The sequence below is a fragment of the Nuphar pumila genome, chromosome 7, assembly GCF_984573655.1.
Source record: "Nuphar pumila chromosome 7, dmNupPumi1.hap1.1, whole genome shotgun sequence".
NCBI lineage: Eukaryota > Viridiplantae > Streptophyta > Magnoliopsida > Nymphaeales > Nymphaeaceae > Nuphar > Nuphar pumila.
In genome coordinates, this window is record NC_143255.1 from 36,273,879 (window position 1) to 36,329,559 (window position 55,681).

Consider the following 55,681-nt stretch of genomic DNA (forward strand, 5'->3'; position numbering starts at 1 on the left):
TTTCCAACTCTCCAGTTTTATTTAAGTTTGTAAAAAATTTCCAGTTAAAAAAAATGTCTTTAATTTCTCTTAAAAGATTTCCTTATTAAGTAATTACCAATATTTTTTCATCACTCTGCTGCTTCATCTTTCATTTTGCAGAAATATGTTTGTTTTGCCCTCCCGAGTTGTATTCTCTTGAATATATTTGTTCATGAATATACTTTCAAAAAACAGTGCTTTAGGCGCCCTGATTTGAAAAGTTACTAGATCACCATCGGCTAGCTATATTTAAAATCAACAAGCATGGAGACTTTAATCTTTGATAGATAAATCTTACTCCTGCAAATTACGAACCAAAGAATTTTCAGGGAAAATAGTGAAAAAGACCATGTCATGGAAGTTGTTGGGAAGTTATATATGCACATTATAATTGAATGGCAATGTTAGAACAAACGGGTTTGTACGATAATTAATAGAATGTATTAGGAAAATTGTCCATCCTTGGTTAAATGGCACACGGGAAAATACAAATCAAGCTTGTTTAGGAATTTGGGACTTCTGAGTAATGAGATGCAAATACGAGAACTGAAGACCTTTCATGTACCTTCTAAACTCAAGCATATTTTATTCGGGAGCTTCAAAAATGGAATATAAGTGGAAGACCAATATGATCTCTACTATTTTTTTACGCAGATGAATAAATCCAATTGTTAATAGAAATTACAATGGAGGTAAAGAAGTCCCCATCCACAATTATGGATTGTAAATTCTTTTAGGAGTCTTCCTAGATAACTATATCAAATAAATCGAAAAATGCCCTTTCTTACAGATTTAAAAGGTTAGAGATAGGACTCCATGCAAGCAGCCATGATTTTTTATCAGAATGTGGCACAAAATTCAGCTCAAACATCTCCTTTGAAACATGCCCTGATTCACAAAATCCGACAAGCTTCGCCACAATTTCAGCACTCTCTTGGATGTGTTCCATATCGTTAGGATCAGTCCAGAGTTTACAAATCAGCTGCAACTTCCTTTGCTTCCCATCAAGAGGGATTCTGTACTTTCTGTACAACATCTCTCTCTCCCCTGGAGTTAGCCGAGAGTTAACCCTTTTTGCAAGGCTTTCTCTTTCATGCCTCAGATTCCTCAAGCTGCAGAAGTAAAAAGATTATACCCAAGTCAGAAAAAAAAAATCCATTAGTGTAACACAGACCATTTGAAGCTAAAAAATGGTGATATATATATATATATATATATATATATATATATATATATATATATATATATATATATATATATATATATATATATATATATATATATATATAAGGGGCTGATATATATATATAAGGGGCTGATTCTGTACACTCATGTGTATAGGCAGCCCTATATACTCTACAATTTTCCGGCCATATTGTTGCCAGAAACTGGCAAAGTGAATACCATCTTAAAGGGTGTGATGCCCTCTACCCATATTCGGTCTTATCACAGCCTGTAATTGGCCATAAAATATTTAGTCTCATGAATGCCCCTTTACTATTATAGTTGAGACAATTTTGGACCCAAGTTGATGTTAGGGAACGAGCCTTCAACCTACCGATTGATCTAAGAAGGAGAAAACAACCTACACAAAACACGTGGTTCGGCAAAAACTGCCAGAGGAGGATGCCTCCTTAAATAGGAGTCTACAAATTTTAATTTAGAGTCTACTAGTGTTGCTGGAAACAACGAGTCTAAGGTAAAATTACATAACTATCCTCCAAAAAACTTTACCTCATGGCTAACACCCCCGAACCACCACAACTGCACTGAGCCTTCTTTATAGATTGGGATACAAAATATGGATGCCTCCTTAAATAGGAGTCTACGAATTTTACATGGAGTCTACTAGTGTTGCTCGAAACAACAAGGAGTCTAAGGTAAAATTACATAACTATCCTCCAAAAAAATTGTCTCAGGGCTAACGTCCCCGAACCCCCACCTTATGGGCAGGAGGGCACACCCCTCTACAACCCCCAGCCAACTTACCGTGAAGTTAAAAATGCGGAAATTATGGATTTATATTCAGGTAGGAAACTGGCTCTTCACTCCAACAGTTGACCTGAAAGAATCCACTCCTTGACTTGCATCCTTTCGGCATCAGATTGGCTGGAAACCATTAGGGTAGCACCGTCCATGCTGGCTGGTGTGACTGTTGCAGCCAATCTTATGGTGTAATGTTGCCAGAAATGCTAGTGTATCACCGTTCTTATACACTCAACTGTACAATATATATATATATATATATATATATATATATATATATATATATATATATATATATATATATATATGGAACTATCTTGAAATCTTGAAGACACAAGATGAAAAACGTTGCACATGTCCAAGTTACAGCAAAGACCAAAAGAGCACACTAAACATGATACATAAAAATAAAAACAAGAATACAAATTGATGAGATCTTCAAAAGTTACAGCAATATATCAATGTACTGAAAGATACAAAGAAATGTGCGCTCCCACCTAGGATAGCCACGGTTCCCGACATGTGTGTGAACATGCATTTGTGTGTGATATGTATTTCGATCTTTTCCATTTTGCAAGTATTCTTGTCTTTTCATAAAGAGTTCCTGATATTGAGTCCACACATACCTTGAGGAAAGAGAGATTGCAGGTTCATCTCCTGTCTGGGCAGGGCTAGCATTACCAAGCTCAGCAAAGTGCTGCTGCAACCAAGTCAACCTGCGAAGCTCTACCTCCATATATATCTGATCAGCTGGATCTCCTTTGAACAAGAAGTAAAACTGTGTTCTATGTACAATTGAAACTTGACATAAATCCCATAACTGGATTATCTGCCTCCTCTGATTCTCAAAATGTAAGTGCCATGATGCAGGAGAATTTTTGTGAATGTCTGACAAATTCTCTTCAGATGTCTCATTTCCAGCAGCCTCATTTGCTTCTAATTCTAACACCTACAGGCAATTACATTGTTTAAATAACATGGAACTAGAGAATAAAAGCATCTTAATTTCAGTTTTCACTTTGGGTTTTTGGCATCCTTAAAAGTAGTGTTGAAGAATACCTGGCAAACAAGAAGCTTTTTCTGGTATTGAAGTTTAGCAATACGTTCTTTGAGCTCAGTAACATAAGCTCCTATGCTCCTTATGTTCTCTTCAGCTGCATTCTTGAACATCTTCTGTATTTTTCTTACATTTACAGAATTTGAACGATGGTAGCAAGGTGTTCCCTCTCTGGAGAATGGATAGTCACCATCCCCATTTTTAGTTGGTGTCACTTTATGTACTTCTTGTGAAGTGTCACATGATGTAAGATCGTCATTCTCTGGTGGCCTGTTTTCAGGCTCAGGCTCCAACACATTACGAGATGATGATAGTGGGGAGCATGGTGATTTTATAATGTGTTGTTTGTTCACACTATTGCTCAAAGCGAGTGGAATCATCTTTTTCTTTCTGGATTGAGTTTTGGACATTGGTGTCTCAACATTGGACACATTATCGTTTGGCAGAGCCAAAACCAGCTTATCTATAGATCTCTGAACATTTTCCAGCTGAGCTTCTAAATTGGCAATTGAATTTCCCTGTGAATGCAATCTAGTGATCTCTTCTTTCAGAGTTGCATTGGTTCCCGGATTACCTTCCATCTCTGTAACATCAAGCTCTCTATTTGTTGACCGAACAACATGCATTTCCTTTAGTTCTGCTTGAAGTTTTGCCACTGTCTCAGCCACATCTTGGTTGCCCAATTTATGAGAAGCTACCTCTTTCTGAAGAACTTCAATTGCACGGTTAGCTTCTTCACCAAGCTGCTCCTGTAACTTCTCAAGTTTTCGTATTTCTTGCAGAAGGATGGAGGGGGACGTTATAGACTGCCTCATAGTTTGTCTGCCCAGTACTTTTCTCAACTTCTTTACTGTTCTTGCTTCATCAGTAACTCCCTGGGGAGGTGATGCTGACTGACCAGAGAAAGAGAGGCACTTGACCACTCGGTGAGGTGAACCACATAGGATCACACCCTGAAAATGACAATGGTAAATAATGCAGTGGGTGAATTATAGTGGAGACTGAAAAACTGACAAAAAATTATCAGATAGATCAATTGTTACCTGCTGCTCTTCCGATGTTTTTCTTTCCTCAAGATTTCGTTTCAGTTCCTCATTTTCGATCTTCAACTACATAAGTACATCAAATATGTCAATTAAGAAGCCAATCTAAAATAAAGTACGATTTCTCCAAAGAGGGCATTCCTTTGTACCTTCTGAATCTCCATTTCTTTTTCCATCAACAGAGCTTCTGCAGATGGTTCTGGTGTACGTAGTTCTGCTTCAAGCCTGGCTACTTCATTTTGCAAATGTCTAACTAATTGCTTGTCAGAGATAACCTGGTACAATTAAACAGCAAGAAATGCAACAGCAGGAATCACATTCTCATAGAGCCTTAAATTAAAGTCAGAGAAAATCAGGTCTAATGCCAGACTAGTGCAGCTCATATTAGCAATGATGGAATGTTCAGCAAACAATTCAGCCAAGCAGACTTCAGGCTCTTGTTCCTTGGTAGTCGTTGATGCAATTAAAGTCAGAGAAAATCAGGTCTAATGCCAGACTAGTGCAGCTCATATTAGCAATGATGGAATGTTCAGCAAACAATTCAGCCAAGCAGACTTCAGGCTCTTGTTCCTTGGTAGTCGTTGATGCAATAAAGGGAAAGAAGTGGTCCAAGTAAGGTCAGAATAAGAATAGACAGGAGTTTAGAATATATTACCAAGTTTACTTGTGCATTGTTTGTGACTTCCTTTGCACTTGTTGCAAAAGAGAGTGTTTTGCGAGATTGTTCTACATGACTTGATGCCGGACTCATGGTACATATGATTGCTGTTCGAGCATTTCCTCCAAGGGAAAGCTGTAAAATACGTGTGAGCTTTGAATCTCTATAAGGTATGTGAACATTCTTTTTTCCACCGCTGCAGCCGAAAGAAATAATAGAATGAATAATCCAACTAAAAATAATAAATAATGTAAAAAAAATGGTCTGAAATCAAGGCAATAGAGAACAAATTCAAGAATCAGCCTCAGTTCTAAACTATTAATACTAAAGCATCTAAACCCAGCACCTCATGGATCTAAATCTCAGTGGGTGTGATTGTCAACCTTCTCTGAGTCCAAGCAATACCAACTCTTTGTTAATTCCATGACGATGTGAGTCCATGTCTCTCAATAAGTTTGAGCAACACTTAAGATTCAACAAGTTTGAGCTGTCTCTCAATAATTGGCAACAATTTCCATCCATGTCCTAAGAACCATAAACTAAAATTTATAATGTAAACTGGCATCCAGGCAATCTGAATCTTCTTGGCCCCTAGCACACGAACAAGCCATTTGATATTTCTCAAAAGATTGTGTGTAACTGATATACCAGAAGATGGAATGAGACTTGGCCAACACTTGTACCCACAATGTGGGCAGGGGTTCATCCAGTAACCACTTATTTAGAATAGGAGGGTCCAAGAGTAGAATAAAATCAGATTTGCACATCTTTATAAAATAAAAAACAACAGAAGTGCATGACCATAGCTTTGGTCCTATGTCACATGGGTGTGGGTGCGGGGCTGCGGCACTTTCAAAAAACTTGGGTGCGGGGGTGCGGCAAAAAAAAAAAGAAAAAAAAAGAAGAAATATATATATATATATATATATATATATATATATATATATATATATATATATATATATAAAGTCCAAAAATTAGACATAAATGACCCTGGGTGCGGTCAATGCACCCAGGGTCAGGTTGACCGCACCAGGTGCTGCACCCGCATCACGTCGTGTCGACGTGGGTGCTGCACCCAGTTGGCCGAATCCCTGTGACATAGCTTTGTTCATGGCCCATGGGTTAAAAGAGTATGGCCATGTAGATGAGGTTTTAGAATTATCTTTTTTTTCATCTATTAATAATGTAACTTTTATAGATCAGCTGTTGAATGAAATCAGTTCGAGCTTTCCTCCATAAGGGATAGGTTTGACCAGAAACTTTATAAAACTAGTGTCATCTCAATGGCTCAAGCTTCTCAAAGTTTTCCTGCAACAAAATGTTTAAATTCACATTGCAGTATCAGTTAATTGTTTATAGAGCACATGCATGAGAATATGACCAATGGAATCTCAATTCTTCCTCTCTCATGCATTTTAAGTTTTTTGCATGGGCTTGACTATGTTAATGTCTCAACTCTTAAAACATGGATTAGATACTAGCATTCACTCAAATTTAATATTCCAGCAATATTCATGTGCATGATGTGAGGTTTGGAATGCAAGCCCTATGGGTAAAAAGTCAATGAAGGTAATATTTTGAGATGCACTGTGATAGAGATAACGTAGGGGACATCACCCCTAGGTATCTGATTCACTGTTATTTTTCATTCTTATGTGTGTCATCATCATCATGTCAATCAAGTCTTATTCCAACAATGAGCTTGTCTTCTTATCATTGGATACTGAAACTTGTGTGGATTGCTTGGTGAATCTAAAATTGATTGGAGGTAACTTCCACAGGGATAATTTGAGAAAATGGCTTCTGTATCTTTCATGTTTCCGACAGCTGCCACCTGATCCAACCGGGAAAGCCGGAACCACGCCATCTTTCACCCCAGCTCTATCTCTTCTAGGGTTTTCATGTGATAAATGTTTAACCTGTCTATTCAGTTGTGGAATATGCAAACCATATTCACTATTCTTCAGTTTTTCCTGCTTCATGATGATCACCATTTCAGCTGAGCTGGGGTAGCAAAAAACATTTTGAGATGTGCTGTTATTTTCATTCTTATATGTATCAACATCAACATCATCAATCCTTATCCCGACAATGAGATTGGATTCTTATCTTATCTGTGGATACGGCAAATTGTGTAGATTGAGTGGTGAATCCAAATTCAATTGGAGGTTACTTCCACAGGGATAATTTGAGGAAATGGCTTCTTAGGTCTCATACTATCATGTTTCCTAGGGTTTTCCCATGAGGAATGTTTTTAAGGTCATTCTTGAAACCTGTCTATTCAATCATGGGATATGCAGACCATATTTGCCATTTTTACTCTTTCATGTTTCATAAGGATTTTCTATGAACAAACATTTGGATAGATATTACATTCATATTTTCCATAACCTAGTCTATTCATGGGAAACATAATTACAAACACCAACTCAATTTCAAATCTGAGTCCAATTCATGAGAGAATCAAGTCATGCTAACCAATGAGTAGGGGTGGGCAACCTGCCGGGTGGCCTGATGGGCCAAGCCGACCCAGCCCGCCATTGGCTGGGTTTGGGTCAAGGTTTTAGGCCCGGGCCCGTTAGCTACTGGGCTGGCCCGACGGTCCTGAACTATTTATTAATTTTTAATAATATAAAAATTTGAAAAATTAATAAATTGCATAGTAACTTGGTAACTATTATTATTATTTACCTAATTAGTTGCATCAATTTATGAAAACTAGAAATATAATTAGTTGGGTACATGAAAAATTGTTGATTATTTATTATTTACCTAATTAGTGGGACTAATTAGTTGGGTTTGGGCCGGGCTGGGGCTGGCCCAATCCACTTCACATTGGCCAATGGGCCGGGTCATGGGCTGCTCTTCAAACCGGAGCCCGTTAAGAACAGGGCCAAAGCCCGTGGCCCTGTTAGTAAATGGGACGGGCCAGGCCACACTTAAAGTCCGGCGGGCCGAGCTCTAAACGGGCCTGGGTCAGGCCGGGTCGGCCTGATGCCCACTCCTACCAATGAGACCTTAGAAAAAGTCATCTAAAAAATAGTCAAGCCCTAGGCAAATGTCGGCACAAGTTATAGATGAGCCACACAAAATCACATGAAATTACTAAGTTATGCAAAGATCAGTTTAACAAGTTCATAATTACTTGTATGATGACCATATATTGCAGTTGCACGTATCAGCAAGTAAATTCCTCACAATATTTGTAGGTATTTTGATAACCTCATAAACATTGTTGGAAACTTTCATCATCTGAAAAAAGAAAAGAAAAGAATAGGTTTTCGCAATTATTTTTGCAAAAATGTGAAGAAAACGTAGAAAAATTTTAAAACAAAAGTTATAGGGAATAATAACAATAAATATTTAAAAAAAAGTAACTAAAAATACAAAACTTCCCAAAATAATGTGATGTTATCACAATAATATTGTCATACTTTAAATTGTTATTTTTGAATATGTCAGTACATTATCAGTCTTTCATTGTATATCATATTTCCATATTTTCAAAATATTTCCCATACTTTTGACAATGGAATATATTAATGTGAATAAGAGTTGCTATAAATGCCTGAGACAACAGTCTATATAAACCAAAAGAAAATAGTAATCAGAAGGTTAAACGAAATAATTATGTAGTCAATAGAATGCTACTAAACTTACAGAATGGACTCAAAATGAGCTTCTCCTAGAATGTGTATGTGTGGGTAGGACACTGTAAATGAGTATGTGAATGTGTACAATAAAAGCATCAACTACTGCAAACATGAGAAAACCGCACAGTGGTAAATGATTGAAGGTTCAAGGTTCAAGCATATACACGATAGAGACAGTAACAAATAGCAATGCTCAATCAAATAGCTCACCTGAGCTTTCTGATAACAGTAGTAAGGGTTAGCAAACTGCGGTTGATGTGGGAACCTTCCTTGAGCCTTATACCATCAGCTTGTGTTTGTGAAGCTCGCTCACTGCCTGCTAGGTCTACAAAGTTCTGCAGAAACAGGCTAGTCACATAATGCCAAGATGTTTTATACATAAATTTTCTAAAATAAGGAGATGAGCTTACAAGATTTGCAAAAAAGGATTTCACACAGCCTGATTTTGCACGGAGGCTACTCTCAACAGTCTGGAATCCACATGAAAGAGATCATTATTATTAACTATTCTTCCCATTCCATAATTTAAGACGAAAAGCTCTCTGGATCTTTTAACATAATGGAAAGAACAGAACTGACCAGCCTGATTATTTGATGAGATCTAGAGCTTGCATCATTTAGAGCAGTTTCACCCACCTGTCTTTGAGCTGCAAAACTTAAAGGTTTAAAGTGCATTTAAAACATCCATTTGTGAAAAAGAAATCAAGGCAGGCCACAGTTTAACTATATTTACTGTAGGTATGGAAATTCACTTGGGCAAGCTGTAACTGCTGACAGGGAATGGAGTGTCTTTTGCAGACTCTGAGAGCCTACAACTTCTCTTAGATGACACAAATTGAGGAAAACAGAAAAAAATGCCTTCATCTTCAACTTGAATTAGCTGTTATCATGAAGTTATTCTAGCAAACTGATGATGGGTGCAGACCTGGTTATGCAACAAGGACAGTTGTTCGTTGACTTGTATAAGCCCATCAAAAGCAATTGCATGTCCATACCAAACAGAAGTTTGCAATGGACCAGTCAATTGTATGCACTCATCCTTTATAGAACAGGATTGAGCAGAAAGTCATCAAGTTGATGCTAAACCTCTATGAGATAAACAAAGAATTAGAGACCCACATCACATTAAATTACCTTCACAAATGCCTATCAGATGTCTCAGATGCTGACTATCATTAACCGTCGCTTCCACTAATTTTTCAACAACAGTTCCTTTCTTCAAGTATAACAAAAACAAAAAGTTAAAAGTTTGCATCATGTGAGAACTGATTATTTGATTGACTTTTTCATGATAAAATACCTCTGGATCATCCAAGAGCCGGAGGGGACCTGATTCTGGAGTTAGGAGGTCTCTGACAATCTCATTATAAATCTCGAGTGCAGAGATCTTGACCATAAAATGCCTGTCTGGAGTCTGTTGAAGCATTGTATTAAATATCAGAACATTGAAAAGATTGTTATAGTGTACCTTAGATTGGTAAAACTGACAAAGCACATCCAGTGAAACTTGTACTAAGAGAACATTTATAGGAAAAACTCACACTTTTTATATGCTTGTATATGTCATTCACGGCACTTTCAGTAATCCCTCTCATTGTAAATGTCTTCCCACTGCTTGTCTGCCCATAGACAAAGATAGTGGCTGCCAAGTAAAGTAAACATTTAAAAGCATATTACAACTAGTGACTTTTCTTGTTCCAAAACACATTGTTGTTCTTATTAAATAACATAGAATTACCATTTATTCCTGTAAGTGCAGATAGTGCCACGTCTTTAGCTCCTTCCTCATAGACCCTCTCAGTTAGGCAGTTTGGTCCAAAAACTTTATCTATTTGGTAGTTGAAACCCACAAGTAGAACCAAAATTCAAAACAGGTGTCAAATGAGACAGAACAGGTTAACAAAAGGAATCAAGCTTTACCAAATGTGAAGGAAGCAGATGACCGCTCCTGAGATGGATTCTTGAGCACAATGGTATGATCATCTGGGCATTCCCAAGCTATCTGATCTCTCTGTGATTCTTCCAATCTATTAAGAGGCCTCACTCTAACAGTGACAAATATCTTCTCCTCCTTAACTTTTGGACCTCCGGGCGTGGAGACAGGAGTTCTGTCTATCTTGGAAGATGGTGTAGCTGGAGTCTTAATGGTCATCTTTACTTTTTTCTGGTCTCCTTCCCCTTTAGTGTCTATATTTAGAAACTCTCAGTAAAGGCTTCCAAAATTCAAGGAAAAGTGAATCAAATCCACAATCCTTACACTATCATTATCAAATCGGATATCTACAAAGCCAATAAATTTCCCCGAGTAAGGTTGCAATCATATTGGAAAGAAAAAATAGGGGTACTTTTGGACATCCATAAAAATATTTCCAGCCATGAATTTGAACAAACCTATAACATGGTCTTTTTCACTTTGATATTGTTTTCAAGACAAAATTCAAGAGAGGGAAAATGGTTGTGCAGTTTACTTTTAAATTTAAAATAAGAGACAAAAGCTTTATTCTTTGCATTTTTTTATAGGTGAGAGAAAGATCCACCAACAATAAAATGTGGATAAAACACAATAAAATAAGAATAATTAATCAACAGAAGAAATATTTCCCTGAATTACAACATTTTCTGCATGGAAAATTCAAAAGGGCATAAATCATTTTCTCTAAACGTTTCGACGAATTTCTTTATCATTTTCCTTACTTATAACAAGTGCCAATATCTTAGCTAAGGCCACATTTGTCTAAGAAAAATATGACCTCAAAAACTATGTTCTAAAAGGCAAGAATCAAGAACCTAAAGAAATCCGCCACATGACCAGCAAAGAATCATGCGTTTCCTTATAAGTCACACACACACACACACACACACACACACACACACACACACAGAGAGAGAGAGAGAGAGAGAGAGAGAGAGAGAGAGAGTCCCCACCACAAAATGACCTTTCTTTCCCAATGCTTCTCCTAGAAAAAATAGAAAAATCGAAGAAACAGATGCTAATCTTCTTTCCACAAGAACCTAACCTAAAACGCAACCCACTCAGATGCTCGTTGTCATCATTACGGAAACCAACAAATTAACCACCTGATAACGAGAATGAAACCGTACTTGCAGAAAATGGGCCAGGGCTCAAGAGAGGGAACTCACCCCCAAAATCTCGCCGGACTTTCTGCTCACAACCGAACAATCCAGTCGGAGATTCCACAAATCCTAGATCTTCCGGCAACGATTACACCCAGAGAGAGAGAGAGAGAGATGCCTAAAGGCTAAAGAGTTTAAGGAAGAAAAGCGTTTTAGAGAGAGAAAGTGTGATGGGGGAGAGAGAAAGTAGCCGTTTGCACTCTCCTTCGAGCAAAGGGCGCACTGCCGTTAGGGGTGACCGCTTTTTGAAAAAATGATCAACTTATCGGTACGGGATTCATACCCGGACTCGAATCCGAGAAAGAGTACCCCACGCAACTATGAAACAAAATGTCGGAAATATTTTTAAAATATCACAATTTATTGCACTTCTCATGATATTAAAACAAGAAAATAACTTTTCTACTTGATCTTTTTTTTAGTTCTATGTATTTTTTATATTAATGCAATAAAAGCATTTCTATTCTAATATTTTTCTATTTTATAAATGTTTATTATATAGACCAATTTTTGTTTGATTTTTTCTCATCAATAAAATCTTTTGTTTATCACAAGATTTTCCTTTCTAAGATTTTTCTGATTAAAAAAATGGCATTGCTACACAAAGTAGCAACTCAGCTGTTTTCTTTACTTCTTTTTCCCTAAGGATTTGAGCTGTGGAATTGTGCCCTTATTTTGTGTAGTTGGACTATATCAGAACAGGGAATGGTGTGGATGGACTGAAATCCTCACCTTTAAACTCAGGCTCTAAAGTGATTATAGAGGACAACAGAGCTGATATAATTAGATCTCTACGTCGATGGATTGAAGGTAGAGGCAATGCTAGAGAGCTTCCCCATGAGTTAATGAGGGAGTTTTATTAAACTTTAATAGAATTCAATTTTGTACAATGTGCATAGATTCAAATTATTTGGCTAAATCATTAGCAAAGATGGCCAAATTGGGTTTGAACAAACCCTGGAAGGATCATCCCCTGATTGGCAACCAATGTAACGAATCATCTCTTTTGTAATCTTCCATCTTTACTTGATACACTGGTAGGGGTCTGCCTAACCCCAGCTGGCTTATCCAAAAAAAAGAGAGTAAGAAACCTTTGCAAATGGGTCCCTCTGGTTAACAGCCGTCCCTCACTCCTGGCGGAAACCGTTAAGGGCAGGCAGGTAAATTGATGGTTTTCCCCTTCAAGAGGGCTATTTTGCAAAAACACCATAGGGTAGGGACTGATTTGCAAAAGTGAGTAAAATTACTGTTTTACCCTCATTGAGGACTGTTTCACACAAAAAGGAAAAAACTAAGGACTGGTTTTGCAAAAAAGTGAGTGAAAAACTGTTCTGTCCAATTGCGCTCGTGGATAGGGATGGCAGTGGACCGGGGGAAAGCGGGGGCCCACCCCGCCTCGCCCCGTTTGGACCGGGGATGAAGGGTATGAAACGGGGATGGAGGCGGGGACGAAGGTTAAAATCCATCCCCGTCCGGGGGTGGAGGCGGGGATGGACATGCACTTTTCCCCGCCCCGCCCCGACCCTGCCTCATCCTTGCCCCAACCCCACCCGACCACTTTTCCCCGCAATATCCCCACCCCGCCCCGCCTCATCCCCGTTTGAACCGGGGATGGAGGACATGAAACGGGGATGGAGGATAAAATCCATTCCCCGCCGGGGATGGAGGCGGGGGTGGAGGATAAAATCTTGAGGCGGGGCGGGGGTGGAGACCTTGTCCCCCGCCCCACCGCCATCCCTACTCGTAGAGGACTGTTTTGCAAAAAACCTATATGGTAGGAACTGATTTGCAAAATGTGAGCAAAATTGACCGTTTTGCCTCTTGTTGAAGACTATTTTGCAAAAAAAGTGAAAGAAAAAGACTGTTTGGTCCTTATGAAGGACTATTTCACTGTCTTCACTACCTACCTCTAATCTACCACCGTTTTCATTGACCACTACCTTTCATTTGCCTTCTTACATCCACTATCATTTGTAACACATGCAATTGCCCCTTTTATGGGTCTTCATAGCGTCAAGAAATGACCCAACATGCATACATATACCTTTGATATTGCCCGACTCACACCCAAAACTTCTTATTGATGATGGTCACTGGCCCCCAAACAATAGAAAACAGTACCATTTTTTTGCAACATCAGGAAATGAGATAACTCAGTTTGAAGCAAACACACTCCTACCTTCACTTTCATATTACAATGATACCATCGGATTTAGCCCTTGCCTCTTTTGCAATACAATTCAATCCCCCTCCTCCCCCGAGCCTGTGAGTTTGGTGCAGTGGAAGGGGCCTTGGCTACTAGATGGACGGTCAGGGTTTCATTCCCATAAGTGTCAAACCCCTTGTATTAATGAGGGAGCAAAGGATAAAAGTAAAGGTATAATAAGCTCTTGCTTATCCCTTGCTCAGTCGAAGCCAGGTGTGTGCCACGGGTTTACATTGTTGAGACCTTAAGTACAGCAGACTTAGCAAGAGCGACTAAGTCTCTAATCCAGAGGGTGGTTTCCCTATCCTTCATGGAAAAAACAGTCACTCACCCTCCACTTTTCACCAATAGTGTACAACTTTCTTCATTTTTATCTCCTTATTGCTAAGATGTTAAATTCATATTGTTTTCCATAAAATAGTAATAGAAAATCCATAGATATCTGTGAATATGTTTAAAATCTGCTGAATGGAGGTACATCCGTTTTTGTTCCTCAAAACTGCAGAGGTTAGAGTAGGGATGCAAGCTGGTCGGACCCAGATTTGACATCCGATCCAGCTGAAGGTATTTCACCTTGATACAGTCCATAAAAAATGTTCCTTTCATTAAGGGGTCTTATTTGGAACAGATACGTTGGGTTTAGTTAGATCAAGGTCGGAATCAAATCAATAAATAGGTCCAAAACCAGGTTGGAACGAGTCTAGTTAGATCGGTTTTGTTTATTTCACAGGAAAACCTTTGTACTTGACCTGTCTTTTGCGAATCCAGCATTAGAGAATGGTCAGATCATAACTGGATCCAGAACCAAACTCAATCATTGAAAGTCAGATCCAATGTCGGGTCAACACTTGACCCATATCAGACGCGTCTTGAAACCCTGGTTTAAAATTAGGCAACCGTTCTTGAAGCACCAAACTCTCTCTCTCTCTCTCTCTCTCTCTCTCTCTCTCTCTCTCTCTCTCTCTCTCTCTCTCTCTCTCATATGCATTCTTAATGTAGAGCCATGCTGGTGCCTGTCGAAACCTGAACCGTCTAGCGGTTGGGTCTAAAAAGGCCCTGCCGAACTCTGATTATCACGGGACCAGGCTCGTGTTCATGTTTGGCCTAAGTTTGGGTCAGGCTTGTCGGGCCCGCCCAGCCCAATGTCCACCCTGCAAACAAGGAACCCTTGGCAATTTACTCACAGGGGCACCCTGACCTAATCTGCACGCCTAATTCATTTTATCATCTAAAGACCGATCTGAATATCTGAAATAGAATCCCAATGCTTAAAGTGAATGCAGTTTCATTCAAATTCAAATTGGGTCAGATATCCATCCCAAGCCTGAACCATTAACAACTGTTACATTCTCAAAACGAGTCTCGCCACGAGGAGTCTATTCATCACACTGGGAGAACAAAGAAAATCAAGCAACAGAATAGCGTAGCTTAGCAAGTATCCAAACTAAGTTTGTTTATATAATTTATAGCATAGTTCGGAAGAACAGAGAAAGCTGGCAGTCAAGAGAGATCAAACACCATGAGAGGCGCACTCAAGTCTTCTCTCATCATATATCATCAAATACCAAAATTCTCAACAAATAAGCCATTAATTTAACTGCCATAAAATCCTGAAAAGGCTTCTTCTTGACAATCAATACTGCGCAGAAGCAAACGAGAAACTCACCCGGAACAGGTTTTTGCTGGTAGACACCTTTGCAGATCAGAAGCAAATCAAATGGACATGATCCAAGCATAAAAAAAACCAGTCCCCTGCCTTGATAGATACAAGCCGATTTTTGACATTTGCAAGCAGCAGTAAAAACAGAATTGCCTGCATGACATTGCAACTATCATCGCCCTTTTCTGCTCTTTATTCGCTTTTTCACTTGTACAGAGATCACTCCTCTTTTCTCACTTTTTCTTTTTTCTTTTTTTCTTTTTTCATGTAGTTTTTCTAATTTTTTTCTCCTATTTTTTACTGGAATACAGGAAATGCAAATCCACTAGGCAAACTGCATGATTCTATCGCTCCAATATTGATAAGCCTGGATATTACCTGGATGATGTGGTGGATCTCTGAGAGTGGGCTTGTCTTGCTTTCCAACAGAGTGAAAGGAACTTCAACGTTTTGTACTGCTCAATTGTCATCTATCTCTGCAGCATGCCATGTGAAGCGAAAAACTGGAAATCTGGATGAACAACCTGAAGCAGCCTCAACCAGTTGTCAGCGGCTTGAAGAAAGGAGCTTGCCTGCTGGCGCTCACTTCCTCCGTTTGGAATCCACACAGAACCCTTGAATTTGTAAGATGCCAAACCAAAGATTGGCAGAGATATCATTGGAGAGCCCTGGAATGTGTGCACAGTGTTCACAATTGGGGGCTGATCACCACCTGTACCTGCATCCAGTGAGCATGAAACTTCTCAGCTGAAGCAATATAAATAGTGCATGCAACAGCATTTATAAGAACACTGACAACATCAGGATAACCAACCTAGCTTCCCAGCCTGATGATTCTCTATTGATATGGATTCTAAGATGATTGAGCGCAGAGACATAGCAGATGGCCTTTCATTACTATGAGACTTCTCATGTTTATTCAAAGAACTTCTCACGCTTGTGAATCATCAGGATAACCAACTATACTCGTGCTTTGTAAATCATGGCTATCTTTTTTTGTTCATATCATGCATTATTCGTGATTGATTTCATAATTATTCTATTTTATATTTATTTCATAATTAGGCTTTCTTGATATTGCAGTTATTTCATTGTAGATGTTTTATTAGCTTTATTGTCAAATATCCTTTAGAAATTAATTTTCTTTAACATTTTTATTTTATCTTCCTTGAATTTTCAAGTCCTTTACCATCCATCTTATGATATGATATGCATGATAAACCTGTGCTTTGGACCCTCCCGATGCACACTATGACATTCTTGTTACAACATCGCCTCAATGTTTACCAATTTTCGTATTTGAAGCTATACCATCATAGATAACTACTCAATTCATAATATTAAGTTATTGCATAGCTGACTCTCAATATATGAAACAAGGAATGATGATGTGATGACATGTTATTATCAAGTGATCATAATCAAGTAAACGGTTATTATACATGAGAACCTAGACCAGTCAGGTTCTTTATATGTTTTTTCCAGAAAGCTTGTTACCAGGATCCATCTACTAGCCATTATCACAGAATTCCATTACATTGTTTTTTTTTTTGAGAAAGAAAGAAGGAATTCCATCACAAATTATGCAAAGTGAACTCACTGAGACTTTGAACATCATTCACCATAGAGGATAGGCATTGGCATTAATTGCTTCATTTCCTTTTTTTTTTTGGCAGACAAATATTCTTGAGGATCTCCTGGTGATTCTGGAGCTTTTATGCAAACAAGCAAGTTCGAAATTGGTTTAACTGTGATGGGTAACTGGCAGGCAGGCCACTGTCATGAATACTGGCCACCAACACCTCATGAGTAAAAGGAAAAAGGTGCCAAATCGGCCACTTATTAGATGTACGTCCCTTACACTTTCACTTGGTTTACTATTTTCTATTTTTGGTGGATGCAAATCAATAATTCACCTAATGCCATATCTATGTCACAGGGACTCGCCAACTAGGTGCCGCACCCGCATCGCACCCGCACCCCCGCACCCGATACGGTCAACCTGACCCTGGGTGCAGTCAACGCACCCAGGGTCATTTATGTCCAACTTTTGGACTTTATATATATAATTTTTTATATTTTTGCCCCACCCCCGCACCCCCACCCATGTGACATAGTGCCATATGCAAAACTACTACTACCATTAGTACTGTAATAATCTTTTTAAGCAGACATCAAAAACATCCATATCAAAGAACTGGTTAAGCCCAAACAATGAAAGAACTGCAGACACTGGCAAATGATCAAAGGGTTGCCATAAAGGCCCTAGGCCACATTATTGCAGATATAAACATTTAAGGACTTACGAGGCAATATATTTGAGCAAAAAATGCAGAAAAGGATGAGAAAAGAATGAAAGGAAACATAATTACCTCTCATAGGCGTTGAGAGAGAATGATAAGTCAAGAAACAAGCATCTAAATCCTTTAATGTTGGTCCTGTTGGTATTCTATATATTGGATACCTGCATGTATTATAACATTAGATAAAAGACAAGAAATATTAGAAGTAATAAAGGCAGACCCACTCACCAAAAAGGAAAAATAAATGGATAAAATAACATGAACACTTCTCAAATACCAACTAATTCTTCATTTTAAAATGGCACCTAACTTTCAGCATAATTCAAAAATGCACCTAAAGTATAGAAATTTTCAAAAAGGCACCAAAGTTTTGTTTATGTATTTCAAAAGAGAACTTTTTTAAATTTAGCTCAAGTTACTGCTAGCTTTCCACACTGTTCAAGTGCCCACCAAACCTTTAGCATGGGTTAAGCAAAACAAGAGAACCATGTAACCAAATGAAGCTAATCATTGCATCTGCAACTATAAGAATAATATACCTATGCCAAAAAAAAGTGACCACCTTAACTCCATCCGTTTAAATGATCCCTCTAAAGGGTAAAATCATAAAACTACATTTAATATCAGCCCAAAGATTTGAGTTAATAGTAGTATGGAACTGGAGGCACTTGCTTCATGTTAACAAATGTAAGGTGCATCTGAAGTGCATACAAAATTCTGGTGGAGTACATCACTAGGGAGTAAAAATTTGCTAGATATGTGAAATCACCTAATATATAGAAAATCAAAATGGAACTTACCACGCTACAGACATCCAGCTCGCTGGCAGCAAATCACAACTTCTAAGTGTCTTCAGGTCAGGAAATCTACGAGCAAGGTCAGCAATCTGTGATGCATATATATGTTAGGGGAAAAAAGGGAACAATAACCCATTTGAGTGCATTAAACAAAAGAGAGTAAAATAGAAAAGGAATTACCTTGTCTGCTAATGGTTCACGGCTATATGGTGGATCTTGTTCAAGAAACTCAAATAGAAGGCAAGGCGCTTGAGAATTTCCACCATCACTGTCATCACTAGAAAATCCTTCCTGAAAAGCTACATGCTTTTGCCTTGCAGATAATCTGTCCATTCTAAGAGTGGCCTCTGTTGCAGGATGGTGCCGGTTCCATTGCTCCCTTGCATACTTCAAACCCCTTTCAAATTCACAATCACTGCTTCCATCACTACTGGAATCTCTATAAGAATCACCATCACTATCCTCACCAGTCCGCCTGTATAACAACCAAGAAATCCATCATCTCATAAGCAATAACTTGAATTTTAAATAGGGTCACATACTTTTTGTTTCAGGCAGCAACAGCAATTGAATATATCATTACATACACCAGATAAAGCATGAAAACTTGGCTGAACATTGGTAACTTCAAACTCAAGAAATAACCACAAAGACATGGCAAGCTGACTAAGCATCAGTAGCATATCTCAACAGAACAGGCATAAAAGATTGAGCGGTAAATTGTAATCTCTCTCTATCTCTCATGATTGCAGTCATCACTTGAAAGAATCAGACCCTCTAAATGGGTTGGACATGGTTAAACAAACATGCCTTGGATGTTTTTTATCATAAAAGACTTGATTTTTTTTTTTGGTGTAATTTTGGTGCATCGTGGGCCATCAATATTTAGGTTACTTGAAAAACCTGTCTACACATAAAAACCTCTGAATCATGTTCTCCACCAAAAAAACTACAGAGATCACATCCACAATGTCAGATCTACAAAATACTTCACACAAACACTGGAAAATTGATGGGACTGCCAGAATGTATGGTACATCATCCACTGGACAAAATCAACAGACTAAATATGTTTTTTCCAAACTCGGGGAAAAAGGAAAAGCACCTTACTAATACAGGATGTCAACATGATGTACAAGATAAAACTTTTCCTTCCAATGGCATTTGAATTCTGAACACAAGATCTATTGCTCAATCAACAAACCTCAGAAGCGAACTCACATAATTACACATTCAGCTGTCTGGTGTTAAAAGATGGAAGGAAATGAACTTTTGACAAAGAATACATTGAAAACAGAAAGTAGAATAAAATAAGGATCCCAATTGCTGTGGACACAATTGAAAATTGGTCAATTCTTTGGAGAGAGTACCCACACAACTCCTTAAACAAAGGGTCCGCTATACTATGAGCAATTGATATTTATGCAAGATACTACTTGGCATCTTTTATCATTATACCCCTTATTTAGTAGGTTAAAGAAGCATAGTTGACTGGCATGGATGCTGAAACAATAACAAACCACTACCTTTAAGCATTTTATGGCTTCTTTGGCAAAAAGAATGGTGGAAGGCATATTTGGAAGATCTGTAAATGTTGGCTTTTTTGTAGCTTGGTGGACTGTTTTTAGAGCAAGAAGGAAGACATGCAGATGATCATCGAGAAGATCCAATGTCCCACTGCACGTGTTACTAAAAACAAGCGAAAAGGCTCAGATATTACCTAGATCAGAGAGAATTAAGGCCATGTGCTCTTTTGATATTACCCATTTATATCTCAGTTTTGTTAATCGCTTTCCTTTTTGACAGTTTATCTTCTATCTATTTCTTGTTTAAAGAAAAAGTGTATTTTTTCAAAAATCTGAAAGCAAAGCTTAGTCATTTTAATTAGCTGTAAAATTTAGAATACAAAGATGTACACGCAACAAAACCTATTTCTATAATATCACCGACCTTGAAAGGGGCAGACTTACTAAACAAATGATCTGAACAAAAACCAAAAAAAAAAAAACTGAAATATGTCCTCCAAATAAGAAGAGCAATGAAACAGATTGTGTATGACTGAAACAGCAGAACTTTTGAAAAAACACAAAAATAAGATACAACCAATGAAGGGGTAGAGTAAATGGTAAATAGTTGCTTAGACACAGCTTTGACCAAAACAAACTGTACTCAGTACTTAATACTATTACTCTCACCTTTAATCAAACACTCCAGTCATGTTAATAAGAACATAAACATGTGAAATACGGTCACACCTTTGAAGTATTCTCAATACAAATAGAGAACTCAAAAAGCAGAATCAACCAATAAGGACTCCACAAGCAAGCTTCTTGACCAACGGTAACCGTACATAGTGAAAAATAATAGTAATGCAATCCTCAATGCTACATTCAATTCAGACCTGAAACTACAGGTGATGTATACGATAGCCACATCCTACAGACTAACTAATTTACAAGAATGTCCAATCAAAAGACGACAAAAAGAACCAAAATCTACATAATGACCATAAAACTCTGAAGAATCGAAGGGGGGGGGGGGGGGGGATGAAGAAAAGAAACATAAATTGCAAATGGTGACAAACAAGAAGCAAATTTTACCTCTGTTTTGTTGTCGTCCTCAAGGATTCAGTATAAATTTGGATAGCAGACAAGTAGGGCACGTAGTACTGAACTGCAGAATCACTGCCATCCAAGACCAGCGGCACCCCTGCCCCATATGCGCTCCACTCCTTGAAAGATTCCCACAAATCTGCGAGAGTGAAGAAAGGCTGGAACTCGATATCGCACGTCCTCCGTCCCCTCATTCTCGTCTGTGAAACACAAAAAAAAATAATTGAAAATAATAAAACGAAAATTGCTGCCCAACTTCAGAATGCAATCCAATTCAAATTTAAAATAAACCAATTCAACAAAGAATATCAACCAAAAAGAGAGAAAATCCCTCCATCAAGATGGTAAACAGTTCAGAAACTTGGAAGCTCACCAAAAACTGAAAAATCATAAAAGCGGAAAAAGAAATGCAAGAACAAAATGAAGATAGATTCGGGAAATTTTTGTAAAGGCGCACCTTTGACAGATACTGCGCAGGCACGCAAGGCGTTGTCGACTCGAGGAAACGATCAAGGTTCCCGCAGGGCGGTCTCGTCTGCAAGCTCTCCGCAGGCACTGGCGCAGAAACGGGCTTCGAGCATTCCTCCGATCTGGACCGGCTCTCGGGCTCCCGGCTCTGCTGCGGCGCAGCAGCGGCGGACTTCGACTCCCCGATCGGGATGCCAGCGCTCCTCAGCGCCCTCTGAAGCTGCTGATTCCGTCGAGCCCTCACCGGATTGTATAATCTGTCCTCTCCCTGACCCCTCTCCAATTGCAATCCCGTTCCCAACATTCCCGGAAAATCAAGAAATCAAAACCAAGAAAAATGAAACGAGAAGGGAACACACACACACAACGCGGAAAGGCTAATGAAAAAACCCCAATTCTGCACCACGCTGACTATGATCCCCCAAGATTACAGACTCCAAAAAGATGATTAAACAAGGAAGAAATAAGAAACAAAACCTCAGCCTAATCCACACTTCAATGGAGTCACCCACAATGAGAGATCACGATCTGCGAACAGACCCTAAACTCGGGCGAATGAAACGAAGAAAAACTCCTAACTTTTGAAGTTCTATATGAAGAGACAACGATTCTCACAGTCTCACAGAGAGAGATAGACTAAGCGTAAGGAAAAGGCAAAAAAGAAATAAAAAAACCCAAACCCTAATCCTAACGCGTTCAGTAAATCCGAGGCGCAGGGATCGGAGCTCGCGTGAAATCCACGAACTCTGATCCCTTCCCGACGAAGGATCGATTCCCGGAAACTTCACGGAAAGAACTAGGGCAAGAATCGGAGAAGAAAAATGCGCCACAGAGAGAAAGAGAACGAGAATTCTTCAAGAAGTATATAAAAAGAAGAAGAAGAAGAGGGAAGAAAGGAAATTCCTTTTTTTTATTTGTTTTTTAACAAGAACAGGTTGAGAGATGGAGAAACGAAATCTATTCGTTGGACGAGGGGAACAAAAATGTCCCCACACGGATAAACACTAATTGAATGGTTCGGTTGCGGTCTTTGCGCCCATGCAACTACGACGCTGTCCGTGCTGGCTGTTCTCAGATCCAGACCCAACCAAACTTAGTCCCAGAGATGGCAGTGGACCGGGGTCAGACTCGGTCTCAAAATTCCGTCCTCCATCTTAGTCTTCATCTCTACAAGGATTTTGATTTTAACTTTTATTTTAGCTTTCATTTCCGTTTCATATCCATCCCTGTTCAAACGAAGCAAGGCCGAGCATGGCTCATTTTTCCTTAGTTCACTGTTATTTTTAAATAATTTTTCGCATTTTACTAACATGGATAGGGATGGCAGTGGACCAGGGAAAGCGGGCCCCCGCCCCTTATGAACCCGAGATAAAGGGCATGAAACGGAGATGAAGGTCAAAATTCATCCCCGTGCGGGGATGGAAGCGGGGATGGACTTACACTTTCCTCCGCCCCGCCCCGCCCCATCCCCATCCCTGCCCCGCCCCGCCCCACCTCACCTCATTAATAATATTACTAAAATACCTAAACCTAACTAATAAAATTACAAAAAACCCACAATAATATATACTAACTTACTAACCCTAAATCATGCAGCACCACGTTCTTCGGCCCTCAGCCCTCTCTCTCTGTCCACCATCGGCGACCATCATTGTCGGTGCCAGATTCGTCCACCAACGGCGATGAAGGTTCTTCATCACCATTGGTGAGCATCATCGTCGACCCTCTTTCCGTCCACCATCGGTGCCAAACACCTCCATCGTACTCGTCTCGAATAATAGGTTGGGACCATCCCTCTCTCTATCCATCGTAACCGTCAGTCGATCAAGATCATCCGTTTGCTACTTAGGGTTGTCATAGCCTCATTTTATTCTCTTTTATTCTCCGTTTTTTTATGGTTACTTGGTTAGGTCTTATTTCATTTGTTGAATCCTCACTTTTGTCTTTTAAGAATGTGTCGTTCCTTCGAAATCCGTAGCCATTTTTTATTTTATCTTTTAAAAACGTATAGTTTTTTTTTAAACCTATACCCCTCTTTTGAAAATTGCTTGAATCATGAGTTTTGTCCTTTAAAAATGCATAGTTTGTTTGAAATCCATGTGCATCTCTTATCGATTATTGCTTGAAGTCTGATTTTGTCACTATGAATAGTTTGCTAGCCATCTGTTTTGGAAGATTGTAGAATGTGGGTATATTATATTTTTCATGGTAGCCACTAGTTTCAATTGAATTTTTGATTCATGGTTCATGTTTTTTTGGCAAGCATTCTTCCAAACTAGCAACATCTTATTTTTGTTGAGAAGCAGCTTGAAGAAGGTCATACCCTAACTGACTACAATATTCAAAAAGGTAAGCACAGTTGGTTTTATGTCTAGAGTATTTGTTATTGTCCTTGTTTTCCTGATTGCCTTTGTTGACTTGTGTACTTGCAGAATCAATACTGCATCTTGTTCTGAGGCTTTGCGGTGGGATTATAGAGCCTGCTTTGATGGCTTTGGCTAGAAAATACAATAAAGAAAAGATGATATGTAGAAAGTAAGTTTTTCTTTTGTTATTGTATCATTCAAAAATATAGACAATGTATTGGGTTATTGTATGAAGACTATGAACAACTGTGCAAGTTTACAAAATATGATACTACTGAATAGTAACATCTATGTTGGAGTTCTACATGATTTGTTAAAGAAGCCTGACAATGAATTTACAATGGCTTTAATCTTGTCTTGGAGCTTGATTATTAAAGAAACTGAGTTCCTATTCATTTTTTTTTGTCCCATCTTCAAGGTCCAGCAAATGCAGTCTTTGATTTTATTTTTCATTTAATTAAATTTCAGTTTCTTCATGTTATAAATAAATATTTTTTTCTAAAGCTGCACTAAAATTGCACAAAAACTTAATGGTCGAAGATGCACTAAAATTGTACAAAAAAAACACTGGACAGCATCGGGGGCAAGGGTGAGGGCGGGGATGAGGATAATTAGTTTGAGACGAGGCAGGGGTGGAAGTCCAAAGTCCCCCCCCCCCCACCCCCCACCACCACGAGGATGGACCAGGGATGGAGGTTAACTTTTTGAGACGGGGCAGGGGTGGAGACCTTGTACCTCGCCCCCGCCCCGGTCCACTGCCATCCCTAAACATGGATCAGGGATGGGCGAGATAGAGCAAAACAAGTTTTAATTTTAACCTTCATCTCTGCCTTCATCCCCACCTTCATCCATGCACGAGTTTTAATTTTAACCTTCATCTCTGCCTTTATCCCCGGAGCAAGGTTGGGCGAGGCCCGTTTTCCTCCACCACCCTTTTGACCCACAACGCAGGTTTGATCTTGCTTTGACCAAGCGAGGCTCCTTGGCTCGGTCTGGTACGCTGGTTTGATCTTGGCCGTCCACGTGGATCATAAAGGCACGAGGGAGGAAGCATGAGTGGCAGCCACGTTTCGTTCTCATCCGTTGATGGCCATAACTCGGCAAAAAATCGGCGAGCTTTTACATTACGTGGAAATAGTTTTGCCACGAGGCAGAAAGTATATCCGAAGGTCGGTCGGAATAATTCGGTGCAGATACCAATGTAACATTTTTTAATTTTTGGCTGTTTTTTTTTGTATTGGAGGTGTATGTATCACGATATTTTCAAAATATCGCAATCTCATTTTTTTTTATGAAAATATTTTGATGTTTATGATTGTATCAGTACAATATTGGTATCAATTTTTTTGGCACGTTATTTAATAGAATGTTCCTTTTTCGTCGTATATTTCATGCTCTTAATTTATTTATGTTTGCCGAGAAAAACAAAGAACTTTTAACGTGTGGTGATAGTTTCATGGCCGAAATCGGCAGAAAATCGATACGCTGCAAGCCTGAATCGGTTATTTTTTAATAGATGTAAAAGAAATAACTAAAAATAATTTTAAAATATTATTTTAAAATTATTTTAACACATGTTTGATTGACACGTAATAATTTTTATTATTTTTTGGCCAATACAGAAGCGATTCACTTGAGTATCAGTACCGATACAGCTGAATCGGTGGCCAAACGATTCAGGGCCCGATACCTATACTGACAATATTGAGTAAAACCAATCTATTTAGGCTATATTCGGATATGATAATATTCGGATTCGAGTGGAGTGATTTCACATTCGACTCGGACTCCAATAAAAGCATTATTCAATTAATGCATGTTTAATAAGGTTGGATTTGTTAAGTACATATATCGGTGCCAAATCCTCCAATTTAATCACTAAATTGTTGTTGCCTACCAATTTTGATGGTGATGTGCCCCTGAAATCTCATAGCACTCCAATTATTTTTGTTTCCATAGATATCTAACCAATCTGTTACAACTTACCTAGATCTGGTTGGACCCTCATATGCATTCGGATCTGGATCGAGTTTTTTGCATCTGCAGTAAGCACAAATCCAAGTCCATACACCTCCAAGATAAAATACATCGAGATCCATAACCGATTAGCATAGAAAGTTAAAGGGGTTTGGATTTGGTAAAATGCTTTCCCTATAATACGTCTAGGTTGCATATGATTATATAGGATTAAATAGTGCTGACGTGGGAAGTGGACCCGAACTGTATAGATCCATAATAATTAGGTTTAATGTGGGTGACATGGATTGATTTGGACTTCTCATCCACATCCATCTAGCCTAAAGTAGCTGATGGCAGAAAAGTTAAGGGACTGATTTGTGAAAACGCATAAGCCAGAGACAATTTTGAAAATCACACATAAGACAGGGACCATGTGGCAGAAACCCCTAGAAAGAATTAGCACCAGTACTTTAAAAAATTAATTTAATTTTTGTAGTGACCTAACATTTGTCACATATTTCTTATCTAGCTAGAGAGTGGACCATAACATCATAAGTTAAATGGCATCATGAGTTCAAAACTCGCGGTGCACATTCCATACTGCAAAGTAGCAAAGTAGAAGCTGGGCCCACTCCCTAGTGGGCTAGGGAAAGCTGAGGCTTTATATTGACAGAGATGCCTTGAAGGGTCCATGTGTCAACCGCTTGTTTATTAGATTATAATATGAATCATGAGACCCAACTACAAATTATTGTAATAAATATATTTCGGCTAAAAAGTGGCAAATTTTTACTATACAAATGACTGTAGCAAATACATTTCGGCTAAAAGGGGTAAATATTAGCAACATAAGAAACTAATGAGTAGAAATCACTATTTCTTTAAAAAATTGAAACTTTGTATAGATCAAATATTATGGATATGATGATCTATATGGTTTGTTTAGTAGAAAACTTGTTTTGAATCATAGATTTATAACAAAATAATTAGATTTTTAAAGGAGTTCAAAAATCAATGGCCCACAATGTGCAAAAATTTCATAACTCAAAAAATTATGTTTTTACATCAGAAAAGCAAGATCTAAGGCTTGATCCTTAACAAACAGACCATGCTGAAAATGTGTAGGTGATTAGATTGAGTTTATACAACTTGCATCTATGATCTCTAGTTCTTTAGTTCCTTACCTTCATTAGTAGCAAATAATTTCTCAGCTAAAAGAGTGGCAAATTAGACCCAAGGGGTTTCCCTATAGTGGAATGGGGCCTAGACCCCGTTTGACGGGTAGTCTAGGTTCAAATCCCATGCGTGTCACCCCCTGCGTAAGCCGAAGCTTCGGCGACTTCTTGGAGTCAAGGGTTAAAACCTCAGAGTTTTACAAAAAAAAAGAGCTCAATATATGATAAATCCCTTCTATCATCCAATGAGTGAGGGTTGCAACTCGGTAGGGACAGATGTCTTGAATTGATTGGTTCCAAACCGTAGAGATGGATTGGGCCCAAAATCTAGACTAATCTCAAAACTGGGTTGATCCTTACAACAACAAACAACAACAACAACTACGCCTTCATCCCAAAACAATTGGGGTCAGCGATATGAACCAAAAAAGAAATTCATTTTGGGTCTTCCACATGAATCCTTTTCCTCCAATCATTTCTATCCAACGCCATGTCCTCGGTGAGGTTCAAAGCATTCATATCCTTTCCTATCATCTCCATCCAAGTCTTCCTAGGCCTACCCCGACCTCTTTTAACTAATATATTTTCCCATTTCTCCAACCTTCTAACTGGAGCATCATTAGGCCTTCGCCGAATATGTCCAAACCACCGTAAACGATTCTCTCGCATCTTATTTTCAATGGGTGCAACACCTACCTTCTTACGTATCTCTTCGTTCTGAATCTTATCTTTTATTGTATTTCCACACATCCATCTAAGCATCCGCATCTCAGCTATACTCATTTTTTGAATATGATGTCTCTTGGCAGCCCAACATTCCGTACCATAAAGTAAAGCGGGTCTAATAGTCGTCCTATAAAACTTTCCCTTCAACCGCAATGGCATTCTACGATCGCACAGCACTCCAGTAGCACTTTTCCATTTCATCCACCCAACCTTTATCCTATGATTTACATCTCCATCAATTTCTCCATACTTTTGAATGATGGATCCCAAATATTTGAAATAATCATTCACCGGTATATCTTGCTCACCAAGCTTCACTACACTCCCATCACTACTTCGTTGCTTACTAAACCGACATTCCATATATTCAGTCTTACTCTTACTCAACTTAAAACCTCTAGCTTCCAATGTCTGTCTCCATAATTCTAACTTAGCATTAACCTCAGCTCTAGACTCATCAATCAAAACAATATCATCAGCAAACAACATACACCACGGTACATTTTCTTGAATTGATCTCGTAAGCTCATCCATCACTATCGCAAATAGGAAAGGGCTTAAAGCAGATCCTTGATGTAACCCAACCGTTATCGGAAAATTGGTTGTCACCCCTCCACAAGTGCGGACATTGGTTACTACTCCTTCATACATATCTTTAATTATACTAATGTACTTGAGAGAAACACCTTTCTTCATCATTGTCCACCAGAGAACGTCCCTAGGTACTCTATCGTATGCCTTCTCTAAATCAATAAAAACCATATGCAAATCTTTGTTCCTTTCTCTATATCTTTCAATAAGTTGTCTAAGAAGATGTATAGCTTCCATAGTTGATCTTCCAGGCATAAAACCAAATTGATTCTCCGATATCATGACAACCTTCCTCAACCTAGACTCAATCACCCTCTCCCAAAGTTTCATAGTATGACTCATGAGTTTTATACCACGATAGTTTGTGCAATCTTGTATATCACCCTTATTCTTATATAAAGGCACCAAAGTACTCTTCCTCCACTCATTAGGCATCTTATTTGTTCGCCAAATCAAGTTAAAAAGATTTGTCAACCATTCTAAACCTTTCTCTCCCAAGCATTTCCAAGCCTCGATAGGTATACCATCTGGGCCAACTGCCCTTCTTGATTTTATTTTCTTCAAAGCCTCTGCAATTTCTTTCTTTTGAATCTTGCGCATGAAGTCACGATTTATCTCATGAAAAGGAATGGAGAAGTCTCCAAGATCTTGAGCATGACTATCATTAAATAGCTTATCAAAATAATCTTTCTATCTCTCCTTAATCTCCTCATCTTTGACTAAAACCCTTTGCGTTTCATCTTTGATACATCTAACCATACCCAAATCCTTCGATTTCCTATCTCTCATCTTTGCAAGCCTATAAATATCCTTCTCGCCTTCTTTGGTATCCAACTTGTCATAAACCTCCTTATATACCTTAGCCCTCGCGTTTCGAACAACTTTTTTAGCTTCCTTCTTTGCTATCATATACTTCTCCAAATTCTCATTATCACGACTCTTACTTAGATTTCTATAACACTCTCTTTTAACCTTAATAGCTAATTTGACATCCTCGTTCCACCATGATGTATCCTTACCTAGTGGTGCACCGCCTTTAGACTCACCCAATACCTCCTTAGCTACTTTTCTCATACCACCCGCTATCTTATTCCACATTGATTCTGAATCCTCCTCGAGACACCAATCAACTTCCTTAACTACCTGCTCTACAAACATTCCTTGTTTAGCTCCTTTCAGTGCCCACCACTTAATTCTAGGATCTATCCTATGTCTATCCCTTTTGCGGCATTGTCTAATTCTAAGATCTAAAATTAAGACTCTATGTTGTGTAGCTACACTTTCTCCTGGTATAACCTTACAATCGATGCAACAACCCCTATCTCTCTTTCTAAGTAGGAAAAAATCTATCTGACTCGTATTAACCCCACTTTTAAATGTTACTAGGTGAGACTCCCTCTTCCTAAACCAAGTGTTTGCTAAGATCATATCATAGGACAAACAAAAATCTAAAATCCTTTCTCCACTTTCATTTTTTTCTCCTATACCATAGCCTCCATGGATATTCTCAAATCCATCCCTACTAATGCCTATATGTCCATTAAGGTCACCGCCGATGAAAAGCTTTTCTCCATAAGATGTCTCTTGTACTACTCCATCTAAATCTTCCCAAAATTGATGCTTAATGGAATCATCTAAACCTACTTGAGGTGCATAAACACTAATAATATTAATAATATCCGTACCTAATACTAATTTAATAAGTAAAATTCTATCACCCTTCCTACGGACCTCAACTACATTATATATAAACTGACGACTCATAACAATCCCTACTCCATTCCTATTCCTATTTATTCCTGTATACCAAATCTTATATCCCCAAGGTTCTATCACTTTAGCTTTCTCACCTACCCATTTGGTCTCTTGAAGACATAAAATATCAATCTTTCTCCTACACATAACATCTACTAACTCTACCAACTTACCAGTTAAAGACCCTATGTTCCAAGTGGCTAACCTAATTTTATGGTCTTGGACTAACTTCTTTACCCCCACCCGTCCAACAAAGCGAGGGAACCCTTGCCTATTTGACACCACACCCGGGCGCCGGTGTGACGCGTCGCTTCTGGGCGACGACCTAGCAACCCTTGCACATTTATCACTGCCTCCGGGCCTAGAGAGTACAGCGCGTCGCTCAGTAGGGAACGCCCCAACGAAATTCTCATATTGGTTCATTTTCATAGGATATGACAAAGTTTTTATGCTGGCTGTCACAGGCCTACCGCAACCCTCCTCCTTTATCCGGGCTTGGGACCGGCAGTGTATAACTACACAGGCGGAGTTTGATCCTTGGGTAAGAAAAATATGAACATGAATTCGTATATTTACAACATCTTTCAATGAGAAGCATAAAATAAGAAGGATGATGCAAAGTAGATGTCACACAAAACCAATATCAGACACCCATTGAGGTAGGACCTGATAGATGAAGAACCATGAATTTGACTCAATCATCTCATGGTCTTTTTACTTCAAGTCCAATCTTATCAGATTTATTTGCCATCCCATTGGTAGTTCCCAACTCAAGGATATCTCCAATTAATGACAATGTTCAATCTCATGAAAATCAAAGAACATCAATTCCAGCAGAAGTGTGACAACTCCCTGTGGGGGTAAGGGGTAAGCTCACAGAGTTTTACACTGCCAGGACAGTGACCATAAGCACGAACAGGCAGATCCAGCGCAACTAGGTCTCTGATATGTCAAAAAATCTGTCTACTGGCAATCCAATGATTTAAAAAGTATGTGCATTATCCATGCAGTTAATGATGGCATGAGTATTTAATAATTTCATTGCTTGGACCTCGTTGACAAGTGATTTGCATTTATCAAATTAAAGAGGAACCAACTGATCCTTGACTATAGTACACAAAAAATTCAAAATGCTTTTTTTATGCAAGCTAGGACAACCTATGATTACAGAAAGATATTTACATCATCTTTGAATGATGAGTAAAACATATAGGAAATACTGATGCATCATATATGTTACAGAAACCAAATTATCTCATTGACTATTCCTTTCATCTAGTATCTGTTGCTTTAGTCCAACCTTATCCTCCGCACCTTATTTCTCATTCCAATGGCAGCTCTCAGCATAAGATATCCCAATAGTGACCCACTTGCAGCCTAAATATTGCACTTGTTATCCAATGGTTTCAAATACATATGGTAATCTTATCCATGCCAATAACTATTGATCTTGTCCTGTTAATTGATCTCCACATTTTTACACAAATGAACACTATAATTCTAAGTTTCTAACAAATTCCACAGAGTTAGCTCTTAGAAGAAGCTAGAAAAGGCTTTGGAGGAATTTCTAAGCTTTCCATATCATCTTCTAGCATTTGAACAACCTTTTTCATGCAAGGGCGGTCTGCAGGGTCCCATTGTATACACCACAATGCTACAATCGCTAGCTTCCTTGCAATGCTCTCTTCTTTCTCAAAGCTTGCTTCAATGGCTGGCTGACTCTGATCTAGGTGGTTATAAATCCATTCAGGAAAATATATTTCATTAGAATTATCTGCTGTATTAGCAATGTACCTCCTCCTCCCAACCATTTCAAGCAATAGCATCCCAAAACTATAAACATCTGACTTGTAAGAGACAACTCCAAAGTTCCGAAAGAACACTTCAGGTGCAATATATCCTATTGTTCCTCTAGCCGCAGTCATTGATACAATGCTCTGATCTTTGCAACACAATTTTGCCATTCCAAAATCAGATATCTTAGGTACAAAGTTATCGTCCAGTAGGATGTTATGTGGCTTGATGTCGAAATGAAGGATTCGCTGATCGCATCCTTGGTGCAGATACTCAATGCCACGAGCAATGCCCATTGCAATGCCATAAAGCTTCTCCCAGCTTAAACTGATGCCTTGTATAGCTTCTTTAGAGGAAATGAACTTTTCTAGAGATTCATTGGGCATGAATTCATATATAAGGGCTTGTTTTGATCCCTCAGAGCAGAAACCAAGAAGGCGAACTATGTTTACATGATGAATTCTTCCAATTGTAGCCACTTCATTGATAAATGCTTCTCCATCACTACTTGTCTTGTCAATCACTTTTATGGCTACAGAAATCCCATTAGGAAGTTCTCCTTTATATACAGTTCCATAACCACCTTGCCCAAGCTTATACTTGAACTTGTTGGATATCCTTTTAATCTCATGGTAGGAATATCTTCTGGGTACAAGGGATTTGTAATCATAGAGAAACTTTTCAACTTTGTGGCCACAATGGATTTGCTTCCTTCTCCTGTGAAAATGTCTTCTGCACATCAGCAGAGCAACCACTGAAAGGACAAAAATGGTACTGATGGTTGCCGATACGCCTACGTGTCCAAACCATGAAATAGAGTCAGTGATCTAAGCAAACTCAAAATCAGTTATTCATTACAAAAAAATAAGGAAAAAGAAGACTCCTAAAGGAGTTTCTGGTCAAGTCTAAAGTGCTGGCTATGTATAGAGATAAGCTTCTACATAGTGGGGGTCGAATGGAGATAGCTGGATGGATAGGTTGGCCTATCATAACTGAGGGGTCTCTGATTGGGATCTAGCCTGCAGATACTGAAAGAACAATAGGTTGCTCTTGGTCTTCTGATCTAACTAGACTGTAAATCAGAAATCCAATGAATGATGTCAAGAAGATTTAAGAAAAGAACAATGGCATAAACATTTTCTACCAGATTATGAACATTTAAAGGAAAACAAAGTATAAATAAAATTTTGATAACCAAATTGCTGAATATATTCACTAATGTTCTCCGTCTTCTATTTAAAAAGAAAACTGCATGAGTTTTACAAATAATCAATTTATACCAAATCAATCTGCACTATAATAATATTTTAAAAGGGGAATATTTTCTCAAGCTCATGGTCCTATAAGTTCTAAAATAGGCCATATTTTCAAGGTCTGTGTTTTCTTCACTAGTTATCATCATCATTCGTATTCATATAGACCATTATAACAAGAATAATAACATTAACTTGAAAACTAAATGACATGGGACAAACCCTTGCAGTTCTATACATTATTCTTCTGTAATCAATAAGAAATTTAGTCATTCTTGGAGAAAAAAAAGTTTGTATCGATGTCACAAAATTCAAGAATTACAATTACTACCGGTACACAAGTACTTACATTGGCTGCTAATTGTACAAGTGTTTTACCTTATGAATTTTGATATATTTCACTACTTCACATGATGTTTAAACAGACATTAGCTTATCTGATTTCACTTATGAGGCTGGTTTGCATACTCTACAAGCCCCCCCAAACTCAATATCAGGAGATGTAGGGTATCATTCCTCTGGGACATCCCAGAATCACCTTGTCTCCAACTGACACGGGTAGCATAGGTAGGAAACTAAACTTGAAACCGGAGACATATTTACGTTTCATAAAGTTGGTGATCTTGATGCTTAAGAGGCTTACCAGCTATGATCTTCTTCTTCCTCGTTGTTGCTTTCATGAGCTTGCCTGCAGATGGAGGATCACAGAAACTATGTCAGTAAGCCAATAATAATGGTTCCATTTGCAGTTATAAAGGTGGCTTCAACAATCAGATTGATGACAATAAAGTATACCGAGTTTCTCCATGTAAATCAAATACGAGCTCAGATGTCATGGTTGGCTCGAGCCAAGTTTCTTCTGAACAAGTTATGCTTAGTCAAAGTAGGTATTTAATTTGGAGAATCAGCCGTGTTAGGATCTTAGGAAAGAAAAGCCACCAAGAAGAAACAAAGTCTATATGGTCCTGGCATTGTTGAGCATAAGTCTAAACAGCTTCAAAGACTTGGTATGTAAGACACTGAAATTGATCCATTCCAGCTGCAGCAAAGTAGGCTAAGACCATGGCGGTTTCAAGACGAAACCGAACTTGAGGTGCTGGTACTGAGTCTGGGACTGACCTGATCTAGCATAAGCATGACCACATCTGGGTCAAGATATATAAATAGCATAAAGTGGATCCAATGAAAACTTAATTTGTTTATAGTTATTACATTATGAAAATAGCTAGTGTGTCTTAATTATAACTAGTCTCTGATCTGGAATTAGTTTGAAAGTTTATAAACCAGAACATGTCCATATCTGACTCTAAGCATGTGGGTCCGCTCGATTAGTTCATTGTGCATGATGAACCAGGTCTTATCAGACCCTTGGGTTGGAATTGGGCCATATCCGACCAGTTTCCAGTCCTAGTACTATCCCCCCCAACTCTAGCTCCCAAACAGAACCTTGGATAAATCCTAACTCAAACACTCGATTTCGTATACATCATTTTATGCATAAATACAACCTTTTACATCTAGAAGTGAGATAGTATGAGACGTCACCCATACTCTCTGGCCGATACAATACCTTCTGAAAAGGGTAAGCTATCTAGATCCGACCCCAGATATGCCTATACCCGACTTGGCTGTGAGTTGTCACTACCATATCATTTTCTTACTTAAAAAGTATGTTATGGAAAAAGAGATCAGTTCATATCATAGTTACCAGAAAATGAAATGGATACGAGAAGCAATACATGATAGTATGAAGCCAAAAGCCAGATCCGGTTGATAGAAGCATGCATATGAAAGGAGAAAAACGTAAGAAGCCAGAGAGAAGTGCTAAGGATGCAAGGGGGAATCTATTTGCAAAGTGGGATATTCATTAAAGTGGAGCGGGTTTCCCATATTTCGAAAGCGGGTTTCTTAATGCTTCCTCTTGTTTCTAGAAAGTGAAGAGTTTCTAGCTTTTGAAGTGTGCTTTTAGGGAAGCTTGCAAATGAAGAAGTGAGCTTCTCCATCTAGCAACTATGATTCACACATTTGTGAGTAGCAATGGGTCAGATTTAACCTGGACCTGACCCATACCAAACCCTATAGGGTCAGGCCATCCAGTTATAACTCTGGGTCATACTCAAAGGGTCCGATGAATATATAGAGTCGGGTATGATTTGTGAAATTTCATACCAAACCCGGGACTGACACAAATTCTGACTAAGATCTGCCATTTTTCAATGTAATGAAGATAAAAGATATTATTTTACCAGGTAGGTCCATAAAGATAAAATATATTATCTTACAGTGGACCTACTTAAGGGTGGGCATAGGGCCGGCCCAGCCCAGTCAACACCGGGCCCATTGGGAAAACCTTGGTCCACGGCCCACTCTATGGGGCTAATCCGGCCGGGCCTATTATATAATATATATATATATATATATATATTATGTTATATATATATAATAACGGGCTGGACTGGGCCGGCCCGTGTTGGCCCGCTTCGGGCCAAGCCAGGGCCAATTATACTGGCCAAAGGCCCGGTCCATGACGGTCTGGGCCGGGCCGGCCTAAGTCCCACCTCTACGCCTACTGATTGCCAGAACGGACTTGGGGTATGACAGCAAGTGAAGTGATGAACCCTTATCACCAGTCAAAAAATAAGCTATGAGTGATATATCATCCTCACCATCCACGTCCATCGCAGCAATTCCTCGGGCACAACATGTAGCAATCAGTGGGATCCACTTTATATATGATGCGAGATGTCATCATTGGGCCCCAGAGGTTGCTCCGATGGACGGCGAAGATGTTGGTGTCGGTGATACGGTATTTCACCTTCTCCCCAACTCCACACCACCAGCTACCAAAACAAGACTACTTTGTCTCTTATTCAATATATCGCCAAGTTTAGGTGAGCTACTGTCTGCTTGTGAGTTAAAAGTCATAAAGACTCATATATCACGTGTAAATGTGGTGTGATGCACCTTTTTCAAATACAATGGGCCTAGATATAAAAAGGCCGGAAAACGAATCAGGACTACCAAAAGCTTATATATCCCAAATATCAACGATATTTTAAAAATAATATGATTTTATCGCCATATTAATGTTCAAAAAGGCTGATCTTTTTAAAATATAGTCAATATTAAAAATATTGTATTTTTATCACAATCTTCACGCGGTTAGAGTTGTTCTCATATATTCAATTTCTTAAATAGTTTTACATATATTTTTAATAAAATGCATGTGCCAATACATTCCCGATATAAACACATTTTAATTTATCGCAAGATTTTCCTCTCCCCAGAAAGAGAGAACACGGATCCCAGCACTTGAAATAGGATGGGTTTCATCATGCATTCAATCCTATCCATTCGATCAATGGCTAGATGGTTTTGCTGGATGGCTAGGATTGAATGTATGATGAAACCCATCTTGTTTCAAACGATGGGATCCTTGTTCAGAAAGAGATAATGTGGGCATTACTCAAAATTAGTCCTAATTTAATTTGTCTTTTTTTTTTATTTATCAGTCATTTCATTCAATACAAACGGCGCTAAAAAACTACTACCAATAATACAAAAAAAAAAAAAACAAGAGAAAAAAGAGAGGAAGGAGCCACTCACCGGCAAGTGCGGGATCGGCGGTGCTGCAATTCGCCGCCTGGAGAGGCCCGTCCTCGCAGAAGCATACGAAGGACTTAGCCCTGCTATCGAACCCGCATCGCCCGCCGGACGCACCACAACTGAGACAGGCCAGCGAGTCGCCGCCGACGTTCCACTGCAGCGCGAACCCGGCGGACCACGCGGCAGGAAAAGCGCCCGCCCCGGCCGTGACCGCCGAGGCCAACACTGGAACCCTTACTATCTGCTCGCAGCTGAACGCCACGACGGATGCCGAGAAAGAGTCGTCGAGAAAGGCGTAGGAATAGAGGCCAGCGCTGGCGTTGGAGCAAGGCGGCACCACATTGGCGGTGAAGTCGAAGGAAGAAATGTAACCACCACCAGTGGGAGGAGTGGTGCATTTGTAGTAGAACGTGGTGTTTCTGTTGGTGGGCAGAGCGAGGCTGAAGGGTGAGTTGGTGATAGTGGAGAAGGTGATGTTTCGGTTGGGGTATGTGCAGGATTTGTTGCCGACCATTTGGCTGGCGTCTAAGGCGATGGTGATGGTTTGGGAGGTGTAGTTTATGGCCTTGACGGTGAAGTTGAGGGTGGGGGTCTTGAGTAGGAGGGTGGTGTTGCTTTGGCAGATGAGGTTGAAGCCAGGGTGACCGCAGTTGGGTTGGGATGGAAGGTAGAAGGGGTATCGGATGGTGATGCCATTGGAGCAGGTTTGAGGGGCGCAGGATTCGTATTGGGGGTCTACTGCACAATCGGCCAGCAAGAAGAAGAAGAAGAAGAGGGTGATGGTGGTTGACAGGATTGTGAGGGATGAGGAGAGGCTGTTGTGGGGAGACATTTAGAACAGGAGATTCGATCGATGCTTGGATATGAGAGAGAATGAGAAGGGGCGAGGTGTCGAGCAGGAGCAGAAGGAAACTGTTTTCCAACTTTTAACAAATCTACTATATAAAAATTGGGTTCTAAAATTTCAGAATTGTTAAGAAATTCAACAGTGAGGAGGGGGGAGAGAGAATCAAACTTATGGTCAACTCTACGGGGGAAGAGAGAGAGAGAGAGAGAGAGAATCAAAATTCTGTGTGATGAAATCCAAGCCGTTGGATTTTCAGGACAAGAGTCTAGGTCATGGTTGGCGGTACCGAGTGTGCAGTAGTACATTCATATTAAGTTTGTCAAAGCTAGTTGACAATGAGAGAGGATCACGTCAAGTCAGCATGAACGACACCCATCAAAACAGTGATCAAGCTCATTGTGAGCCGTTAATTTTAAACCATTAGGTTGCCGTTCATCTGAAATGCGAACGACATCAAAAATAAAAGTGGGGCCCATCCAAGTGATGGGCATACCGTTCATCTTGAGATCAACGGCATCCAAAAGTGCTCTCCGTCAGAACACACTCTGACCTGATCCGGTCTCGTTGACACCGGGCAAGAGTTTAGTGGACTAATCACAAATGGGGCACGCCTACTCCCCACAAACCAAAACGAAAATTGTATTAGAAAAGTATTTTTTTTTCTAAATTTAGGAAACTACTTATATATATATTTTTATACTAAAAGCAAAAAAAAAAGCAATAAATTCCTCTTTGTTTTCTCCTCAGGCAGCTCTTTCTCTCTCTCCAACCAATTAATCTTCAGCCTCAAGCATTCTAGCTTGGCTGGTCGGTGGTATACAGCTGTCGTTAATTTGGAAACTATCGTGACCGATAACCGCGTTATGGAACTGTGTTAACTTAAATATAATACAGTGCCTCAACTCGTCATATCTAGCAGCTATCTTATTCAAAATTGCGAAAAGAAAGTTTATCAGATGTTATTCTAGAAGGCTCTAATTAGGGTGTCAACGGGCCTGGTTTACCTGAACCCGACCCAAACCAAACCCTATAGGGTCCGGATATGGTGATAGAAAAAAAGACCCGGGTCTGGACCCAAAAGTCTGATTAAGACATGGACTCAGGTATAGTTTGTGAAATTTTATATCAAACCCGGACCTGTGATTAAGACCTGCAAATTTTCAATGTAAAAATGATAAAAAGATATGGTTTTACCGGGTTTGGTTCATGTATTTTCTATCGGGTCCGCATATGGTTTTTCTTATAGTGGACCCGATTAGACCCGATATCATACCCAAAAATCTGGTACAAGTCTGGTTTCACTTGGATCTAAACCAAACCTGACCCGTTGAGACACCTAGCTCTAATAATGCAATAAAATATATACATTCAATGCCACCCTCATGGATTCCAAACCAGAAAATCCCTCATCTAAAAACTCTAAATTTCTTTTGTTTATTTTTTTTTTTGGCACATCTGAACCTCCATATATGCCCCTTGAAATATTGTTTGGTTTAATACATATTTGGAATATTTTTTTCTAGCATATATATCAAATTTTCTCGGAGTTGAAAAATCAACGGCCATAGATGATTTGGAATTTCAACTATCAAAAAATCATATTATTGAAAAAATTACGATCCAAAGGACCGTTCCTGCAATTTTGACTAAGTTGAGCACATATATAAATATGGGATCAGAATTAGTCAAAACAACCTCCCCTAAAAGTTTCAATAAGGGGTTTTGGAAAGCCACAAGGGTTGCCGATATTTTCTCTTTATAAAATAGGGAAATGTTATGGTGGTTCAGTACCATGATACCATAATGCTATTACACACTCTTATTTGTATAAATCTAACCACTAAATGGTAAATCTACCCATACAGACGTGTTTAGCACATAATGGCATAAAAATCATATTTTGCCCTACATATTTCATTTCAGTTTCAGAAACACCAAAAGACTTGTTTCTAAATGCATATGAAACTAGTCCCTAAGAATATAGGAAACTAGTTTCTTATGCAAGTAAAACCAGTACTAAACTTGGTTTCATCTATAAATGCATATGAAACTCGTCCCTAAGAATATATGAAACCAGCTTCTTATATAAGTGAAACCAGTACTAAATTAATTTGATTTCGTCTATTTGGCAATAATTGACATGGGATAATAGGACCTCCACAACCCCCTCTTATACCTTTCCTATATGTGTGGATCTACCTTACTTTCATTGAAATCATCAGCAGATTTCTCTCACTTCCATTGAGGCTGCCATAGAAGGTTATTTTGTTTTCTTTAATCTAAATATGATTTTTATACTTTTTATATCAATTTTATGATTGAGATTTGAGAAGACATACAAGAGATCATTCTCATACTTGCATATGCTTTTCATAAATTCTTGCAAGAGGCATCCCTTACATCATTAGCTTCAGATTGTTTTATGTTTTTTTTTAGTTACTGTCTTAAAATATATTACTTTCAATATTTTGTTTTTACATGTTGCTTGAGACATTGGCCTATTGCTATAGCTTTTCTTAACATTTCTTTTATCATAATATATATGATGACATTATTCTTTTAACATAAATGATGATATGTAATTTCCAAAAGCTCATACCATCATCAAGAAAACCACATATCAAAATCTTGTATCAATGTCTACTAGAAACTCATACCAAAAAATTTTAGATACATGTTTCAATAAAAATATACCTGAAACTTTTGAGAGCCTTGCATACCCCCTACTCATATCTCATACCCGTATCAGTCTCTGGCAATTATAGTTTATTTACTATATTAGAAGGTTTTATCATGTCTAATACACCATAAGATTCCAATTTTACTATAGTGAAAATCAACAGCTCACAATTAATGAAAATAAGGGTGGTTTAAAAATGGTATTAAACATCATATTTCATTCAATTTTAACATATGAACATAATAAATAACGCATGCATAACAAGATCCAATGAATAGATTTTGAGTTTCGAGCTTAGATCTATGTAAATCAACTGTGTATCACCATAAGCTATGGTGATTTTATTACCACCGGTCTAAAATATTTAAACTTTACAATGTTTGCCATTAACAAGCACATTATAAATGTTCTAAAATCTGACAGTATCATCTCACGGTGTTACGGATAATCTGACTAAGTTAATAAAAGATTTTTTCTCTTGAAAAAAATGAAAACAATGTCTGTAAATACTTTCCATATGAAAAAAAGTCTGCAGATACTAGTAAACAAGTCGAATAAACCAAACAAGGTACATTTGGGCTTGGCTCATGCTTGTGTTTAGCCGAGCCAAGCTCAAGCTCGACTCATCCCTAAACGAGATGAGCCAACTCATGTAAAAACATTTCATGTTATTCATACATGAATATATATATATATATATATATATATATATATGTATATAATGCATATATATTTTATGTATTGCACTTAATTAATAGTTCATATTTTATGTATACGTTTTCCGTGCATCATTTTCTTTGTGTGTATATTTTAAGCATTTTCCTCTTTATATATTACCCTTGAAATATATATGCACATAATATATATATTTTTATCTATAAGATTAACCGAACCAAGTGCTCACGTTTAAGCTAAACAAGCTGCTCCGTTCGTTTACCAGCCCTAGTAAATACATACCAATGAAGAGACTCTTGATAATGCAATAAAACACATTAAATAAACTAATCATACCAACGGGAGCTCCACTCGTCTGGTAAGAGCAGTTAGTGCATTTCCCCAGGTGTTAGGTTGTTGCAACTTCGAATCACACTGGGATTAACTGTTGTAAGAAGGAGGGGTTTTCAAATTTTTTTTTAAAGGCAATCTGGGATTAGCCCCCTTACCAGTTATACAACTATATATATCATTGGGTTTTGAATCTGCAACGTCTCAACACAAGGTGACCCGCACTAGCTGCTCCTACCAGAAAATGAGGGGGTCTCAATTCCCTCTGCTCTGTTAATGGGGAAAAACAAACAGGCTAATTCAATGAATGTTTGTAAGCATTTCATTACTTCCTGCTAGTGTTAAGTGATTTCTAAACCTTCATATGGGAACTATGAAAAGTTGGTACGTTAAAAAGTTGGAAATGAAAGTGGGTTCCACCTAAGTCTCATTTCCTTTCCCCATCCTGACATTTTCCAGTGGTTTACTCATGAAATCATGCTTATTTGTCAATAACTTACTGTATTGACCAACCAACTTCATTTACATGAAAACATTACTGTAGGAGTTCACTATAGCATGAAAGACACAAAATCATTAGAAAAAATACACGATTACAAAAGGTTTTGTATTCAAAAGGATGTATCAATAAAGGTCATAAAAAAAACAAGTTGCAAAGAAATCTGCAAATGATATATGTGGGTAAAATTTGGCTTTGGTGTTAAAAATAGGTAAAAAAGAAAGAAAGAAAATGTATATAACATTTTTTTTATCGGCAGAGAATGCTGCAGTTAGGCAGTCCCCTACCAGTTATATATATATATGCACGAGCTCTCCCAAGCTGAAGACCCTGTGTTCGGGGCTCTCACGAGCTGAACACCCTGTGTTCGGGTTCAACCGGTTTAAGCTAAACAAGCTGCTCATTGCTCAGCTTGGCAGCTATACGAACCAATCACGTACGAGTTCGTGATTAACCGAACGGAGCCGAGTCTCTATATGCTTGATTCGTTTACCAGCCATAGGGACCTCAAAGAAGAATTCAGCATGGTCCGAATGCTAGGAACCAGCTCTTAGATTGTGTTTTTTTTTTTACAAAAAAATGCATTTTTATAAACTGAAGAAATTATCAATGTCATAGTCAGACGATCCAACAGCTGATCCTCACTAACCAAACCATGTAGTGTAAGGTTAGTTTCATTAAAAACAACAAGAAATGAAAAATGAAAAAAACCCATTTGTATGCAATGGCAATATATATATAATTTTTAGCTTTTATTATACTGGACATTTTCTTGAGAGCTTTTCAGAAACAAAGTTTTAATTTATCGTGAGATTTTTCTTGTCAAGAATTTTCAACTATATGATTTGTGATCGTGCTCATTCTTAAATCCCACCATTTAGGTATGTCAATGAATCAGATTTAGATCCAGTACCGGTCTGAATCTGATAAATACTTCGGATTCAGTCTGCAGATTCCCACCCAAATCCAAATACGAGTCTAAACAGAATTAGAGTCTGATAGATTGTCCCACCCTACACAAAATATATCCAATTCACTAATCGGAGATGGATCCCGTATTATCGTTGTCCCATCTGAGTCTGAATCAGAATTGGGGTCTGATTAGGCTAGATCTAATAAGATCGGATTCAGTAATGCCTAGAACGGAGCCGATTTTAACCTGTTCACATTCCTGTACCACAATCTTAAATCCAAAACTGGATCAGGTAAATTTTTCTATGTAACACGCCTGACAAAATACATAGAAAAACATCAGCCCGGGGTCGCCCGGGTGGTTGTAAGGGTGCTGAGATGAAGGAACCGGATCAAACCCTGCTCGTCCATGGGTGTGTCTGTAGCGTTTACATGTGGGCGATGTAAGGCATTACAAAACTATACAACACGTAGGAAAACATGTTCTTGGGGAGCAGGATCAGGTCATTTGACAAATGATCGCTTCTATCATCTGAAGATCTTGGCCGTTCATACTGCCTCCGAGATTGCGATGTGTGGCAGCCCAGCTGCCTGCCCAAACACTTAACGGCGTTAACTCCATTTCGTTTTAAACATTAGAAACAAAAAATGGTAACAGCAGATCTCGGGGCTGATAACCACCGAATAAAAATGTGTTGTAGAGAAATGGACGTGGGAAGAAGTAAGAGAGAGAGAGAGAGAGAGAGAGAGAGAGAGAGAGAGAGAGAGAAGCAGGTTATATGTTCTCCCCCGGAACATGCAGGTGCGTGTTCTCGGGTCTGAATGAGCGTCACGTATATAAGCACGTGGGGCTCATTTTCCCGTGTATGTCGGCATCACTTAGCATCGGAATCCGGTGTGTTTGCAAAGACTTAAGTACTTTTTTTCACCATTAGCTCCATAAAACGATGTTTCAAGTAAAGGACAAAAATGTTCGCCCGTCAGAAAGGGTTAAAATCATCATCATTTTCGCCCTAAGGAGTAAACTCCTCTGCTTTAACAGGAATTCCTCGCAATATGTCACCCTAAATGTTTTGGATCACCCTTTGACGATGCACCATCTGTTGTAACAAGAGCTCCTTTTGACGACACACCCTTTACCATCGTCTGTCGCCGCTGGAGCACCCTTTATTGTTGTCTGCTGTCGTCGGAGCACCATTTACCATCGTCTACTGCCGTCAGAGCACCCTTTGTCGTCGCCATCATCTATTATCGTCGGAGCACCCTTTGTCGTCGTCTATTCGTGAGAAATAGTTGAACTATCAGAGAAATCAACATTTTGTCTATTGTTCATCATGATATCAGGGTGCAAGCATCGAACTGAGTAGACAGAGAAGAGCGATTTATAGCAGCGATAATGGTGGCAACGTTGAACTGAGTAGAGTAGCGATTTACAGTAGAAATCAGATAATAGAGTAGCGATTTACAGTAGAAATCAAATAAGAGAGTAGCGATTTATAGTAAAAATTAGATAAGAGAGTATCGATTTATAGTAAAAATCCAATATGAGAGTAGCGATTTACAGTAGAAATCAGATCAGAAAGTAACGATTTACAGTAGAAATTAGATAAGAGAGTAGCGATTTACAATATAAATCAAATCATAGAGTAACAATTTACAGTGAAAATCAGATCAGAGAGTAGCGATTTACAATATAAATCAAATCAGAGAGTAGCGATTTATAGTAAATATCATATCAGAGAGTAGCGATTTATAATAAAAATCAGATAAGAGAGTAAAGATTTACAGTAGAAATCAGATCAGAGAGTAGTGATTTACAGTAGAAATCAGATCAGAGAGTAACGATTTACAATATAAATCAAATCAGAGAGTAGCGATTTATAATAGAAATCAGATCAAAGAGTAGCGATTTATATTAGAAATCTGATAAAAGAGTAGCGATTTACAGTAGAAATCATATCAGAGAGTAATGATTTACAGTAGAAATCAAATCAAAGAGTAGCGATTTACAGTACAAATCAAATTTCTACTATAAATCGCTACTCTTTTATCTGATTTCTACTGTAAATCGTTACTCTCTGATCTGATTTGTACTATAAATTGCTACTCTTTGATCTGATTTGTACTGTAAATCGCTACTCTCTGATCTGATTTATATTGTAAATCGTTACTCTCTGGTTTGATTTCTACTATAAATCGCTACTCTCTTATCTAATTTCTACTGTAAATCGCTACTCTCTTATCTTATTTCTACACAAGGCAGTGTTAGTAAATGTTCAAGCAAGAAAACTAAGAAATAAGAACAATCAAACCACAAAAAAGAGGGACACATAGATTTACGTGGAAAAAACCTTCTCTCAAACTAGAAAGAGAGTAAAAAAAACCACGACCACCCAGAGAGAAATCTTATTGCTCTTTTCAACAAGAAAGAATTTATACAAGGCAAGGGCGACAACCCTAAACATAAACAAGTCGGGTCCAAGATTTTTTTTTTCTAGAGGGTGTGACCCCCCCTTGGACCCTCGCTCGTTGACTGCGCAGTGGGACTTGCGCCAGGGGGAACCCCCAGACCCCCCCCCCCTCCCTCTTCTGTAAGGGAAAAAACTATGAATCAGGCTCCACAACTCATCAGGAAGGAACGAGAAGGTGGCCATGTGTTGTAACACAAGCTAAAAATAAAGGCGGAACATGTAAATCTATTAACGAGGAGCGGGAGGACATTTTTGTCTAACGCATATCTATCTTACATGAGGACATTTCTGTCAAAAGCATAACTACCTTTTTTATATGTTATTTTATTATAAAGTCATCGTGGGCAACACTGGCATATGAATTATCGCGGGTCCCAAGATATTCCTCCGTACACACCAGAACACACGAATTTGTGTTTCGGGGAGAACACACAACACCCTCTCAGGAGGGAGGCAAAAGTCTTATTTTTGCCTTTAACCTTTTTTGTTTTTAATGTTTAAAATTCAAAACAAAATGGAGTTAATGCTATTGAGTGTTTAGGCAGGCTGTTGGGGCTGCCATGCGTGGCAATCTTAGTGGCAGTATGAACGACAAAGATTTTCAATGATAGACGAGGTATTAACAACTAAAATAATAATATCTTATAAATCAATATTAACAACCAAAATAATATCTCACAAATCGATACTAGAAAACACATAATATCTTATAAATCGATATACGACAATTCAGCATAATCTCTTACAAATCGATATTAACAACCAAAACAATATCTCACAAATTGACACTAGAAAATACTTAATATCTTACAAATCGATATACAATAATTCGACATAATATCTTACAAATTGATATTAATAAACAAAATAATATCTCAAAAAATTGATATAATATCCTAATAATTTATAGTTAGTTAGCAATATCTGCAAACCGATGATAAAATATCATCAAAATCGATAGGAAAATTCCATTGTGTCGATTTACAAGATATTTGTATTATGATTTTGAAACGTGTGCCTGCAAAATTCACATTATTGTGATTTGTGCGCTTGAGGTTGCGATTTGCGTATTCAGCACACGTGTGACAGATTCATAATTTTGGTTTATGGATCAATGTGGATTTTGTACACAGTCTTACAAAATTTGTATACACAGTCTACAAAATATGTTACAAATGTCTATACACACAAAATTTATAATGTTCAGAAAATTGAATGTTGAACCAAAAATTGCTATCTCTCTCTCTCTCTCAACAGTAGAACGTAACCCTCTTCATGTTATCCTTGAGAACATATAGACATTTAAAATGACTTTCTCTTAAACTGCAGAAAGCACATTAAGCAAGTCAAATAAACGATTGAATGAATCATAGTATCAAAGCAACAACATAATAGCTTACAAATCCATAATAACAAACAAAACCATATCTAACAAATCGACATTAGAAAATATATAATATCTTACAAATCGATATAGGATAATTCAATATAATATATTACAAATTGGTATACAACAATTTAGCATAATATCCTACAAATCGATATACGATAATTCAACATAATATATTATAAATCGATATTAACAACCAAAAAAATATCTCACAAATCGATACTAGAAAATACATGATATCTTACAAATCGATATAAAACAATTCATCATAATATATTACAAATCGATATTAACAACCAAAACAATATCTCACAAATCAACACTAGAAAATACATAATATCTTACAAATCGCTACACGACAATTCAACATAATATATTACAAATCGATATTAACAATCAAAACAATATCTCACAAATCGACACTAGAAAACACATAATATCTTACAAATCGATATACGACAATTCAACATAATATCTTACAAATCGATATTAACAACCAAAATAATATCTCATAAATCGATGCTAGAAAATACATAATATCTTACAAATCGATATACGATAATTAAGCATAATATATTATAAATCGATAATAACAAACAAAACAATATCTCAAAAAAATCGATATAATATCCTACAAATTTATAGTTAGTTAGCAATATCTGCAAATCGATGATAAAATATCATAAAAATCAATAGGGAAATTTCAATTAATAGTGTAGAAATAGATATTATGAATAAGCATACAAATCAATATTAAAAATCGATGTGTAATATATTATGCAATATTATATCGATTTGTAAGATGTGTCAATTTGCAAGATATTTGTATTATGATTTTGAAACATGTGCCTGCGAAATTTATATTGTTGCAATTTGCACACTTGAGGTTGCGATTTGCGTATTCAACACACGTGTGCCAGGTTCGTAATTTTGGTTTATGGTTCAATGTGAATTTTATACACAGTCTTACAAAATTTATATACATAGTCTACAAAATATGTTACAAATGTCTGTACACACAAAATTTATAATGTTCGGGAAATTGAATGTTGAACAAAAAATTGCTATATCTCTCTCTCAGCAGTAGAACGTAACCCTCTTCATGTTATCCTTGAGAAGAGGTAGACATTTAAAATGACTTCCTCTTACTGCTGGGGGCCTCGCGTCCTTCATTGCTTTGTAGGTAATCTTGCATTCTGGGTTTTTGTATCTTCTGCAATTAGAAAATCCATCAATTTTTTGCATAGTTCTGTGCGAAATCCAGATATATCATCCTAAAAAAAACTTGAAAGTCAGACCAAGATAGAAATGTAGTCACCATTAATATAGGATAATAAAACATGTTTAAGTGTACAACATACAACGGTGAATTCTGGTGCTCGTCCATAGTATATTGCTTCAATATACTTCATTACAAAGATGCCACAATCGAAGCCATTATTTTGTAAAGGAGCATCCTCTGCGACGTGAAGCCTCCACGGGCCAATGTTGACACCCAACATGTCTCTGAAAAATCCAACATATGGTTTATGTAAAAGCAAGTAAATTTTGGGTCACGGTACAAGATACGGTAATCTTATATATAGAAGCTTACCATATGCACAATGTCACAATCTACACCAATGTTAAATTCTAAGGAGTTGTATAACCATATTTTTTATTTTCGTACATCCAACACGTATAAGACCCAATGCTTTTTCGATTCCCACAATGTAGGAATCAATATCTGCATATAAATCAATATGAAAATTCCTATCGATATCTTAAAAATCGATATTTAGAATCAAAATAATATCTTAAGTCGATATTAAGAATCAAAACAATATCTTAAATCGATATTAAGAATCAGCATATAAATCGATATTAAGAATCAAAACATTATCTTAAATCGATATGGAAATTCCTATTGATAGCTTAAAAATAGATACACATAATCAACATAGAAATCGATATTAAGAATCAAAACAATATCTTAAATCGATTTGGAATTTCTGATTGATATCTTAAAAATTGATATTTAGAATCAGCATAGAAATCAATATTAAGAATCAAAACAATATCTTAAATCGATATGCAAATTCCTATTGATAGCTTAAAAATCGATATTAAGAATCAAAACAAGATCTTAAATGGATTTAACATCTTACAAATCGATATGGTCACAAACCTTTTCACTTGACCAAAAGTCTGGCATTTGGTCATCGTTACTCCAGTATTGTAGTTTGTCTAGAAATCCAGCCGCGTATGGCATTCAGCGGATAATACTCTTTTGAACGAAACAGTAATAATAGTAAGTTTAAAACATGAAGGTACATTAGTAAATCAAAAAAGAAAATAAACATATAAGATGACCGATATACCATAAAATAAGGGGTGACGACACGGAGCGGCATGTTTGTTCCCTTGGTTTGAATATACATGATGAAATCGTGTATAGTCTGTTTACAACAAATATGCACTTGTTAATATACATACCCATGGTATACGTAAATGTACAACTAATAGTGGTTTCATACGTACAAAATTACTGATAGTGTTTCCTTAAGTAAATTTATCTTGCATCCGGTCGATGTTCCCTTCGAGCACTTTGTTGAGTTTTTTGGCATCTTGTTTTGTGGATGTTGCACTGAAATTAGCTGAATATTCAGTAAACGAGCTGTAGCATTATATTCAGTAAATGAACTGTAAATGACATAAAAAAGAAGAAGCAGGTTAAAGGAATCGAAGGTACCCCTTTTTGTAGACATTCGACTGAATTGCAACGGCCTTCTTTGACATCGATACAACTTTTGCGATGAAGGAGGTTAAAAGAAACGTCATTTTTTCTGTTCGTTGCTCACGAAGCATGTTATAGGAAAGGCTTCGGTTCTTCTTTAAAGGAAACGCCGTCTGTTCCATGCTCTTAAAGGAAACATCTTGTGTTCATTGCGGAACATACTACTGAAGTTATGCGATGCTTCATTAATTTATTCTTCACGTTGTTTCACAGCCTGTCAATTAAAAGACGTTATTTCATTTGCCAATATCATAGAAATGATGTTAGTAAGTGTAAATGAATGACATGTTGCATAACATCAATAGCGTGTCAGATGACGATGGAACAAACCTAAGTACAAATCGTGGTAACTTCATAATCGCTATACCTAGTAATCGCTATTAAAGGAATCACTATACAAAATAAACTCAAAACTAGTAATCGCTATAGGATTTAGCAAACGTAAGTATAAATCATGGTAACTTCATAATCGCTATACCTGGTAATCGTTATACTGAGTAATTGCTATTACAAAAATCACTATACATAATAAACTCAAAACTAGTAATAACTATATGATTTAGCAAACGTAAGTAAAAATCGTGGTAACTTTATAATCGTTATACTAAGTAATCGCTATCACAGGAAACACTATAAATAATAAACCCTAAACCAGTAATCGCTATACGATTTAGCAAAGGTAAGTACAAATCATGGTAACTTCATAATCGTTATACATAGTAATCGCTATTAAAGGAATTACTATATAAAATAAACTCAAAACTAGTAATCGCTATAGGATTTAGCAAACGTAAGTACAAATCGTGGTAACTTCATAAATTGTTGTTGCTTCAACTTACAAATAGTTGCTTCATTCATTTATACGTCTTCACATCGTTTCATGTCCCGCCCATTTTTAAAAATTATGCCCAAAAAATATAATAAATAAACAAATTATATTGCTCATTAATTAAAAGACGTTTCATTTGCTAGTATCATTGAAACGACGTTAGTATGTGTAAATGAATGACACATCGCATAAATTCAGTAGTTTGTCAGATTTCCCTAAACTAATGATATGCTATGTTCCTTGCTCTTAAAGGAAACACTATAAATAATAAACCCTAAACCACTAATCTCTATAGGATTTAGCAAACGTAAGTACAAATCATGGTAACTTCATAATCGCTATACCTGGTAATCGCTATACTGAGTAATCGCTATTACATAAATCACTATACATAATAAACTCAAAACTAGTAATCGCTATACAATTTAGCAAACGTAAGTACAAATCGTGGTAACTTCATAATCGCTATACTCAGTAATCACTATCACAGGAAACACTATAAATAAATAACCTTAAACCCTAAACTAATAATCGCTATACGATTTAGCAAACGTAAGTAGAAATCATGGTAACTTCATAATTGTTGTACAAAGTAATCGTTATCACAGAAATCGCGATACATAATAAACCCTAAGCCAGTAATTGCTATACGATTTAGCAAACATAAGTACAAATCATGAAAGAATTATATAATTACAAACCTAAGTTTATGTAGTCTTGTCAATTTTTCAGTGGCACTTTTGTGTAACACTTATTAAGGAAAAATTATATAATTACAACAAAGAATGATAGAATTACAACATAGAATTATTGGGATACACAAATCACATAATATGTTTATTCACTGATACTTGATGACTCGGTGATGACTCGGATGAACATAAAATTTGTCTCTTTATTTGCCTTGGTGGAGTCTCTTTATTCGGTGGCATCTTTATTTCCTTGATCATATTAAACCCACTAGTAATCATCTTAACCATTGACCCAATTTGTCTCTCCAAATTTTGCACGTCCTTCCGTAACTCCTTATTCTTCCTCTCCAGCATCGCTAACCTTTTATCGAACAATACCTTCTTCTTTGGGAGCTGTGTTTGCTCATTATCATATACTATAACAGAGAGAATCGTAGTATCCACCAAAGGGACATGATGGACATTACGTCTATACTGAAAGACGACATGCTCGGGGACAAGAGTGACCTTACTTTCAGGTTGCTTCTCCTCAATCTGTCGATTTTGATGTATGGGTTGCCAATATTGTTTAAAATAGTTATGGTCATATTGTCGTTTTTTATAATCATATGGTATGGCACGAACACCACCTTTATTCCAGCTATCTAATTGTTTCCTGAAGCGTCACGTTCCTGGCCCCACCACTATTCATCTTCCTTCTTAATACCACATGCACTCTTGGTATCAATTGTTCCGAGCCAGCTTGTAGGAGTACAGGACTACCATGTTGAAACTCGACTTCACATTTGCTAAAGGGCAAAATATTGCAGACAGACATTCTCACAGCCACAACAACAACCTCTTCGTCTTCGTCCTCCCCATGTCTATATGGTCTCCATACAACCTGTACAATTGAAATTGTGGTTTAGATATAAACATAATTATTCATGCAAAATGCTGAATGCGATAACGATTTGTAGTAAGGAAGACAAAATCCTAAAGCGATGATTACTTAAGAATGCTAAACATTACAACAGATTACGCTAATGAAAGTTAGATGTTAAGGAGATAATGATTTATACTAAGAAAGACAAAATCCTAAAGCAACGATTACTTAAGAATGCTAAACATTATAACGATTTACGCTGGTGAAAGTTAGATGCTAAGGAGATAATGATTTGTACTACGAAAGACAAAATCCTAAAGTGATGATTACTTAAGAATGCTAAACAATATAATGATTTACGCTAATAAAAGTTAGATGCTAAGGAGATAACAATTGTACTAAGGAAGACAAAATCCTAAAGCGATGATTACTTAAGAGTGCTAAACATTATAATGATTTACGCTAATGAAAGTTAGATGCCAAGGAGATAACGATTTATACTAAAGAAGACAAAATCCTAAAGTGATGATTACTTAAGAATGCTAAATATTACAACGATTTACGCTAATGAAAGTTAGATGCTAAGGAGATAACGATTTATACTAAGGAAGACAAAATTCTAAAGCGATGATTACTTAAGAATGCTAAACATTATAATGATTTACGCTAATGAAAGTTAGATGCTAAGGAGATAACGATTTGTACTAAGAAAGACAAAATCCTAAAGCGATGATTACTTAAGAATGCTAAACATTATAACGATTTACGCTAATCAAAGTTAGATGCTAAGGAGATAACGATTTATACTGAGGAAGATAAAATCCTAAAGCGATGATTACTTAAGAGTGCTAAACATTATAACGATTTACGCTAATGAAAGTTAGATGCTAAGGAGATAATGATTTGTACTAAGGAAGACAAAATCTTAAAGCGATGATTACTTAAGAATGCTAAATATTACAATGATTCACGCCAATGAAAGTTAGATGCTAAGGAGATAACGATTTATACTAAGGAAGACAAAATTCTAAAGTGTTGATTACTTAAGAATGCAAAATATTACAAAAATTGATGCTGATGAAAGTTAGATGCCAAGGAGATAACGATTTATACTAAAGAAGACAAATTCCTAAAGCGATGATTACTTAAGAATGCTAAACATTATAATAATTTATGTTAATAAAAGTTAGATGCTAAGGAGATAACGATTTGTACTAAGGAAGATAAAATTCTAAAGCGATGATTACTTAAGAATGCTAAACATTATAACGATTTATGCTAATGAAAGTTAGATGCTAAGAAGATAACGATTTGTACTAAGGAAGACAAAATCCTAAAGCGATGATTACTTAAGAGTGCTAAACATTATAACGATTTACGCTAATGAAAGTTAGATGCTAAGAAGATAACGATTTGTACTAAGGAAGATAAAATCCTAAAGTGATGATTACTTAAGAATGCTAAATATTACAACAATTTACGCTAATGAAAGTTAGATGCAAATACGATAACAATTTGTACTAAGGAAGACAAAATCCTAAAGCGATGATTACTTAAGAATGCTGAACATTATAACGATTTATATTAATGAAAGTTAAATGCTAAGGAGATACTGATTTGTAGTAAGACAAAATCCTAAAGCGATGATTACTTAAGAATGCTAAACATTATAACGATTTACACTAATGAAAGTTAGATGCTAAGGAGATAATGATTTGTACTAAGGAAGACAAAATCCTAAATCAATGATTACTTAAGAATACTAAACATTACAACGATTTTAAATAATTTACCTCATTTAATTGCAGCCTATCTAAAATGAATTGAGCATTTTCATCCTTGACATTTATTGAAGCCCACTGGCCGATCTTGAGAAAACCACAAATCGCAGGGCCACACTGAGGACGCAAGGCGACAATATGCTTCCGCGTCCAGGCCTAGAAAAACAATATATTAGTAAGACTACAACCTTCAACGAGCTTAGTCTACAAGTACTAAATATGTAATAAACAAATACCTGAACAAATGGACAAAACCCCCCGATAGTTTTTGTACCATTACTCGCACGATAAAGATGATTGTACAAGTGTGCGAGTATAACAGCAGCCCATGCCCAGTTATTGATTCATCTAAGTCTTCCAGAAACTGCAGCCACAAGTAACTTATTCTCAAACTAGAACAATAAAAAAATAATGTAAGTCCAAAAAAATAAAGAAGGAAGCTGCACAACTCTTGGTCAGCTGCTTCAGATGCACATGCGGTGGACTGGCCTTCCCATTTATTACAAAAAAAAAACTTTCATCGATGAAGAATTGCTTTCACCTGAAATACACTCACGTCATTCCTCCATCGACATTCCTAGAAGGGCCGTGCAATTGTCCCTTTGGTTATAGTTTGAATCATGTGTTAGGACAACACTTCCATGGCACTTAAGACCTGTAATTCGTGCCACATCTTCTAGGGTCATGGTGATCTCAAAACCCCCAAACTGAAAAGTGTTCGTCTTATGGTTCCACTTATTGACCAGGTGGGTCATGGTGTTCCAGCAATTTTCAAAAGAATGTTGGTCTAGAAGGCCACCAAAGGGCATCTTTCGTAATCGGTCCTTCTGATATTCACTCAACTTTTTGTACCACGACAGACCTACAGGCCACTGACACTGCCCTTTCAACTTTTCACCTGCTGCTTTGCTTCTCTTCTGACATGCCTGTAATACAAAATATCAAATCACAATTAATCACTATACATAATAATTGCTATCGCAATAATCACTATCGCAATAATCACTATATATAGTTAATGCTATCGTAGTAATCGCTATATAGAGTAATCTCTATACATAGTAATCTTTATACATAGTAATCATTATCACATTAATCGCTATATAGAGTAATCACTATTCATAGTAATCGCTATATATAGTAATCACTATACATAATAATACCTACCACAGTACATCACGACATCCAGTAGTGATTAACGTACCTTGGTCACACTTTTCTCTTGTTCATCCCCTCCCTTCCCCAGCTTTTGTACTGCTTCCTTCCTTCGCTCTTTCGCGTTCATCCTCTGCTTTTTTCTTTCCCTTTCCTTCTTTTCCTCCTGCTTTTTCCGTTCCTTTTCCTTCTCTTCCTCCTTTTGCTTCTTCCTTTCTCTTCCTCGTCCTCCTTCTCTTTCTTTTGTCTTTCCTTCTCTTCCTCGTCCTCTTTTTTTTCCCTTTGTCTTCCTCGTCCTCCTTCTCTTTTTTTTGCCTTTCCTTCTCTTCTTTGTCCTCCTTCTCCTTATTCTGTCTTTCCTTCTCTTCCTCGTCCTCCTTCTCCTTCCTTTGTCTTCCTCGTCCTCCTCTTTTTTTTGCTTTTCCTTCTCTTTCTCGTCCTCTTTCTCCTTCTTTTGTCTTTCCTTTTCTTCCTTGTCCTCCTTCTCCTTCTTTTGCCTTTTCTTTTCTTCCTCATCCAGAATATGCTTCCTTTGCCTTTCCTCTTCCTTCTTCTTCAATTGTCTTTGCTTCTCTTCCCCCTCCTCCATTTTCAACTGTCATTGCTTATCTTCCTCCTCCTTCTTCTTCAATTGCCTTCATTTCTCTTCCTCCTTCTTCTTATTCTTCTTTTGCTTTTCCCTCTCCTTCTCCTCCTTCTTTTGCCTTCACTTCTCTTCCTCCTCCTTATTCTTCCTTTGCTTTTTCCTTCCCTCCTGCTCCTCCTTCTTTTGCCTTCGCTTCTCTTTTTCCTTCTCCTTATTCTTCCTTTACTTTTCCCTCTCCTCCTCCTCATCCTCCTTTGGTCTTCGCTTCTCTTCCTCCTTCTCCTAATTATTCCTTTGCTTTTTCCTATCCTCCACCTCCTCCTTCTTTTGCCTTGATTTTCTTTGCTTTTTTTCATTATCCTCATC

At 37.6% G+C, this 55,681-nt stretch overlaps 4 protein-coding genes across 4 annotated transcripts; all 4 read right to left on the reverse strand.

Annotated features, from left to right (window-relative positions):
- Nucleotides 1–675: 675 nt before the first annotated feature.
- Nucleotides 676–10,573, reverse strand: LOC149831913 (kinesin-like protein NACK1). Its single transcript, XM_090013110.1, has 14 exons — nucleotides 10,342–10,573; nucleotides 10,160–10,249; nucleotides 9,963–10,063; nucleotides 9,722–9,835; nucleotides 9,556–9,637; nucleotides 9,001–9,068; nucleotides 8,832–8,891; nucleotides 8,632–8,756; nucleotides 4,763–4,961; nucleotides 4,227–4,382; nucleotides 4,108–4,173; nucleotides 3,067–4,017; nucleotides 2,634–2,956; nucleotides 676–1,133 (listed from the first exon to the last, which is right to left on the reverse strand). The coding sequence occupies exons 1-14, from the start codon at nucleotides 10,571–10,573 to the stop codon at nucleotides 806–808; spliced, it is 2,895 nt and encodes a 964-aa protein (XP_089869236.1). The 3' UTR covers nucleotides 676–805.
- Nucleotides 10,574–15,030: 4,457 nt separating this feature from the next.
- Nucleotides 15,031–22,572, reverse strand: LOC149831914 (uncharacterized). Its single transcript, XM_090014221.1, has 6 exons — nucleotides 21,592–22,572; nucleotides 21,123–21,334; nucleotides 18,703–18,997; nucleotides 18,526–18,611; nucleotides 17,795–17,886; nucleotides 15,031–16,140 (listed from the first exon to the last, which is right to left on the reverse strand). Exons 1-6 carry the CDS (start codon nucleotides 21,904–21,906, stop codon nucleotides 15,893–15,895), a joined length of 1,248 nt encoding a protein of 415 aa, XP_089870347.1. The 5' UTR covers nucleotides 21,907–22,572; the 3' UTR covers nucleotides 15,031–15,892.
- Nucleotides 22,573–31,316: 8,744 nt separating this feature from the next.
- Nucleotides 31,317–32,847, reverse strand: LOC149831915 (rust resistance kinase Lr10-like). Its single transcript, XM_090014224.1, has one exon. The coding sequence runs from the start codon at nucleotides 32,706–32,708 to the stop codon at nucleotides 31,701–31,703; it is 1,008 nt and encodes a 335-aa protein (XP_089870350.1). The 5' UTR covers nucleotides 32,709–32,847; the 3' UTR covers nucleotides 31,317–31,700.
- Nucleotides 32,846–37,659, reverse strand: LOC149831916 (LEAF RUST 10 DISEASE-RESISTANCE LOCUS RECEPTOR-LIKE PROTEIN KINASE-like 1.2). The gene is made up of 3 exons (XM_090013111.1): nucleotides 36,828–37,659; nucleotides 33,865–33,909; nucleotides 32,846–32,996 (listed from the first exon to the last, which is right to left on the reverse strand). The coding sequence occupies exons 1-3, from the start codon at nucleotides 37,657–37,659 to the stop codon at nucleotides 32,983–32,985; spliced, it is 891 nt and encodes a 296-aa protein (XP_089869237.1). The 3' UTR covers nucleotides 32,846–32,982.
- Between the last annotated feature and the right edge of the window lie 18,022 nt (nucleotides 37,660–55,681).

Bases quoted from the DNA above. Each gene is read 5' to 3' on its own strand.
- LOC149831913 (XM_090013110.1), bottom strand. From the start codon at position 10,573: ATGACCATTAAGACTCCAGCTACACCATCTTCCAAGATAGACAGAACT. The intron at 4,962-8,631 runs GTGAGCTATTTG...TTTCGGCTGCAG, and splicing joins ACTGTTATCAGAAAGCTCAG to CGGTGGAAAAAAGAATGTTC. The intron at 1,134-2,633 runs GTATGTGTGGAC...TTACTTCTGCAG, and splicing joins GCAATCTCTCTTTCCTCAAG to CTTGAGGAATCTGAGGCATG.
- LOC149831916 (XM_090013111.1), bottom strand. From the start codon at position 37,659: ATGTCTCCCCACAACAGCCTCTCCTCATCCCTCACAATCCTGTCAACC. The intron at 33,910-36,827 runs GTGAGTGGCTCC...CTCCATCTGCAG, and splicing joins CGCCGATCCCGCACTTGCCG to GCAAGCTCATGAAAGCAACA.
- LOC149831915 (XM_090014224.1), bottom strand. From the start codon at position 32,708: ATGTGCAGAAGACATTTTCACAGGAGAAGGAAGCAAATCCATTGTGGC.
- LOC149831914 (XM_090014221.1), bottom strand. From the start codon at position 21,906: ATGTTGGGAACGGGATTGCAATTGGAGAGGGGTCAGGGAGAGGACAGA. The intron at 18,612-18,702 runs GTAATTCCTTTT...TATGCATCACAG, and splicing joins GTGAACCATTAGCAGACAAG to ATTGCTGACCTTGCTCGTAG. The intron at 17,887-18,525 runs GTAAGTTCCATT...TAATACATGCAG, and splicing joins AGCTGGATGTCTGTAGCGTG to GTATCCAATATATAGAATAC.